Source organism: Poecile atricapillus, chromosome 10, assembly GCF_030490865.1.
Source record: "Poecile atricapillus isolate bPoeAtr1 chromosome 10, bPoeAtr1.hap1, whole genome shotgun sequence".
Classification (NCBI taxonomy): domain Eukaryota; kingdom Metazoa; phylum Chordata; class Aves; order Passeriformes; family Paridae; genus Poecile; species Poecile atricapillus.
This window is the reverse complement of record NC_081258.1, coordinates 12,205,739-12,276,934: the sequence shown is the minus strand read 5'-3', so window position 1 is coordinate 12,276,934 and position 71,196 is coordinate 12,205,739. Positions and strand designations below refer to the sequence as shown.

At 45.3% G+C, this 71,196-nt stretch overlaps 1 protein-coding gene across 1 annotated transcript; it reads right to left on the bottom strand.

Annotated features, from left to right (window-relative positions):
* Nucleotides 1-30,471: 30,471 nt before the first annotated feature.
* Nucleotides 30,472-35,068, bottom strand: IRX6 (iroquois homeobox 6). The gene is made up of 7 exons (XM_058845809.1): nucleotides 34,967-35,068; nucleotides 33,596-33,841; nucleotides 33,249-33,358; nucleotides 32,650-32,957; nucleotides 32,029-32,520; nucleotides 31,715-31,811; nucleotides 30,472-31,507 (listed from the first exon to the last, which is right to left on the bottom strand). The coding sequence occupies exons 1-7, from the start codon at nucleotides 35,009-35,011 to the stop codon at nucleotides 31,255-31,257; spliced, it is 1,551 nt and encodes a 516-aa protein (XP_058701792.1). The 5' UTR covers nucleotides 35,012-35,068; the 3' UTR covers nucleotides 30,472-31,254.
* Between the last annotated feature and the right edge of the window lie 36,128 nt (nucleotides 35,069-71,196).

Genomic DNA, 71,196 nt, shown 5'->3' with positions numbered 1-71,196 from the left:
CTAGAGATGGTTTAGGAATAAATAAAATGTTCCCAGTTTCTTATGAGGTAGTCTGGTCTTCCTTGGAGGGCTCTTGAGCTTGGGCTCTGGTCAAAGCCTCTAATCAATGCTGCATGCTTGCTGTTGTGAAAACTAAGGTAGAAATAGGTTCAGGTACTTAGCTTCTTCCTTTACTTTCACCTTCCTCACACCCTGCTGCCTGTGAGGGAATCCCAAGCACAGGGCAGAGCAGCCCTGTCCTTCACCACTGCATTGCTCCTTTTTTGGAAGGGCTGCTGTAGCAGCAGAGGAGAAATCTTGGTACCAAGGCAGGTGAGATGGCAGAGAAGGGCCCTACTGACAGGTCCGTGTAGGTGAAAGGCATTTACACACGTGTGTGTGCCTGGACATGGAGACACGTGTTCTGGTTAAGGGGGAAATGTAGAAGAGGGTCAATTTGTACTTTTTAATTCTCAGGAGCAGCACCTCCATTTCTGGGTCCTATTACATATTTCATCACATTCCCACTGAACACATTTTTCATCTTCTGCGTTGCTAAGTGGAAAGGAAATTCAATAAGGTTTGATTATTTTTTTCTTAGATTTTATTTTTATCTGAACTTTCAAACCCACAATACTCAAGTGGATTAGAAATTCGGTGAAATGAGTTCACCTGGTGACTGGCTGCATGCATTCTGCACAGATGAAAGCCCTGACCCTGCAAACTCACTCCTGACAGGAGTCCTTGATCTCATGGTAGTCCTTAGGACTGCCTGCATTAGAAAAGAATTGCAGGATTAAGTCTTAGCAATCCATTTGAAATATAAGACATTTGTTGCTTAATCTTGCAAAACAAGGTTCTCAAGTTTTCTTTTTCTCTGAAACAATATAAATATTCATTGAATTATAAAACTCAATGGTCTCTTTCAGGAGATTGCTGTAACCGTGTGCAATGGAGGCAGCCGCAATAAAAACTTGTATTATTTTGTCTCTTCCCAGCAATATAGTAAAGGAATTTATTTTCTAAGTAATGAATATACGATCCAAATATTTTTTTAAATGCTCAGAAGCTACCCCTGGAAAATGAAATAGCAAATTCAACTGTAGGGATCTGTGCTGCCTTTTCAGAGAAGTTTGAGGATGTGGTTTTGGGTGGCATTGCTACATGAACACAATGAGCTGGAAACAGTGAGACCCCTGAGCTCTGCTGGCATTGCTGCAGGGAGCACAGAGAGCCAGAGCTGTGCTGGGAGCTGCTGCTCTTGTGCAGGCAGTTAATAGGGGATCTGACTCTAAACTCGGGAATCTCAGCCAGGCTTGCTGCCTGATCCCAGTGCAGTAATTCAATCCTAAACCACTGATCAGCTGCCCCCTTCCCAGAGCAACAGTGAGGGAAGTGTTTTCTGCTGGCAGGTTCATCAGCCTTGGTGGCAGGACCAGGGAGAGCCGTGTGTGCCTGCTGAGACCATTTGTCACTGCTGCTAATTTCAGTGTTTAAAGAGCCAGCCTTTCCCTGCCATGGTGCTTGTACAGAGTGGGTTTTGGTCTTTTTTTGACTGTAAGCTCACTGTTTGGTTATACTTGTGAAATGCACTGTGTGCTGTTATTTGTTGTTATTGCTGTATTTGCAGGCAGGCAGTGCAGAACTGGAAGGGAGCTGCTGATCTGTCCCTGCAAGCAGCACAGTTTGGGGATTGTCGTGCACAGAATGCAATGAACTAAATTTTTCAAATGGCTAAATTACCAAGATACTGATTTGAGAGCTCTGGGCTTCTCACATATGTAAACATTTAGAAAATGCTGTTTTTTCCCTTTTGTTTTCTGTGTAATATGAGAAATTTGGAGGTAGTCATTGTAAAGGCTTGCCTTAAATTGATAAAAACCAAGTACTTTACAGCCTGACACTTCATCCTTCATTCATGTCACTGCTCTACTTTTGTTTCCCAGATCAGTCAGAGTTAAATTCAGACTGTCAGCTATAACTTTGAACTTCCTGGCTTTTCTTACATGAGTACATGTCTCTTTTTTTCTTGTTTATATTGATCTTACGATCTGACCTGTGAAAGAGTGATTGGGAGGTTACAGAGGCAAATCGTCCCACTGCCATGATGGGATGCAGCAAGCAGAGGGAGCTGCAGAATAAAGCAGCTGCTCTGCTTTAGCTCAAGCCTCCTTCATGGGCTCTGTTACTCCTCTGAGGTCTGCACTCCTCTGCTGCTGGCCCCAAGCTGAGCCCTGCTCTGCTTAATAAATACAACTGGAGAAATCTTCATTATAAACAGCAGGCAAAGATGCTCCTGAGACTGTAGAGGCTGAGCAGGCTTGAGACAAGGCTTGTAGGGCACAGAGCTGGTCAGAGCACTTTATACAAGTCAAAAGACACATGGCAGTAGGAATTAACGATAAAATTGAACTAATGATAAAAGCTACACAGTGCTAATTGATTTGAGAAAAATAATCAGCATATTCCAGGTACCCAGTAAGATGTGTAGGCAGCAATTGCTTCTGGTTATTTACCTTTCCAATACTTCCCTCAATGTGGTATATATACACAAGGCTGGCTTGGCCTTCCCTACCTGAAAACAAACCTGGGGGTTTCAGGAACTGTGTGTGGGGCTTTTTTTAACCATGGCTGCTGCCAGAGTTTGAACTGCTTGTGAAGGCTGAGCTGTTGTGAAGACAGCCTTTTGGGTGAATTTATAAGAAGCTTAATATATGCACTATTAGTCTAAATGTACATAAAATAGTATTCGGGTTAATTCTCTTTAATTTACACTGGTAAATTGTTTTCAAACAGCAGACTGTAAATGTTTTCTCCTGCTAATTGGAGATGGTTTCAATAAGCACATTAGGTTTACGCTGCAGAGTTCTGCTTGATCTTAGCCTGGTCTCACTTTCCACACAGAGAGATTATTTTGAAAATACTCAGAACTACAGGTTCAGAGTTCACTGACATCAATAAGGTTTATCCAGTGCCAGAGAAATCAAAATAACGCTCCATAAGTCTAGCAGTAAAACAAACAAAACAAGAGGCTTCTGCTTATAAAACTCATATTTTTAGTTATGAAAAGTATGTAAAATGTGCCCAGAGAGCAGAGCTGGAGTGTGGCAGGGTATTAGCCAGCACAGCCAGAGGCTGAGCTACTGTAAACATGATGACAGCAGAGGCTGTTTTGCCTGCATGGTTTTAAGTCTGTGTGAGTTTCAGCACCCTTTTATAATAACTTAAACTTACTAACAAGAGAAATTAATTTAAACCACCAGATAATTTTAATTTGTTTACTTGATCACCCATTGTCAACAAAAAATTGATGAGATTAATAAAAATGGTATATGTGTATGTTGGGACAGTTGTTACTGCAGAGCAAAATTTTAGGTTATTTTGGTTAGCAGACTGGTTGTGAACACTTCCCTGTGTATAGTTAATGCCTGCACTTAATCAAAATAGTATCTTCAATATCTGTAGTTCTAACATCATCATATTGTTCTCATCACCTAGATTAGTAGATTTTTTCATAAAATCTTCAAATTTTCATTTCACAAGTTCAGAGTTCATTCTGAATGGGTGTTGTTTAATACCAGCCTAAGATTTCCCTTTTCTGTGAAATGTTCTTCCCAGCACACTGATTTATTGCTGTAGTTGTAGAAAGCACATAAACACCACCAAAGTGAATTAGATATTTTCTGAAGCAAATATTAATGAAAGAAGTCATCCATTTTCAGCAGCTGTGTATATATTGCAGAAAGCTTCCTAAGACTGAGTTGATTTTAGGCATACACTGGATATTAGCTGAATATTTGATTACATCTAATGAAACTCTTGTAGTTGTAGCTTTTTCCTCTGTAATACCAGCTGGAATGTACTAGATAGTTCCATTCTCCAAGAGGAGGCTGGTATTTGAGCACCTCTGCACTGGTAATCAACTGGCCAGACACCCCTAAGAAGGGTCTGAGAAATGCTGCTCACGGAAGCACCATGGGTTGTGGATGCTCTGGAGGGCACCTTAGGCAGGAGATGAGCTCCCTGCTCTCTCAGTGGGCTTTCCTGGCCTGACACCCACACCCATGTCTTTGCCTCAAGCTGACAAAATGCTTTTTCTAGAGGCATGATGACCTTTTTTTTAAGGCTGCTATTGACTGTATTCAAAAGAAGACATTTCAGAGTGAATCAGTGAAATAAATTTCTAAGAGACTGAAGGGCTCTTCTGATCCAGTCTTGTTTCCTAATCTGCAAGCCCGTGGAGAATACAGTGTATTACTGAGATTGTGCTGAAGCCTTGGACAGGTGTAAACAGGAGTAACTTCACTTGACTTTCTCCTGATTTACATTGTGTAACTGAGCTCAGTATCTTTTTCAGAGATTAGCTGTGCATTGAAAGTGCTCTCTCCTCCAAAGCATAGAGTGTAACACGCTGTCTTTTCCCTCTAAGTTTCTGTAGGAGATGGCACCTTTCTGTGCTGTTAACAGCTCCATTGCTTGTGTTTGGATTTTTCTGGAATTGCTTGGCACGAACTGTGACCATCTCCCTTTCCATTCTGTGTGTGTGTAACAAGGCTCGGGAGCACAAAGGCTGTGTTACACGAGCAGAGGAGGGATGAGCTCTGCCACCCGGAGGGATGAGCTCTGCCACCCGGAGGGGTGAGCTCTGCCATCCGGAGGGATGAGCTCTGCCACCCGGAGGGGTGAGCTCTGCCACCCGGAGGGATGAGCTCTGGCACCCGGAGGGATGAGCTCTGCCATCCGGAGGGATGAGCTCTGCCACCCGGAGGGGTGAGCTCTGCCACCCGGAGGGATGAGCTCTGGCACCCGGAGGGATGAGCTCTGCCATCCGGAGGGATGAGCTCTGGCACCCGGAGCAGCCCCTGCTTCAGCCTCTCCCCGGGGTCTGCAGGAGGCTCCATCCTGCGGGGCTGCACCTCCCGATAGCAAACTGCTGCTGAAAGCACCGCTTTCCTCTCTGGAGCCCTCTCTGAGGGAATTTGCTTGGTTTGTTTTTAGACCATGACACCTCTCTTAATGGAATGAGGACTGAGTTTGTAAGGCAGAGGGAGCAGGAGGAATTCTGCCTTTGCTTCCGTTCCTGGTGTATTTTCCCACCTCAGTTCCTGGAAGAAATTTGTGCGCTAGTGACTTGCCCAGAAGCAAAAATTCTTATTTTTTCACTAATGCTTTATTTGAATTTAAGGGATTGGTTATGTTCTGCAGTGGCATAAATGCCACATCAATAGTGTTCATTGAGAGAGATTATTACTGAGTGGATCAGATAAATATGGCCTACAAATGCTCTGATTTACTCCAGCTTGTAAAACAAAACAGTTTACGTATACAATTTAAACATTCTTTCTCCTTTTTTTTTCCCCCTAACCACATCCCTTGTGTGCATAATTGAGATTTCCTTACCACCCAGGAGATAGCAAGGAAACTCCTGGGGGTGTGGGCTGTGCTGTAAGCGGGTGCAGCTGGGAGCGTGGCCGGATGCCGCACACCTCCAGCAACACTAGAGAGCAGGCTGACACTGCTCTACTGCTGCCTCAGCCTGCAATCTGCTGGAAATGTAATAATTGCTCTTTTATTCTTTAATAAACACACGCCACATCATACAGAGAAACAAGGTGAGAGAACGAGAGAGAGGATATTGCATTCTTCCACAAAGGGTGCCTCAGTTTTATTTTATACCCCGTTTTTTTTTCTTAAACCAGCAGAACAGTCCTGCTATTCTAAATTACTCTTCCATCCTTCCTCTTGTTGCTCTCCTTTTAGTTAAATTAATGTATTGATTAGAGCCCATTAGTGTGTAATCGATTGTTAATTTGACTCATCTTACAAATCATGTTTATCTTTATCAATAAAAAAATTATATATATTTCACATCTCATTCCTGCAATAAACTGATAAAAAGCATTCAGAATTCAGGCTGGAACTCCAGCTGCAAATGTAAAAGTACATACTGGGATAAGTTACATTCTATTAAAAAAATATATATAATTTGTAAGAAAATTGGTAGGGGAGCAGTGGTATAAATAGGATGAGTAGACAAGTGTGGGGGGAAACGTGTGACTTGTTCATTTGGGGTTCTTTTACTTGTTTTTTTCTGAGCAGACAGGACTGGACATTGTGACAAATGCTACTGAAATATGGTGACCAGTCAGCTTTGTGTGCTGCTGCTCTGGCAGTGATCACTTGAGACACGAAGCAACTTGTGCACCTCATACTCTGTGCTGGTGTCCTCAGGGCGCTGCCTCCTCCTGCACTGCCCACTCTGCAAACTTCCCAGGTGTCCGGAGCTTTTCTCTCTGATGTAGCAAAAATTGAAATATTTTAAATACTGAAGGCATTTTTTAATTTTGAGGCCAGAAGGCAGATGATGCTTCTCAGGGCTGGAGGAGCAGATACTGCCATTCAGGCAGTAATGATTGCGCTTCATACGGGCAGGATCCATGTAGATACCAACTAATCCCCTCCACTGAGGCAGGTATAGCCAGCATTATTATCCCTGTGTTACGAATAAGAAATTGAGATGAATAGTTACCAGAAGGGCATATATTTATATCAAAGTTAGGATAAAAAGTTTAAACCAGTGAACCTTTGAATATAATGGGTAGTTACTATTAAAAATTAAGTCTTGTTTTTTGCATCTTTTTAAAAATTGTCTTTTGGAGACCAGAGCTAGACTTGGTTGTGGGTTTTGGGGATTTTTTTCCCCAAAAAAAATGTTTATAGCAAACACAATGTAAAATAACTGAAAATGCTGAAGGAAAAGAGAGAAATGCTTTTAGTGAAATGTATTGAACTGTTTCAAGCAAAAAATTTCCTTTTCCCCAAAGTCTGAACTATATGCAAAACAAGAAATTTTGAAATAGCATTTTCACTTCTGAATCTTACAAGCTCAGTGAAAATGTTCTAAAAGGGATTTAAATCCAGAAAGAGTGAATGCGTAGGGTCAGTTTATTCGAACACAAGTTCCAATTTTTTCCCTTTTAATGTTTTTCACTCCAGAGAGGAGAACCCCTCCCAGTACAAAAATTGAATCTTCTCACAGTTCTTCTATAGGTGGCTTTTTTTTTTTTTTCTCCAAGTACATTTTAGCAACATTTTAGTCTGTGATCATCTTGTGCTGGATAGATACAATCCATATGTTTCTTCTTTTAGGAAATAAGACTCTTATAACAGCTAAAAAGTAAAGGCCAGGAAGATTTGCAGAACCATTCAGTTTATTAGTCCATAATCCATTTTGGAACAGACTCTAGTACAGTGCAGATAGGCTGTGCCTGTGTGGACACAGTCAGATTAGTCTCTAGCAAGCCTGCAGGGCTGAAATTTCTCACCAAGAGCGATCACTGGGGAAGTTAGAACATGAAGGGCCAAACACAACTGAAAAAATGGGGTTTTTCAGTTCAGTAAAATTTCTGTAATGCAATCCACAAAGTAGCACACTCTTCAGACCTGTTCCTAAATGGAAATGTTGGATCACATATAGTGCTGTCCAGGGAAATTTTGTGGGAATGGCGGAAGTTTTAAATGAGAATAGTGCACAAATTGATGAAATTTCTATAGTTTGGGCTAAGTTTTGCCCAGCATGTTTTAGTGGAAGGAACTGAGTCTAACTTTGTGATATGAGTTTTGTTGATCAGGAGGAGAGAACTGCTGAGTCTCTCATCCATAAGCATCCTACCTGTTCTCCCTGTTGGAGGAAGCACCCCTTTGGATGCTGCCCTGACCCCCTAACTCCTGCCACAGTGGGCCTGGCATTCTCCATCAGGAGCTGAATCTTTCTCTCAAGTGAAAAGTTCTACAAGTGGGACAATGCAAAAGTCCCCTCTGTGGTTTATAGGAAGTGCTGGGATGTCTGTGTGCTTACATTTAATATGATAGAGCCGGGCTGTAGAGCTGGATCCAGCTCTGAATCGTTCTCTCAGGTTCCTTGTGGCAAGGTCTTTAATTAGCGCTTGCAGAGCATTGAAATACCGTGACACTGTGCTGCTGCTAATGAAAATAAACCTGGACTTGTGTTCCTTGGTCTGTTGACATTTGCAGTCATCAAGCCTGAGCCAGGCTGGGAGCTGCTGTTTTCGTGTAGGTGAAGCTGCAGTGCATCATCCCCGGAGCCCAGCCTGAGCCTCCAGCGGGGCAGCGACTGCGCTGCTGCCCAGCCCTGACGGGCTCTGCCAGAACCTTTCTGGCCCAGGATCTGCATCTGTGCTGGGACACTGCCCTTCCTGCCTTGGAGGCTACCTCAGGACTTGCCCTGCCACCATTACAAAATTGAGGATAATTTAGCTTGAATATTATTTAGACAACTCTGATGGTGAGAAGAAAGCGGCAGCAATTCAGCTGTTATCAGTCTTTGAGTTTAAACTGGTTTGAAGCACCAGGATTTTGGCAGGTTGATTGAAATATTCAGTGTGTCAGTCACAGGTTGGGGAGGGAGCCATCCTCCACGTGCCTCCAGAAGGTATTTCTATCCATCTCCTTATAGATGGGAATTGCAGAAGATGAAAAACAGAATTGCTGATTCTCATTTTCTTGTATTGTAGGTTTATTTTCTAAATATGGTGAGATAAATTTGTAATACCAAAACACTTAACCCGGGTGTAATGTGGGAGAAGGTGAGGAAAAAGGCTTTGCAAGCTAAAAGAAGTGCAAAAATATTTGTGCTGTATTTGAGCCTTTTTTATTTCTTTTTGGCTTGTTTGTCTTGTGGTGTTAGAGGGATAGGCCCTACCAGTTCTGCTGGAGTGTATTTGTAACCCAGGAATGTTTTTTGGCAGATGTAAAATTAGAAACAAATTTCATGTGTTCTGCAGTGCCCTCCAGTGCTATAAAGGACAGGAACAGAATATGTGGCTTTGTCAGGATGACTCCAGGAAACCACAAAGAAACAGAGATTAGAAACAAAATCGGGGAAATAAATAAATAAAAAAGGAAATAACCCCCCCCAGCAGATGTTGCACAGCTTGGGGGGGGAGCACAGGGCAAAGCCTCTGCCATGAATGGGAGCAAACAATGGAGCCCTTGGTGCAAGGGGAAATGAGGATGCGTGATTTGGGGTTGTTTTCAAATAAGTGGTTCCAGGATTTCGAGGTCAGATGATGCTCCAAAATTTACCTGTCTGTTTTCAGATGTGAATAAATAAATGCTGCTCCCCTCCCCCCGGCAGGAAGGGAACACTGAATGCTTGGCCCATCAAATTAAACACAGACAGGTTTTCATTTCCAAGCCTGTGCATTTGGAGATGATGGATGGTGAGATATATGTCTCTATAATGAAGGTTTCATTACAAATTTTTTTAACTGCGCAACATGGCTCTTTATTTCCAAACAAGAAGTGCCATCCCCTTTCTTGTAGCTCTTTGATTGAATGTGTGTGATATTGCCGAAGGAAATGATCAAATAACCACTGAATATGTTGATTTAATAGAAAGTTATATTTGCTTCATTTTTACTGCAAAGCTTCAGAAAACTGGAATGAAATAATGAACTGCATAAATAAAAATAGGTAGGGGTAGCGGTGGGATGATCAGAGATAAATGGGAGGTGGGATCATCTGGTTGTAACTATTTAAGAAAATACAACTGGCCTGTCTCCTTGTTTGTGCCTCATTGTCCACTGCCTGCAGACAGCCAGGTGGTCAGATTGTCCCAGCTTGAGCACTTACAGAAAGTTTGAGTAAAGAATGTTTAGAAGCCACCCATAATTAAGCAAACAAAGAAACCTAAAGATACCTACAAACAAAACACCTCGAGGTCTTCATGCACTGTGTAACAGCGAGTTTCCCAATTGCAATAAAAATACTGTGGAGTGTATCCAGATGATGAGGGTGGATGAGCAGCAGCACTTAGTGTGCCATATATATATACATATATATAAATATATATATGCAATTACCAACTTGATTTTAGGTTAACTGCTTTTCACCTTTCCTTCTCTCAACCCTTTCCCAAGGGATTTTTTTGTACTTCACTTTGTACGTGTGTGTGCAGTATAGAAATGTCCACATCTCCTTAAACCTCTCTCTCTGTCACCTCAAATGTTGCCCTCTGAATGCAAGAATGACTTTGGTGACCCTGTGTTGCATGGCATCAAAATGTGAAAGTTCAAATAGCATTTTGTGATTTTTCTGGTAATACTGTGCACAGTGCCCTTACCCTGGAGCTGGAGGAGTTCTAGGAAAGAGGGAGATTTCTAGGAAAAGCCTGGTGGCACCACTTTCCTCTGCCCCTGCAGCGCTGCCCCCCATTAAAAATGCATTATGCACTAACACTGAGAGGATATATTAAAACCACTCAGACAGCTTTAGGTTCCACATTTGAGTGTCAAATACAGCTGGTGGAGAGCTGGGCTTTTACTGGGGCTGGGCATGCTGGTGAGCACGTGTTGGGGTCCGTGTAATACTGTCCTAGCGCCCACAGCCACTGAACATTTTCCCTTTTGCTCTTTAGTGGAGTCTCAGTTCTGCCTATCTTAAGTAGATCCTGTGTTTTAATGTGGATTTTCTCTCTTTACCTACCAGTGGATGCAGTGATGGATTTTTGTCTCAGCAAGAGTTCTCTGCTGTCTCCAGTAAAGGCCAGTGAAGGAGTCTGGCAGAGCTCCTGTCTGACCTGCACACAAACTGTGCTTAAGCACTAAATTGATAGAATACATTTACATTAATCATCTGATTTTGCCTCCAAATTTTCTGATTTTCTCCGGGAGATTTTCTCCACTGGACACTTTCTTACCCTAGGAGGAAAGGATCCAAGTTTTTGCTGGTAGTCTTAAAGAAATTTGATTTTTTGCTTTCTTTGAAAGTTGATTAAATGCAGCTTGTCATCCCACTCTTCTTTCAAGAAGCAATAAGCTGCACTGCTGTCACTAGGACAACATATCTCAGACCTTCTTCCACTGCCCTGGCATATTCAAACTTGTATTCTACCTATGGCATGCAAGAACTAGAGGGGAAAAGATGTCTACTAAGAATTAGAAACCTATAGAATTATAGTCTTGATAATATGTATATATATAGTATGATAATAATTAATTTATATTATTTAGAAGCTTGCAAGAGAGCTCTGGGTTCATCAGTACTGGATGGGAGGGAATATAGGTAATTGGGGAACATAATTAACAGACAAGACCTTTGGCTGACAATTTGCCCATCCCTTACAGCAGTGTCCTTCACCAGGCCATTCACTCACCCTGAGTATGTGAAGAAGTTTATGTGAAGTTCTTTTACCAAGTTGGCAATAAAGAGCTGTAAATCCATTATGCAGATGGAGCTGGATCATAGAAATATTATTTGAGGGAGGGAGAGCAAGTGGAAATATCACAAAGCTATTTTATACCTTTATTTCTGTGACTGGATGGGAGTTTTAGAAAAGGTTTAAAAAAAAACAAACAAAGGAACCTCACTGAAAGTTTGGAGTCTTGACAAAATAAGTAACACTGTAGCAGACTGTCATAAAGATACCATTATGGTAATTTCAGGGAATGCATATTTTTGAGTTCTCTGAAATGTGTATTCTGTACTTAGGTTCTGATAAAGTTAATTATTGACAGGAAAAGTTATAGTCTTCTTCCAAGGCAGTAGTTCCTTGTACTAGTAAGCATGAAGTAAGTTTTTAATAGGAAAATGTATCTTCTGATGTGAGGTACCAATGGGTGGAGAATTTCACCTGAGACCACAATTCTCAGAAGTTAGTAGGAATTAGAGCTCATTGAAAAATGAAACCTCACTTTCCCTTCCAAATGACTGGGAGATGATGATTATTCCTGTACCTAAATGAGTGTAATAGACCTGTTGCATTTTACTTTTTTCAAAACATTGTCTGCATGTTGAATGCTGTGTCCTGAAAATGCAAAATTAAATTATTGGAACTTCTTGAATTTATTCTCATGGGGCTCTGCTCCCTCCTGGTCACTGTAATGCTGGTGGTGCTGCCACTACCACCTACAGCTGTCCATCGAGCCAAAATGTGCCTTGGAGTCTCTTTTCTCTTCTGAAGAAAGCAGCCAGGTTAGAAATGCTCCAGCAGGGAGTGGTCCAGCAGGGAGGTATTGCATGTTTGTAACATAAAACTTGGATTAAGTCATTTTGAGGGGGCAGCATTCCCATTAAGGATGGTTGGTAGAAGTTGGCTGCGTGTCCAGCGCACGCCTGGAATTTGGCTGTTGCCTGAAACTCCCCGTGTGCCTCTTGGGCTGCGCTGCCAGAGACAGCAATTGAGACCTGCAGAGCAGGCAGCTCCTTACCTGCCACCAGACAGAACTCAGGACATGGCAAATGCTTTTCTCCTTGGTGTTCAGTCAGACTGTGCTTGTCTGCCAGTCTGTCCTGACAGAACTGACTGAAGAGCTGTGGTGTTTTCACCCAAAAGAGTTTTGGTGGTTTATGGACTGTCTTCTGGGAATGGCTTTACACAGCAACATTTTTATTAACTTTATTATTGCTGTGGTTGTTATTATTATTATTATTACTTTCATAAGAACTTCCCCTAGATGATCTTTTTCATCCCAGAAGAATTTAAGAAATGGATTTGGTTACAACTGTAGTCCTCTGCCTCAAATAGAAACTGCAGCACTTGGTGCTATTAGTGAGAGCTTTGTAACTCTGTGTTTACAGAGGCTGTTGGCACTGCTTTCTATTCAGGCACTGCCATTTCATGCCCAAAATTCAGTTGTTGCTAATATAGATGAACAATAGTTGTTTACTTGTAATTAGAGGGCTGTGGGCAGCACTTTTCTGCCTTGCTGGCGACTGCAATCTTTTCCTGTTCAAAATATGTCTGTGCAAGAAATCCAGGAGTACTCATAACACAGGATGGCTGCTGGGGATGAAGGGTGCATATTCCTGCTGCAATGCAAATGTTGCAATGTGGGGAAAAGGATGAAAGGTTATTAGCTCTGAAGGCCTGGAGCCATGGGCCACCGGCAGGGTGGATTAGAGCCAGCATGAACATACCCAGCTGGGCTACAGCCTGATATCAGTGTCCTGTGGGGCCACCTTCCAGCACAGTAAGCTCTCTGGGACAAGGTTTGCTTCATCTTAACTAACACAGGTGCTGGGCTGGAGGTGCAGATGGTGTTCTTGTGGAAAAAAGGCACTTTTAGCCAACTATCAGAGTCCCAGATGAGGTCATGTCTCTATCTGGAGTTTTAACAGACAAGTGTCACTGTTGGCCATAGACTTGTGCGTGTTTTGAGGGGCTTTAAAAATGTGCATATTCATCTTGTACATGTTCTTTCAGCTCTGCTCCTTAGTGTGATGCAATATCCCTGTGGTGGAGCCCAGAGAAAAGTGCCCTCTGTGCTGTGGGGGAGTTTGTGTGATGCTGCAGGGAGCTGGAGAGAGCGGCTGCCACGAGCTGCTCCTCCCCAGGGGACAGAGCTGGCAGCACCTGCTGAGCCTTGCCAAAAATGCAGTTTTCTTCAGCAGCTTTCCTCTGTGTGTCGTAGGTGAGAGCTCTTTGGGAGCAGGGAAGAATTGCAGTTGGTCTCATCCAGACCCAGCTTTGGTCACACCCAGCTTCTCTGGACAGAATTATCTTCTGCCAGAAGACAGAATTATATTCTGCTCAGCTGCTACTTCTAAATAAAGTTTGTATGATTGTTACTGAAACTACCGCAAACTGTTTTTCCTTGCAAGGAGATTTTTGTCTTGGAATTCTTTAAAATCTTTCAAAAACCTTTGTTGGTGACTGAACTAAACTATTGCTTTCATTTGATTAATTTTACTACATAGCAGAATTACTATTTTTCTGTGTTTGCTCTCATAAATAATGATTTCAATCATCCCATATTTTCTTTGGGAGTGGTTTTTTTTTTTTGTTTCAAATCTTAAATGTATGTATTAGTTGACTGAGGAGGAACTACAAATTCTATTGGCTTGCTCCCAAGAGTATAGCAGGATATTGTCTTGTCACAGGAATTCCTTGGTGCAGAATTTTTAGCAAGACAGGAAAAGAAGGGAGAGTAGGGAAGGAAGGAGACACCTGACTATCCCCTACCTCTGATAGGTGGAGAAAGAGCTCTGGAATGACAGTCCCTGTGGTAGCTTTTTGAGAAGAGCTTTAGCAAAGCTAAAGAGACAGAGGCAGCAAATTTGTTACTTTGTTTTTTTTGCAGCTCCCTGAGTTTTCTTATTTCCTTCCAGTATCTCCTTGCTTTCCTCTTTCATCTTGCTCCTCCTGGAGCATGCTGGAGGTGGCAGAGCAGGGTGGAGATGTGCTGGGAGTGTTTCTGGACGTGGCCGTGTTGGCTCACACGCAGCGTGTGCTGGGCCAGGCTCGCCCTGGTTCGTGCACTCCCTGGACAGCACAGGGGGGCTCCAGCTCTGCTGATCACTGCACTGAGCCCTGGTGAGCTGGCAAACACCCCTGCTCAGGGTGTAAAACACTGACCCAGAGCTGCTCCGGGTTAATGCCCATGGGCACAGCATCTGCCGTCATCTCCAGCGAGTGCAGAACCCTCGGGCTTTGCTCACTGCCTTGCTCCCTAATATTGTGCTTTCATTTCCTGCTCTTGCACGGCTTACAAGATCAATTAAAATTGGCTGACATCTGGAGCCTTTAAAAGAAAAAAAATAAATAAAAAAATTAGTGGTATTCCTGAACTCCTTATTCAGAAAAACCTTGCAAGGATTTCAAAGGCATGTTCCACAAGGGCTGCTGGATTGGTCCCTATACGACATTGGCTGGTGCCTGAGAAATAAAGAAAAGCCCTTGACTATTAGCGGGTTCTGCTGTAATTCAGAAAAATACCAGATGTTTCATTATGTATCAGCCAGCAATAAAACTGCTTCTTTGAGCTATTGAACAAAGACAGTCGACAAAAGAAAAATTAATGTTGTGTCTTTGATCTCATGTTTTAAATTTGTCTTTTATAAATAGTGATGGGTTCTGGTTAAAAACACTCTAACAATTTGTTAAGTATGCAAATGTCTGAAGTTTCTTAGCAACAGAACAAATAAGTGTTTTTCTTCTAATATAATATGTATGCTAGTTTAGTAAGCACACAATAAGTTAATTAGGCTGCGGTTAGGTATTATTTGTAAATGTCATATTAGCATGCTGTTTTGTTTCTTTGTTGCAACCAAAAGCCTCAAACTCACTGATGTCACTTATTGCATGTTGTTTTTTCCTCTAGTTTTGAAATGAGTTTATTTTTTTAACATACTTGTGGGCAGAATAATGATTTATTGAGTTGTGTGTTTATTATTGTTTTGCTTGGTTGTAATGTCTCATTGTCTTTACATTGTTAGCAATGTTAGAGATTTTACAGGGAAATGCTAGGAAAGTACACATTACATGTGTAATAAAGCTGCTGCAGTTTACTATGATTAATGTCATTACAATGAATACCAAATGAATTAATAATGATGGGGCCATTTAATTTTAAAATGTTGGCATTTGTCTAAGTGCTGCTCTGAGAGAGGGTGGAGGAGCTTGGCACAGTAGGAATTGGATAAAGCAGGATTTTTGCTGCCAGCATCCAAGCAGCTTGTTTCTCTCCAAGCAGTTACGGTCAACTGTTAACATATTCACTGCCAAGGAAATTTATCTAAATCCAGAGAACATTTTCCTATGACTGTCAAATTTTTTATAGTCTGGTGTTTTCCCCCTCTTCTAGTAAGGCTTTCTTCCAATAGCTCTGCTACTTCCATGGTCTTGCTGTAGCAGGTGGGGGGACATTCCAGGCCAGAACACCTCTGGGCCACCAGCAAAGGTCAAGGATAAGCAAACATATTCCTACAAACAACCAAGCAAGAAGTAGGTGTCTTGTGAAAATTTTTAAAGTTTGAAGCATTGAGATGAAAGCACATTGCTAATTCAGGAATGCTGATAATCTTGAAGCACATTTTGCAATGTCTTAATCCGCCCTGCAGTGGTCCTGTAGTGCTTTGTCAGTAGGGAGTTTCAGATGAGGCTTTTTTCCCTTGATAAAATACCTGGAAGAGCAGAATCATGAATGGCTCAGGTAAAGCACTTGGAGGACCATGGCTGATCATAGAGGGCAGCTCCTGCAAGCTGCTGTGTCAAGCCAGATGAGGCCAGGCCCTGGAACAGGAGCAGAGACGCCTGAAGAGAAACAGCCTTGACTCTGGGGCTGTGGTAACATTTCCATCCATGTCTTGAGAGTTATTTTTGCCATGTCTGAGCATTTGCAGATGGATTTTTATGCTCTGTGCGTGGACACTCATGCATGCTCATAACTTCAGTTTTCAAGTGGTCAGCAGAAGCTATCCAGTAGATCCTTGCTGTGTGCCAGAGGATGAAGGGATGAAGGCAATCTCAGTTTTCTATTGCCTTCTTTCTCACTGGATCATCTCATTTTGCACTAGTTTATATTGTCTTTTAGTCACCTGAGCACTGGAAAATCATTAGCAAGACAGGCACTTCCTCTTATGTGCTTAGACCAAGTGCTATAAAGTTGAGCAGACAGTTCCATGAAGGAAGGTGAAAGGAGAAATCCAGCAGAAGTGGAGTATGAATGTCATATTGATGGGAATGGAAAAAGTGGCTGGAAATCAGTTGCCTTCCTAAGGTGTTGAGGCTGCAGGAGTATTTGACAGGGGTTTTCCTAATAGTCTTCATTGTGTACATGAGAAAATGCTGCCAGAAAATGCCTGTAATGGTACAATTCTTGTAAAAGAGGCGGGGAGAGGGGTATGGATGCACCACCACAGTTTAGCAGTGCTGAATAGGTGTGATGGAGTTCTTGGGTACAGCTCTAGCAGCAGTATGAGATTTGTAACAACAGTATTACATTTGGACCCCTGTCAGCTTGTTGCAATCTTCTTACTGCAACATTCCTGGAAGGTGAAGGTCATTGGATTTCTGTTTCTTACAAAAATTTCATCACATTAGCAAACTTTATTATCCTGGGAGAAAATGTTATGAGCATCTAGATTAGCCCCCTGTGTAATGCGGGGCATAGATTTTGGGTTTATGTGTTCACTGTGGTACACACAAGCTCTCAGTTGAATTAAAGCATGCTGGGTGGTTTATTTCCTAGGAATCACAGAGTGCATTGAATGATGGACCTCCTTCCCAGTCATCTGTTCACTTTATTAATTATCTTAACCAGTAATTTTATCAAAAGCTTTTACTTTTGGATGAATCTGAAGCCTGTGTTGCAGGTTGGCTGGTTTTTCCCTCCCCAGGGATCATGGAAGGGCCCCCCACAGCAGTCGGTGTGTGTTTGTGAGGGTAACTTATGCAGATCAGGTACCTGCCCTGTGAGGATGGAGGCACAGACAGCTGTGGAACATGCCAGCTTTGAATTTGTGTTTATGGGCAGGAGTGCAGAGGGAGCTCTGGAAAGAGGAATTATCATGGGGCTTGTAAGTAAAAGTAAATGTCCTGAAGAAGTGAGCAATGACCCCCCCCCTGTTGTGTGGCTGTTTCCAGCTGCATCCAGTCCTTGTAAGAAAAGGGAGAAGGGTGGGATGTGCCCCCTGCTTGTGAACAAGCCCTGTGGCTCTGCATACAGATGAGCAGCACAGAATTGTACATGCACATTTAGTTAATATCCTAAAATCCAGCTTAATGAAAAAATCAAAGTTCCATAATAAACCACCCTCGTTCTGATTTAATCAGAGGTAACCTGGGTGTCCCCTTCTGCTTGAATCCCTTTGTAGTGGTTTGGGTGGTTCTGTCATTTTGGCCAGTATGATTTTATTCCTTCCTTATTAGGGCTGATAAGGAAGTCCTAATAAGGACTGTCCCTCTGTCACTCTCCCTTTTTCATACTTGGGCTGGAGAGCCCTTGGCTGTAAGATTGTCTCTGCCCTGTGCTGAAGTGACACAGAACGGGACACAACTGAGTCCTGGCAAGGGCTCCTAGTGCCGACAAAGGGAAGATCAAATAGGTGGAGTTTTCCGAAGTTCATGGGAACGGTTTGCACAGGGAATCTTTACATTGAAAAGACTTTGCTTTCCTGAAGCCTGTAGAAAGCAAATCTAACTTTCTACTGAAGCATGTGGGATTTTTATTTACTTTGTTGGTCACGGAGGAAAGGAAGTTTTACAGCATGTGCTCATTGAATTCCGATAAACACCCAGCAAGTGCTATATATGCTAATTAAGAGATAATGTTAATGGGCTGGAATGTTGTCACAGGATTAGGCGCTCCTGCTGCCACCAAAAATGTTGGGGCACTTATCAAAACACCAGCCAGGGATGTGGAACGCTGGTTCGCTCCCAAAGCAGGTAGCAGGGAGTGCGGGGAGCGGGAAGGAGGAGCCTTTGGCTGCGCCGCAGAGGATGGAGAGGGAGCGGTGCCCGATGCTCGGACAGACAGACAGACGGACGGACGGACAGACAGACAGACGGACAGACAGACAGTCGCTGCTGGGACAGACGCCGCGCTATTGTTGTGCTGCCCTGTTCCCAGAGGCTGCGGAGGGAGCCTTTGTCTGCCGCAGCCGGGCGGGAGGGGGCTCGCCACAAAAGAACAGTTTGGTTAAAGCGTTCCGGTGTTTTATGAATAAATTGGATTCTACTTACGGCATTATTAACCTGCTGTATTCTGACGGGCTTAGGGGGAGATTATCGTGCGCTTGAACAAATCAGTATCTACAGATCCACACAAATACTGGGTTTTAACAAAAATATACTGTGATTAAGGCACACAGCGGATCAAATTCAGCCCCGACTTACACCAGGTGCAATCTCATTGATATCCGTGGGTTAAAAAGCAATTTTTACAACTTAAAGCAATCAGAAATCAGCTTAGTGTACAGACTTACTAGACCAAAATAAGGCCCAAGAGACAGTACGCTAAGCTGATTTCTGATTGCTTTAATTTTTTTAAACTTTTATCAAAGATTAATGGTCAATTATCTGGCAATCTGATTTTCTGGTGCAGATTCCATTTGCATAATTTCATAGACACTTAAAATATGACCAGACTCTAATCAGTATGAAATGGGTTGAGGCATGGCTTGGTATGGCTGATCAAAATCAACCACAATCCCTGTAAATATGTACTATTGCTGTAGTAACAAGGACGATTTTAATAGGCTGACGTCTCAGCAGTAAACAATTGGTTTAGATTTTTTTTTTTTTTTTTTTTTTTTTTTCTTTTCTCTGCATGGCTAAATATAACTTCAGGGCAAATAGGCAAAACTATGCAGTTGGAACTCGCTTTCCTTCAGGTTTTTCATTTTGTGCTTGAGCACCGCTGTTTCCACAGATATTCCTGCCATTTAATTGCTTGTGCTACAATACTTGCAAAACTATCCATCAAACTGCATTCACAGGTTACAGTGGAAAATGCTCTGCAATAATTGCCCCTGGAGTAGTCTTCACTGAACTCAACTGAGTGTAGGGTGCTGCTTTTTTGTAATATATGTGCAGGTCCCTGACTGAGACATGAACCCCACCAAAATCAAAGAAATTAAAAAAAAAAAGTTAAAAAAAACTTACACTGGAATGAAGAAAAGTTGATTTCCTAAAGAGTGTGGTTTATGGACATTTCAAAGCAAGGAAAGACAGTCAGATTTTCTGCTTTTTCTCCCTGTATACATTGTGGGCTAGATGATGCTCTGGTAGCTGGATGGAACTGCTGGAATATGTCCTCTAGAAAGACACACAGTTTTGTTATGGAGGAGTTGAGAAATGGAGAATTTACTATCTCTTGATCATCTGATCTAGGGCTTAATCACTCTTCTGTTCCAGTATTATTTGTCCTTCTATTTTCCTTACCTCCTCTGGTACCTGGCTGGGCTGCACTGTGCTTCCTCTGTCTCCTTTGGCTTTAGCTGAACTGACCAAGCCCTTCAAGGAGCCGTGAGTGTGGCACTGAGTGGAGAGCAGTGCATCTGTGCTGGCTTTAATCCAGTTCACATAGCAACAAAGGCAATGGAGGCAGCAAAAGGACAGCTACAGGATGGAGCCGTGCACGTGGTGGGCAGGCTTATGACATCTCTCTTGGTGTTACCAAGCCAAACTGGAGAGGATCCTGCCTCCCTGCGGCAGTGCAGACTGAAGTGAGCCACAGCCTTCTGCTCTTTTTTGCTCAGGTTCTTCAGAGAGGGTGATGCTCTTCCATCTTTCAAAATTTATCCCAAAAAAGGAGCCAGGGATTCTGCTGGTTTCCTAGCCATGGCACTCTGCTGTTGGGTGGCTGCTCTTTCTCAGCTGAAGATTAATTAGGAGGGATTTTAGGCCAGAGAGACTGAGAGCTGATGGGTTGCCTGTAGTTTAGGCATCAGGACAATCTGCTGCCATGGAGGAAAGACTATCTGACTGGCAGGTTCTGAGATACCTGAGCCCAGAGGGCTCTGGTGCCCAGGAAAATGCAGTTAGAGAGAGTTCAGCTGTGTGTGAGGGGGAAATATATTCCATGTCAGCCAGTGGTTTCTGGGGATTTGGATTTTTTAAAAGAAGAAAAAAAATGTGGGGGCGAGCAAGAGTCCATTGGTTCTGTTCTGCTTGGTAGATCAGTGCCTGATGGGGTTTGGTGTCTCCAAAAAGATCAAGAAAATTGGTGGAGAATATTAAAATAATCTGGTCATCTTGCTATCCTGTCACCATGCGTGAGACAGCTTCTGCTTGTACGGTGAACTGGCTGAGGGAGGATGCTCATGTCTTCTAAACCTTTTTAACCTCATTGCAAACTTTTCAAGGATGGGAGTTGGAAACAGACAAAACTTCCATATTGGCCCAGTCCTTTCCATTCTGGTTGATCCATAAATACTAATATTTCATAAATCTGAAAGTTAATGCAGGGGTTTTTTTTCTTCCTGTCTTCTGCTATTTTTATAGGTCACAATGCTCATTACTCATCTGTTCTATAAGTACATGATGCACATACACAGAAAAATGGGTCAGGAAAAAAGTTAATTTCCTTGGAAGACATGAACAAACTTTGGGGTTCATTTTCTTTGGTGATTTTTTTTTTTTTTTTTTTTTTCAAATCCTGGGTCTGATTTTAAAACCAGGAGACCATTGGAAGACAAGAAGTGCAGGACTGTGTCCCTGAATCCTACTCCAGCAGCTGGCAAAGAGAAACAATAAGCTTGCTTCAATTGCTGGCATGAAACAAAGAGGATTCCTAGATGAGAGGACTCGAAAGAAACAGTAAAAGAGAGGATTTTTGGTTATTAAAAAATATAAGAGTTTTCCTGTGTAAAACCTCATTTACTTCTTTCCACCAGGGACCTCCTTGCAGAATTTTCTCCTCCTGGTTGTGTTTATTTCTTTTGTTGTTTTGCAGGATCTCTTTTGGGGTAGGTTTTTCTGTGCAGCACCATTTCTTTGTACTACTGATGTTTCCTTCCAAAACATAAACAAAAGGAAAAGTAATGTCTTATGGGAAAAAAAAATCTTATGAATTATAAAGACACTTGTAGTTTCTTTTAAGACTTTGGAGCTGTCTGATAAAATTAACCAGAAATATATATATTTAACACTACTTTGCAGTGCAAAGAATAGGAAAATATCACTCTCAATGATGAAAAGAACTAATTTATTATCTTTATCTTCCATTTAATTCCGTAGGAGTTTTTGCGGAGATGTGAGTGAGATCTGAACCTGAAGAGGTTTAAATTCTGGAGTATTAAAGGTCATTTACCAGAATTTTATGGTGGTGACTGGGTTTCTGAGACAGACTGAAGTTTTTGTTTTGACCCTGTCAAAGACCCCTCCTGGTGTAAGTCTCACTTACATGAAGGTGATGTTAATATATTCACTGGTGTTTTTCCTTGTGGAATTAAGCAACAAAAATTGGTCCTTAGTTTTGGTTTTAACTATTATTTTATTTTAGGATATGGTAAAGTGAAATGCAGCTGTAGAATATTGTTTTAATCTTTGCAAGAGTGAGACAAAACCCCAAGCTGCAACCCTGTGATATTTGAGTGCTTTCAGTCTTTCTTTCAGAAAAACCTTTTCTGTCATAATAAAGCATCACATTTTAATTTATAAAAATGCCCATTTATAAGCATAGATATATATTTAGGTTTGCAGTTATATATTTGTAGGTTTCTTTTTTTAATGGTTAATTACAAAAATGATAATTTAATGTTCTCTCACTTGTTCCTGCCCACACACTTCACGTGTTAAAGTGTCAAACCTGTGGCTGAGCAAACACTGCTGGCCTGTCAGCTCTGCCTCGGCTGAGCATGGGGCAAGGGGTCACTGAGAGGGGGCTGTGGGAGTGCGAGGACAAAAGTTGTTACTGGTTTGATACCTGGGGAGATGTGTGTCTGCAACATCCATCAGCCTTCCTCAGGGAATCCCGTGTGATTCTGTTAAAGAATAACGCTCCCTTTCTGTTTCTCATTTATGCAAATAAAAGGCGAACCAGAAAAGACATCAATAAGAGTTAAGTGGCAATATCAAGTCAGTTTTACTGCCAGGTCACTCAGTCCCCAACAAATCAAGTAGGAAAAATGTGTCATTTATCAATATAATAAACAGGTATATCACTCCTAGACCCAAGCAGCTCTCTTGAGACCATACTTCAGAGCCAACAACCCATATCGTTTGCAATGCCCTAAGTAGGACCTCTCTGTAGTGCTTCTTTCTTCAGCTGCCAGGCTGCAATTAACCTGCTGTGAGCCATGGTGGGAGCTGGCAGGTTGGGCTAACTTCTCTTGACATCTTATGGAGGTAAATATCTACGTTTTCTCTCAGCTTTTTATGGGTAAAATTGTGACCCTGGCTTTGGACTAATTGCCTTCACTAGCAGAGCTTTATGGACATGGCATACCTGGCTGGAAGGCTGAAAGAACACAAGTGAGCTCTAGCAGAGATTTCATTCTGGTTTTGGAGGACTCCATTTCTTTTTTTCTCCTCTGTCTTACCCCTACTTTCAAATAATTCTTGTTGAAAAATCATTTTAGTCCTTTGAAATACACTTTTATCCTGGTATTAACCCACCACAAGTTTGCAAAAAAATGTCTTTTGGGTTGTGTTTTCAATTGTGCACATCACTGCTGATTTGTGTGATCACTCATAGCAATTGTTTCTAGGGGGAAAAAGAAACAAACATTCATTTCTAACCAGCTTGGGTGACCACAGAGGACAAGTACAACCTCAAGGCTGGAATTAATCCCTCTGGGCCTCAGGCACTTGAGCATATGGCCTGACTTGGGAGCACAGGTGCTCTGGGTCTCTCTAGAGAGGAAGACAGTTCTGAAACTCTTCTGGTTGGTGATGGAAGAAACATTTTTCCCCATTTATTTGAGATGGAGGCCAGAGTGCACACATCCTCATGCCAGGGATTGCTGGGATATGCTGGTTAATTTAAGACATTATGCAATGGCAGGCAGATGTTTGTCTTCTCCCACAGTGATTATAGGAGTTTTGTTTCCATAGGAAATCAGGCCAAAAGTTTTATTCTGAAGAACAAAACCCAGTGCATTCAGAAAACAAATAGCGTGCACAGAGTTTTCTCTGGGGAGAGGCTGAGGGAGCTAACCATGCGACAGATGATGTTCAAGATCCCTTCACAGACTGCTGCACTCATGACCAGGCTGTTTGGGCTGCCATAAGAAAAAACACAGACCTGAAATTTAGGTCTCTGCAGTGTAACTGCCGTGACATCCCTGTAGCACTCAAGGAAAAGCCCAGCAGACAAGACCAGGGTTCTCTCAGCAGGGAAAAGCACGGCATCAGTGAAGATTAGAAAACTATAGCACGTGAAACATTCAGTGCATTGAATTTCATAACTAATAATTAGGGTGTGCTGATTTGTAATCACTCCTACAGGAGGTAAGAGGTTTGACCTGAGGACCAGTAGTGAAAGGGGCAGTGGAGACAAGCACCTCATCATGCTCCTGAGAGCCCTTGGATTCAGATCTGGGCATCTTTGTACAGAGAACAAAGTTCTGTTGTACAGTTCTGCAGAGAAGTGGGGATCACCAGGTAATTGATGCCTCCTGGTTCTCCTCAGCCCTTAAAATGTCACTTTTGAGCCTTTGCAAGTTAAACTGATCTCAATGGCATGCTGAGTGGAGCTAGAGGTGGTGCAGCCCCACAATGAGCCTCAGGATTTGGGGTGAAAAGTGACTTAGAGAACATCTTTGTTATTAACTTTTGGAACTGTACAATTGTCCCTGAGACTACACTCCCACACTGTAATTACATCTGCTCCATTTACGAAATACCTTGAATTGTATTTGTAGCCTGACTTTTAAATTTGTATGAAGAGCAAATGAGGTTATATTATTGCTGTAATTGAGAGCAACTAGGACAAGTTTTATTAATTTCCTGCCACAAAATACTGAGTAAGCTGATATTTTATGGGAAAGTTCAGGAAGAAGAGTAATATGTCTTACATTTCTGAATTCTGGATGATACTTGAAGAGTTTTACTGGCAATTGATTTTTCTACAGGTAAATTGTAATTCTTGATAGGCAGATGTGCCCCTGAATATAGTGAGATGCACTCGCTAAGGGTATGATGAAATAGAAGCAGAAGGTGTATCAGCTCTGCTCTGACACGTGGTGAGAAGCTGGAAATCGGAATTCCTGCCTGTAGAAGCTCCCTTTCCCTCAGCTATTGTTGCATTATCTCCATTATCTAGATTTCTCTGAATGTTGAAGGTTCACAGAAGTATTTAGCATACATTTTTCTGTTCAAGAAGTCAGTAATTTAATGTGTGTTTGAAAAACTTAGTTTTACATGCTGCTGAGGATGTGTGTGCTGCAGGGTGCCCCTGTACATGTAGCCATGGAGGTCATGGTGTGTTGGGGTTGGGTGAAAAAACATCTGCTTAAGAGGAACCTGCTGGTGTGCCTGACACAACCTGCTCACTGTATCCCTTTTCTGCTTTTATGCTGTAACATCACAGAAACACTGGCTTATACTGAAGTTCCTGAAGTCAAAGTAATAATGGCAAGATAAGAGAGCTAAGAATATGTGAGTTGGTGGAACCACCTTCCCCTGTGACAGCAAGGCTGATGTACAGTGCTTTTGGCCTTCTTTGTGAGGGAACAGGCAAATAAATGCCCAGAGCATGACCAGACAGCAAAAACACTGCTGCCTGAGGAGAGTTTTCACACTTCAATTTTACCATTGTGGGATGTCCAGGTTTTGGGGTTTCACAGAGACTCCTTCATTCATCTCCTCCCTCCCCAGATGGCTGTGGGCCATTTTAGAGTTATCTCTCTGTACATGCAAAGGAAATATCTCGTTAATATAAAACAGTGCCCTGGAACAGCAGTGCCTCGGGTGTTGGTTAGGTAATGGGTCAGGCTTGGTACCCAGCCAGAACTGGTACCACATGTCTCACAGGAGCAGTTGTTTCTGCTTCTGTTCCTCTTGGTTACTTGTTATTCAAAGCAAAATCAGCTGTCCTGCCTTATCACTGCTGGGTTTGGATTGTGGGCTAGAAACTGGTTTGTTGCTGATAAAATGCTGCAGCAAATGGTCCACTCTTAATATGACCTCAGCTCTCATGCCAGTAACACTTCTGAGAAGAGCTTTGTTTCTCCTGTGGTCCCATGGGTCTAACAAATGACCCACTTCTCACTGGGGAGCTGCTCTGCAGCTGCTCTGTCAGGAACACTCATGCTCCACATGCAGTACTGAGCTCCAGGAAAGCTACTCTGACCACTGCAAGAGAGCATTGGCAGCAGGTCTGAGTGCTGCCAGCAGTGAGTTACCCACCTGCAGAACATGCAGCACTGTTCTTGTACCAGCTGGGCCTGGTGACCAGGCTGTCAGAGCTCCCCAGAGTAAACTGCAGATGGTGGTTGCGGAGCCGCAAAGCACGTGGTCAGATAAAAAAGATTTAACTGTGGAGCATGAATCTGTAGCAGGCTGCTGACTCAGAGCTCCTTGTTGTTCATTTCCTTGTGCACCTAATCCATTACCTTCCCTGTGCCTCATGTGGCTTGTGTAGAGAAAACCTGAGCATGGCAGTATGGATGCTTGATTTTTCTGTTAATGACCAACAGTGGGATTGGTTATGAACTCCCATCACTGTTTGCTTCTTAGCTTTTCAATAAAGTTAAGATGTTCCACTAAACAGAAGGTTGTGGAGGCCATCTTTTAGATGCTGAATATTGATGATGTTGTTTATTTGAAATTAAAAACTGAATTCACTTGAATGAATCATCCTGGTCAAGTGCAGGTGACATTTTTGTTTAAAAACTGCAGTTAGCTTTTGTATGTGCCATGTTTACCCTGGAGGCCAGTTCATGCAGGCCAGGTTTTCTGGAGGGCCTGTGTGGCTCAGAGTAGCCTCAGTGGGGGTCATTGACAGGTAATCATTCCAAGTCCCTTCTCTTCCACCCCAGGCAGTCTGGGGGTGGGCTGGCAGGTTCACCAACCTGGCTGTCTTGTCTGGTAACAAATTCTTCCAAACATTCCATGAATGAGCTGGTGCCATAGCACAAACTCAGGACTTGACTAGTAGAAAACTCAGATTTTGAGCTGTGCTGAATTAAAAAAAATAAATTAAGAAAAAAATCTGGAACAAACAACAAGAAATGGATGGTTTTACTAGTGCACATACTGAGTCTGATGGGCTAAAGCAAGTTTAAGACCTTAATGTAATCCATTAAACTAAAGTGGATGGGCATGTGAGGTGGAAATATCCTGGCAGGGGTACCTACAACCCCTTCAATATCCTGTAACCTTCCCCATATCTGAAAGGATTTTGTCAGCTCCTGTTCCCCTCTACACATCTCTGTTACCATCCAGTGGCAGTGGAGTACCAAACTGCATACAGGGAGTTAACCCTGGATGAATTTCATTCATTTAATGAATTTCATGAATTTCAGCATTTTATAGGTCCTGAGAGTATCTGCCCCATAAAACATCTTCTTCCAGCTCAAACCAAACACCACAAATTCATATCTGAGCAAGTGGGCAATGGTTTTGCCCTTCTTGGCAAAATCACATCTTCTCAAGAAGGAAGGTTTCACCTAGGATGTGCTTGCCGAGGAACAGGATCCAAGCTTTGTGTGAATGTGTCTGAAGGAATTGCTCCTGGCCTCATTTGGTGCCAGTGGATCCACAGGTGTTTACAGCAGAAGATTCCTGTGTGTCCATTCCAGCTCCACTCCCAATCAGTGCTACACAAAGCTGTCCTAACAAGAGGGAAAGTCAGAGAGCCATCATCTTAGTGCTTAAACCTGCACATTTTAAGATTTAAGGGGTAGTGATTTGAACACTACAATCAGTTCTTTTATTACCCAAACACTTCCCAGGAAGGGAAATAATAGCTAAAACACTAGGAAGGTGGCACAGAACAAAATAAAAAATTAAATCTGCTCGGTTTTCCTGAGGTTTCCCCTCAGGCCCTTTAGCACAGCAGACATTACCACTGGTTTAGTACCAGTGGTGGGGAGTACACCTTGACAGCAGCAGAGCAGTGTTTCAGGGTATTTTATCTTCTTTAGATGAAAAGACAGGCTTTTGGATTCAGGCTAAAAAACGTATTCGTCCTGCTAAGTAGATTGAAAGAGAATCCAGATTAAATAAATCATTAAATTATTCCAGAATGTTATCCACCTGTTCTGGCCTGTAATTTATTTTCAGATGAACAGTAGGTAAAAAAAAAACCAAAACAACACAAAAAAAGCAATACAATGAAAAAAACCAATTGTCCTCTAGCAGATGCTTTGATCCTGAAATGACACCTGGCCTGGGGAGCTGCTTGTGCAGTTTTTGAGATCATTTTGAACTAATTGCTCCAACCCACTGCTCCATAACCTCAGTAGCCACATCAAGCTAAAACTTCTGTGGTAGCCACCTTTGAAAAGGGATCTTCAAGGGGTTTGTTGCTGCAAAGCCAGTAAAATTCATCCCTTTATTGTGGGATGGCAAACCTGTAGGGGAACAGGACAACAGGAAAATACCAGCCAGCTGGGGGTGAGGGGTCTGGACCATTGCAGTGCCAGGGCCGTTTTCCTCATGTGCTTGTGCAGCAGTAAAAGAAGGTTTGTTCTCTCTTATGTTCTTAAAAGGAAGACTGTGCTTCAAAGATGGGGAAGCAATAATCTGCTTGTACTGTCCAGACTTTCTCATGACTCAGAAATGTTTCCCTGTTCTCTCTAGGAGAATGCCAGTGTGTTTTGTGCTGCCCGTGCTGGCTGGGGATGGCAGGAAGGTGAGGTGACCAAGGATCTGAGATGGAAGACAGCAGCCAGTGCTGGGAGTTTGGGGAAGGTGGTGAAAGAAGGTAATTGTCCCACTCTTCCACACCTCCTCTGGCTCAGATACAGCTGAAGGCAGCTGCAGTCCACGACCCAAATTTCACATCTCTCCAGTGTATATTTAAACAGATTTAGCCAGCTCGTTTAGTTTTTGGACGAATTCTCCCAATTGCTGAATGCAATATCGCTGAAGCAGGAATCCGCCGCAGCAGCCCCTCTGTATGGGGGGAGAGGGAGCAGAAGCCCCGAGCCAGGGGTGTGTGGAAGAAGCAGGGGCTGCCCGCTGCCCCAGCCCTCACTTTTGGGGTCTTGCTTCGCTCGTCGGCAGATCGGGTTGATAAACTGCAGCTCTGGGAGAGGCAGTGCCGGCACCGAGCCGTCTCCGCGCTTACCTGGGGGCCGGGCACCAGGGCCGCTGCCCCCGCGGGGAGCGGGCCCGGGCGCGGGGGTCACCGCGGGGGCGCAGGAAGGGCCGGGGGTGGCCGGGGAGCCGCGCCGTCTCGGCCGCACAAAGCCGCCTTTTCATCGCGGCCTCCTGCCCCCGCCGAGCCCGTAATTGTCTTTGACAAAACTTCATTAGCGAGCGCGGCGGAGGCGGCGGCGGCCCCGCGGTCGCGCTGGCTTTGAGCGGGCGCAGTGGAGTGTGCGCGGCCCCGCCGCTCCCGGCCGGGACCATTAGCCCGGCGACTTTGTTTTAGAAACTTCCCACCCCAGCGGGGGACGCGTCACCGAGCCGCCCCCGGCCGCCCCGCGCCGCTAATTGGGGGGCGATGCGGGGCTGCGGGGCTGCGGCAGCCGTGCCAGCGCGTCCCCGCGGGCTGCGGAAAGGGGGAGACCCGGCCCTTCAGAGCCAAGTGGGGTGCCGGGAGGGGGTTCCGGGGGCGTGTGTGAGCGCTGCGCCCCGGCGGGGCCCGGCTCCGCGGGGCCTTCACCTTGCGCGCCCGGCTTGCGTCTCGCCCGGGCGGGCCGGGCCCAGGGCACCCCGCAGCGGCCCCATCGCCCCGAGCAGCGGGCTCCGAGTGCCCGCCCGGCACAGCCCGAGTGCACTTCCCAGAGAAGCGGCATTAAAAAGCCCATCTCGTAGCAAAGCTCAGACAGAGGCGCTTTAAGTACGTTTGTTATGGCATTGGAATCTGTTCGTGCGAGCCCGTTATTTTAGCTTTGTGCCTGGGCGCACGCAGGCTCCGCTCCCGGTATTAGTTCTCCATCAATCCCCGCTCTGGTTTTTAATCAAAACAGTATTCGGAATATGATTCCCGGAGATTATATTTCGAGAGATTTGCGATACATATCTTGCCGGCGTGACAGATTGCAGGGGAGTCCTGGGCGGGCGGGATAATCTGCATCTCGCTCACTTGACCTTTAATAAAAGGGGAGTAAAAGTAATAAATAAAAAATAAAAGTCTTAAGACTCCTGCAGGTTACCTTCGTGCCTGCCCTAGAGAGAGCCCGAGGCCTGCACCCGCCTAATGAACTCCCCCCGCGGGCTCCGCGGCTCTTTGGCGGCCGGGGCATTGCAGGACCGGGGGCAGAGCCGGCAGCTCTGCTCAGGGGAGCTCCGGGCCGGCCCCGGGCCCCGGGGGCTGTGCAGGCTTCGTGTCCCGTGAGCACCTCAGGAGCTGCCTCCCGGGGAGCTGTGCCGAAGCCGCCGGGAAACGGAACGGGGGGCAGCCGGGTCGCTCCCCTGCAGGATGGGCGAAGGCGGCCGGCACACAGCCGGGAGGGAGGCCCGGCCTGGCTCTGCCGTGCGGACACGCGTGGGAAACCTGCACATGTGTTCCCAAGGCAGATTATACCTGTCCTCTCCGGTGGGAGCGGAGGGCGGAAAAGTCGCCTTGCAAGAACCCTTCGAAAGGGCCTAATACTCTTTATTACAAGCCCTAATCCTTCAAATCCGACTTGAAATAATGTTTATCTTTTCGCAGCTTAATTTCCCCTTCTCTAAGCTTCGGGTCACTACAACAGACTGCTGCTGCTGCGTCCCTTGTCCAGGGCTGCTCCGGAGAACGGGACAGCCCCGTGGCCGGGCATCAACGGGCTCCCGACGGGCCCAGCCCCGCTCCCAGCCCCACTCCCGGCCATGCCGTCACCTGCTGCCCTCGTGTGCACTTACCTCCCCCTCCCTTTCTCCCCCCGGATCCTCCAAAGCCCGACCAAGTTTGCCTTCTTTCAGTGCCACTTCTTTCTTGCCGCGACTGCTCTGCTCCCGGCCAGGGCCGCGGCTGTTACCGGGGCCGAGGCCGGGGACAGCCCTGTCACATCTCCCTCCGTTGACCTGCAGCTCCTCCTTTCCCCTACGAATTGCTTCTCCGGTCGCAAACCCAGAGGGCTCCCAGTTATGTAGCCCCACTCCTCTTGAGTAGCCTTTAGTAAACATATAGAAGTCTATTCGATATTCCAGATTGATTTCCCTGATTTATTAAGGCAGAATTCATTGGACTCTATTGACCACAAATGACTTAATGTAAATGCTGACCCCGGTGAACTTGGAAATAGCAGGTATCGGGTTGATCTATAGATGACCTCTTAATTACCACAGTTATTAATTTAAATTATTGCCACTGCTCCTAGAGACGGGAACAAAGAAACATTCTTTCCTCATCCCTGCTTGGTTTATTAGTCTGAACACAAAGTGTTTGATGACACTTTTAATTAAACAGAAATAATGCAGAGATACGGTTTCTCTTTCTCGTCTGTCCTGTAAAGTGCAGCACTGCTCTTTTGACTGACTGACTGATGGCGGTGACCCACTAACAACGTCCTACTTTGCCGCCCGGTCGCCACCCGCTGCCCGGGGGTGCCCCGGCCGTGCCCCAGGGCGGGTGGCGGGTGTCCGGGGCCGCTCCTCCCGGGCTGTGCCGGCTCCTGGCTGGAGAGCTCCGAGGTCACTGACGGCTTCGTAGAGTTCAGATCATCCGTGTTAATTAGAGACTCTGAAAAATACTTTCAGCGGAATCTATGTACAGAGACGGGGAAAAAAACAGTCCGGCGTAACCTGCGCCGCTTCCCCTCCTTCTCCTCCCCTGGATGGCGCGGAGCAACTGCACACTGGTGCCCCTTGGCAGAGCAGGGCGCTGAGCAGAGAGCGCAGGTTTGGGAGGAAAAGGAGAAACAAACCACGACGTGGGGTTGGGGGGGAAAGAGAAAATATTAGGGTGCGGGTTTTTCTTCCTTTTTGCAAAGACGTCAATGGGCAATATTGAACACATGGCAGGCGAGCGGCGGGGAGGCGCCGGTCCTGCGGCCGCTCCGCCCGCCGTGCCCCTCGGCCCCATGTGCGCAGCACGCTGTGCCGCGGCGGCCCTTCCCCGGCGAGGGCAGGGCAGGCGGAGCCGCGAGGCCGCCGCCGGCCCGGGGAGAGGTTTCCTTCGGTGCGCAAGCCGAGTGCTTCCTTACAGCCGGAGCCCCGTCGCCAGCGCCCAGGATGGGGCGGGCGGCCCTGCGGGACGGAGAAGCGGTGATAAGCCGGAGCTAAATGGCCGCGGGTTGCTGCCCCGCCCGGACGGGAGCTCCGGGAGCGGAGCAAAGCGGCGGCCTTGGCGCAGCGCTCTCAGGCCGGGGCCGCTCCGGTGTCCCAGGGCCAGGCGGGCTGGCGTGCGCTTCGTGCGAGGTGCGGCCCCGGCAGCCGGCCCGTCACCTACCTCACCTCCGCAGCACGGGCCGGAACGCCGTCCGCAGCCTGTCCAGGCAGCTCCCACCCAGCTCGGTGCCTCCCGGGCCGCCCTTGGCGCCCCGTCCGAAGCCTGCACAGACACAAGCGGCTCGCGGTGGGCACGGCGCGGTCCCGCCGCCCTCCCCTGCCCGCTCGCCTCGAGCGGGGAAGCCTCGGCGCCTGCACCTGACACCTGGGGCACGGCCGAACACCGGGGGCGTCACTGCGCGGGCGGGCTCACGCCGCGCCCTGTGTCCCGGCCCGGCCCGCGGTCCCGCCCGTCCCCGCGGCCCCGCCGCCGCGGGTACCTTCGCCCGCCGCCGCGAACTGGCACGGCTCCCCCAGGCCGCGGTGGGACGCGCAGCTGCGCGGGAGCGGCTGCAGGTTGAAAGCGGAGCTCCGGAAGGCCTTGGCGGGCTGGGGCTGCTCCCCCGCCGCGCCGCCGCCTCCCTCCGCGCCGCGGCCCTCGGGGCTGCCCCTGCGCGCCGCGCTGGCCCCGGCGGTGCGCGCCAGCGACCAGATGCGCGGCTTCTCCGCGGGCGCGTAGGGCGGCGGCGGGGCGGCCAAGGAGGCGGGGGCGAAGTCCGCGGCGGGGGCCTTGGCACAAGGAAAGGCGTGGAAGGGGCCGGGCAGGCTGCAGTCGCTCCGCGGAGCCTCGGGCAGCGCCGCGCCCAGGCTGGGGGCTTCCTGCAGGGAGCTGGTCCGGCCCTTCTCCGGCTTCCCCGCCTCCTCCTCCTCCTCTTCCTCCTCCTCCAGGTCGCTGAACCGCAGGTCCTTGTCCTCCTTGTAGCTCTTCTGCTCTGCTTGGACACACACGGGGAAGAAAGGGGCGGCGGGGCGTTAGTGCGGGTGCGGGGAAGTTGGGGGGCCTCGAAATCGGCCGTCACTTCGAGCCTACTTGGAGGCGCCCGCCTGCCTCTCCCGCCTACCTCTGCCTTCACCCTCCGCACTGTATTCATCCTCTTCCCTCGGGGTTTCTTCTTTCCTCTCTTCCCCCGCTTTGTTCTTGGGAGACCAGGTCATTTTGTTTTCTTTTTTAAGCCTCCGTCTGGCGTTAGCGAACCAAGTGGACACTTGCGTCAGGGTCATTTTAGTGATGATAGCCAGCATGATTTTCTCTCCTTTGGTGGGGTAGGGGTTTTTGCGGTGCTCGTACAGCCAGGTCTTGAGCGTACTCGTCGTCTCTCGCGTCGCATTTTTGCGTCTGGCTGAACCACCGAAATCCACCGTCCCGTACCTGCTGGGAGATGTTTAGGGAGGGGGGGCCGGCGGGAGTCCGGCAAGAACCCCCCAGCCCGGCCCAACCGCGCCGCAGGCCGGTGTGGCCCCTGCCCATCTGCCTTCCTGCCCCTGCCCTCCTGACATCGCCGCCCAACTTTGGTTTCCGCTGTCTGCTGTTCCCGGGCGCCTCGTTTCTTTTGTACAACGTTTGTCAGGTCGGAGCCCCCCCCGTCCCCCTCGTTTGATGTCGGCCGGCGCCTCGCAGGGGGATGCTAATGCTGCCGGGCGCTGATCAAAGGGGTTTTACCTGTCGTACTGGTACTGCCCCAAGGAATGATCGTAGGAGTAGTAGGTAGCGGGCTGCGCGATTCCCGAGTGCAACGTGCCGGCGCCGTCTTTGATTTCATACTGGGGGTTCTGCAAGGGAAGCGGCAGCGTTTGGCGTCGAGCAGGACGGGAGCCCCGCCGCGGCCCCGGTTCCCCGCGGCACCCGAGTCCCTTCGCGCCCCCCACCCCGACGGGCCGGCGCCGCTCCCGGTCCCGCGTCTCTCGGCTCTCCCCCTACCCCGACACCGACTGCGAAAGGAAGTTTCTCCCGCCTGTTGCACCCCCCTCCCCTCCGGAGCGCTGCCGGGCGGGCGGGCGGGCACTCACCAGCGCGGTGTAGAGCGCGGCGGGCTCGGCGCCGTAGGGCAGGTAGTTGCCGTAGCCCTGGCCGGCGGCGTACGGGGCGCTGTACATGCCCAGCGCCGCATTGAGCTCGGCGCGGCCGGGCGCCAGCAGCCGGCTCTCGTACGGGGCGCAGCAGAGGGAGGCGGCGGCCGGCGCCGAGGAGGCATCCGGCCCGGAGCGGGGGGCGGCCTCGCAGCAGGTCGTGCTGGGGCTGGCGGGCACGAAGAACTGCGGAGAGGAGAGAGCGGGACGGCGCCGAGTGACTGTCGAGGCAGCCCCATCGGGGGGAATTTAGGAGCGTGTGCGCGCCCGTGTGTGTGCGGAGGGGGGGCGGCGGTGAGGAGGGGGATAGGAAACGCGGGCTGAAGCAACTAATTATAGAAACCGGGAAATAAACCGGATGGGAAGCAGGAGCTCTTGGGAACGGGGCACGATTAATCAAGCAGGCAAAACTTTAAGGAAATAATTGCTCTCGAAAAAGGTATAAGATCCGTAAGGCTCCATCCTTCCCGCCCCCGCTCGGTCCATCTGCATTGATTTAAAGGCAAAAAGTTGCGATTACAGTTAATTTGACAATAGACACAGCAGTAAATATGTCAGCCAACGCAATCGAAGGCATTTGATTTCAATAACTTCAAGGGGACAGCTAACTTCCCAAGCGAGGGAGGCACATCTTGCAGTGATTACCGTGTATAAATAATTCTACCCAAATAAATCGTGACTCGAAGTACGATATAGCTACGATTTAGTTAATACAGGGTGCCTTGGTGTGAGTGGGGGATGTCCTTTGGAAATCGCATGGGGAAAAAAAAAAACCAAAACACCTCTCGACAGATCCTAATAAAACACAGGAAAAGGACCGACCCGTGGAGGAAGGAGGGAGGAAACGGCACAGCCCGGTTCCGCAGATACGCGAGTGGAACCCCGAGCCCGCCGAGCGCCGGTTCGCACTGCCCGCACACCCTCCGCGGTGCCCGGGAGGCAGCGGTGCTGCGGGGGCTGCGCCCGGCGCTGCGCGGCCGCTCCGCGAGCTCGGAAAGCGGTCGTAGCTGGGATTTATGTTTTTATTTGTTTGTTGCACTTAAAACTGAACGGTGAAGGGTGGGGAGGAGGGGGAATTACCGGTTTCCTACACGCCTTTGCTGTGCACGCTGCGAGTTATTTGTTTAAGCCTAACACAACACAAACGAGACATAAACACACACGCACATTTTTTAAAAAAAGGCTCCAGATGTGCCCTTTTAAAAAAATATTCTAAGTAAGGGAAAGGGAAGAAAAAAAGGAGGGGGGACAAGACATCTGGACAGCAGCAGCAGAAGCTAAACAAAAGTGAGTGCTGCTCACTCGCCTTACCTGTGAAGTGGTGCTGTAGGGGTATCCGAACTGAGAGAAGGACATAGTTGCTCCTTATTTTTGGACCATAGGCAATATTTTCCCCCCAAGATCGATTGTAACTAAACCCTGCTTCAAGATGCACCTTCTCACACACACATTTCCACGTATGGCTTTTTTTTTTTTTTTTTTTTTCTCAATTATAGATGATTGCACTTAAGCAGCCAGACATCTGAGGCGGGGGGGGTGGGGGAGGTTGGTGCCTGGATTAAAAAAATAGGCTACCCCCCACTTCCCATCGCTCTTAATAAATATGTTTGTATAGAGGGAGTTTAAAAAGCCACCCCACATGTATAGAGAGTTTAAGTGCAAAGGGGCTTTTTCAAAGAGGGGGGGAAAATCACGTAGGGCTTGCAAGATACGGAGCTTGCTTGTATTATTTTCCGCTCTATAGGTCTTTAGCGTTCATCGGTGGGCGAGGAGCGGGGTGACGTCACGGCCCTGCCGGCAGCAGCAGGCAGCGGCGGGCAGGAGCAGGCAGCGCCCCGCGCCCGCTCTCTGCACTTGTTTCGTCTTGGTTTAATGTTGTGCTGTGATGCACGTCAAAGGCGGGACTGGGGGTGCCTTGCGGTTGGTCTCTTTTCCCTTTATTTTTCAACAAGATCAAAATTTGTCTTAGGGGAATAAATTTCAAGCGGAGACATCGCGGCACCCGCCAGCCCCAGCGTGCCCCCTGCCCCGGGCCCGCCGCGGGCAGGACGAGAGCCGGGCAGGGGTCGCGGTGCCGGGCGGTGCCGGGCGCACCCAGGGAAGCTGCTCTCGAGGTGGGCCCGCGGATGCAGCCCCCCCGGCCCTTCTCTCTGACCTCGTGCCCATCCCCAGGGCCGGGCGCTGCCGTGCAACTCGGCCCCTGTTCTGCACCGGAGCCGCTGAGCCGTGCTCCCCGCCTCGGCGTCGCTGCCCGTCGCGGCGGCCGGGAGCCGCGGGAGCGGGGTCAGACCTCGCCCCGCACAGCGTGCGCTGCCTGCCCGGGCAGGGCCGAGCCCGGACAGAACACGGGCCGCAGAGCAGCACGAAGCCCATTCTCTGAGGAGTGCTGAGCGGGGCGTCCCTTGTTCCCCCTTAGCCCCGTGATGGTCCCTCCGGGAGCGGGGGGGCCGGAGCGGTGGCAGGTCAGAGGGGCGGTGATGTATGGATGGCTGCCTGCAGCCCGGCCGGCCCGCTACCGCCACGGCGTAATTGCATCAATTAACAAATGGAAATGTCCTTGTTTAACCAGCGACTTACATATTGCGAATTTGCCTTTGAGGCGAAATCACCGGGAGGTAAAACCGGGATTTTCCGCCCCTCGAACCTGGAGCTGCCGCGGCGCTCCCGGGCCGGACAGGGCGCGATGTCCTGCCAGTGGCAATTCATAAAGAAAAAGAAAACCAAGTGAAAACGCGGCCCGGGGCGGCCCGGCCGCAGTTGTCCCGAACACGCCGAGGCCGTGTCCCACGGAGGCTGTGGGCAGCCCTGGCAGCCGTGCCCGTGCCCGTGCCCGCCCCGCCGGAGCCGCTCCGCCGCCGCTCCGCTCCCCGACGGGTGGCGCTGCCGATCCGCGAGCGATGCGCACCGGCCCGGCCCGGCCCGGCCCGGGGGCCGCTCCCCTGCGCACCCCAAGCCGGGCGGCCCCTGCCCTGCCCTGCCCTGCCCTGCCCTGCCCTGCCCTGCCCTGCCCTGCCCGTGCGGGCGGCGCTCCGCCGGCAGGCAGCGAGCACCGTCGGGACGGGTCCCGCCGCAGCCAGCGCGGTGCGCGGCCCGGGCAGCCCTTGCCGGAGCTGCGCGCTCGCGGTGCGCTCCGCGGTCCCGCACGGGCTCTCCGCGGTCCCGCACGGGCGCTCCGCGGGCTGGCCGCGCCGTCGGGGCCGCAGCTTGCACGGCCGCTGCCCCCGGGCCGGACGGACGCGAGGGGAGCGGGCCGCCCAAACCGCGTCCGCCCCGCCAGGGTGAGCCGAGGGCCCCGGAGCTCAGAGCCGGCGGTCACAGCCCTCTATGTCGCCCGCAGCCTGGCGAGACGGAGCGCTGTAAACCCGAGGCCTGTCAATTGTCGTTAACAGGGGCAATAACTTAAAATTCATTAAAGAACACCTTTGGGTAACGTTACTGCTAATTATTTAATTGCAAGAATCCCTATGGGGAAAATTATGCTAATTATGAAGTAATAAAACCACTTGTTCCAAAGCACTTAATTCAGCAAAATTTAGTCTTTTCACCAGACAACTTGGTATGTTATTTGATGAAAGAAACAACAAGAGTAGCTGTGTGCTTATCCTGCCCGCGGCTCAGAGCCCAAAGGAGCTGTCGCTGGCAGTGTGTTTGTGCTGGCAGGTTGCATGCAGGGCTCTTGTCCTCCTTGCTGAAGTGACAAGCATAGCGACCACCAAAACTGGGGCAGAATTCACTGCGCAAAAAAGCATTTTTATAACGGAAATAAAGCAGATCAATGCAAACACTGAGCTTCCCAATCGTTATCATGCACAATCAATGTGAAAGCAATTTTGCTACCTGTCAGGTACGTTCTAGCTGAGCTAAGCTTTGGAGGGTGGCCTTTCCCAATCCAGCTCTCTCCATTTACAGCACCCTGCCCTACAAAGATGTTTCAGCAACATACTTTTTTCTAGACATGTTCGAGAGCCATCCAGACGACCCCTTTAATTGCCCTTACAACCTGGGAGAATGAATGGCACTCCTGTTAACAAACACAAGTTCTGCTGTGCTCCCCAGCTCTTTTGGAGGACACAAACTCTGTCTCTTTGTGTTCTGAGCACTGCCACCATTCACTCTGCCTGTCCGTCACTGAGCAACTATACTCTGCATGTCAAAGCTGCCAAAACATCTTTCTGTGATTTGTAAATATTGGCATAAACCCTCTGTTAACAAGTTCTTGAACCCGGCTTGGCAGAGTGTAGCTTTGGGTTGGAGTGTGCAATTTGCTGTTTTTCTCATTTCAGGAAATCAGCTTCAACAGCCCAATTGCCATTCTGCGCATACGCCGTGTCTTGGAGAAGCGCAACTGATGCTGTACATGGTCACTGCAGATCTTTCTTTCTCTAAATCTGTGTCATCTCTCTCCTTGCATGCAAGCATGTCATCCCACCCACCCCCACGACGTGCATTCCCCTCACCCAGTCATCCTGGCGAGGAGTGTGACTACAAACACGAGCAAAACCAGAAAATGATCTCTCTTGATTCGCAAACTTTTGTTCTTGAAAGAGAGGACTGTGAGGCTTAACTGTAAACATTTCTGCAAGCAGTTCTTCTTGAAGCGAGGCAGGAGTTCAAATGCAGCCAACAATGCGATTTTTGATGCTTTTAGAATCAACATCATTTGGTTTAGCTCTGATATTGCTTTGCTCGGGAGGTAATTGCAAGGGGTGAGAGTAACAGTCTGTGCTTCCTACTGATGCAAATGCAGCTGCCGATAACTGCAAACGAAATAATAGGTTAATTGAAAAAAGCAGGGGAAGAAGAAAGCAGCTTCAAAAACATGTAGCAGAAAAGTGGTTGAGAAGAAAGTGTCTTTATATTTTAGAATACAGGGGGATTTTTTGGCTGTTGCTTTTTTTGTACTGAGAAAATGAAAATTCTTCAAGTCCATGCATGAATAAACAAGTACAGCTGGGCAGCCTAATACATAATTTATACTGATCAGTCACTGCAGATTTAACTGAATAAAGCCAAAATGAACACTAATTGTTTTGACAAACTAAAATAGTGTATATGATGGTTTATTGTGAAGCTTGCTGGTTACTGTCCTTATCTCAGTGGCTATTTTCAAGACTCATTTCTGCATGAGAGGCAATATAAAGATTAAATAAATGAGGACAATATAAAGATTAATATCTTGTTGAAGATAAAGCATTTTGGTTGTATAACATACAAGCAGAAAATAGGAAGAACTGTCTTCAGGAGAGAGGGGAGAACTGGCACAGTGAAGTGTGGGACAAGAGCTGATTTAGGGGGTGAGGTATTGCCAAGGTTATGGGTGGTACCCTGTCAACTGAAGGCTAAACCTGAAAGTAGAATTTTGTTTTTGTTGCATTTGAAATACACTGGGAATAAATTTGCCTTTGGATACTTGTCTTCTGAAAGGGGACATCCAAAAAGTTGTCAGTGAATTTCTGGACACTTATGTATGTGGGCTCATTAATCTTAGAAGCTACACAATTTTGCTCTGGTTTTAGTATGTGCAACGTGAAAGAAATACATGGCTGGGCCTTTGCTTTGCTTCTCCAAACCCTCTTATTGAGATGGATGGATGGATAAATGAGAGCAATTTAAGACGTCATTTGGAAATTAAGTAAGAGACAGACAAATGTAATAATGTTCATGGGGATCCCTAAGCACCATGTCTGCGTGGGCTCCTTTGTGTGACAGTGAGCTGCTGCTTCCTAACAGTCCTCTACAGTGGCCTCCCCCTGCCACCTCTCCCTCCTGCCTCTTCCCCAAGGACTGGCAGCTCCACTTGGCTCCCAGCATCATTTCCATGATGATCGATGGGTTTGCTGAATCTCAGATCATCACTGTGTTTGTTGTGATGAAGTTTTAGGATATGGCTGTCAAATTGACAGTTGGGCTTGAGTGTTACTGGGGCTGGAGGATGGTTGGACCCAGGGCTTTATTCTGAGCCATCCCATGCCCAGCAGCAGCCAAGTGAGTGGAAGCTGGACATGAATCTTTCTCAGGCTCTGAGGTGGCATTTTCCTTAAATCTGGGTCATCACTAACTCGTGATCACCCCAACTTGTGAAAACATGCTTTGCTGATGAGAAAACTCTTCTTTTGTAAGAGTGCTCTGTGTCAGGGTAGTTGAGCTCTTCTGTACTGGCTTTCTTTAGGTTATCTGTTGATTATTCTATAAAGTATGGATTCAATTAGTGAAGATACTTCTACACAAAACTGTGAGACCTTCACCTCTGAGAACTTGTTTTCCTGAGATGTGGGTTAATTTATGCCGGGGGACTTAGGGCAGCTGTCATTCAGTCTGATCCCTCTGTGAAGTCAGTTTCCAGTAAAATCAATAAAAATAATTTTTATTATTTTTTTTATAATGAAGTGATTGTTGGTCTGACACATCATGAGCAGGGTTCACATGCTTTTGTGCATCAGCTCATGTGCAGCTGGTGTGAAGGAGTCACGTGGCTGCTAAACTGGAGGGTTTTAATTTAACGTCACCTTTGGTATAGTTTGTCAGTTTTGTTCTGTGGCAGTGAATGGCAGTTTTATTCCATTGCCTACTCTGCCTTGCTGTAATTTCCAGGGTTTATTTTAAAATTAGTATGCTGGCTACATGCAACTGTGCCTTCTCTTCTAAGAAGCTGGTGTTCTTCACCAACTTCTGTGCACAATTAAATGTGAATATCAGAACTCAAAAGTGAATATCAGAAGCTGCCTTATTTACTTTCATTTGTAATTTAAAAAACCCCAGTTGTGTTTGTTGTACATTAGAAACATAGAGAGCTTATAACTCATTCCAAACCCAGAAAAATACTTGACCCAACTCAGTCCCATCAAATCTGTTGGTCTTGAGCCTCTTCATTAGTTAACATCCGAGTAAAGAAGGGCTCAGCGGGACTCTCCCTCCAAACCCTGTCTGAATTAGCTCCATTTTGTATTTGTAGAAATGAGTGCAGGACAGCACCTTCTGGGTAGTTTACTGAGGACTCTTCTGCCAGTCTCCTTCAGGTAAAATGCAGGTTTTTCTCTGGTCTTTCAGCAGTATTTCAGGCTGTGCTGGGGGCTGTGGGTGCTGGGGAGGAGTGGCTCCAGCAATGGCCCATCTGCAGCCCTCTACTCTGGGGAAGCTGGGACCACTTGCAATTTCACACACAAGCAGCACTAATCTATAATAAATCTTATGAAATCAATAAAAATATGGAAAGTATATCATTTTTAAAGAAAAAACACATGAGATGGCCATTAAGGGCACAGCCATTCTAATACCTGTGTCTGGTTGAAACTGCAATTAAAAACATTCCAATAATAAATCTACTTCCAGTCTCGTTTAATGCTTTTAACTTGCTTGAAAGTTCAAACTGGTATCCCAAAAATGTGCCAGGACTTTCACAATGTATTTTACAGACTCATAAATAAATATGGCAATTAATCTAAGCTATATTTCTTTCATATTTGATGACAATTTATTATGACACTCACTAATTCAGTGCACAAAAACTCTAATGCACTTAAAATCGGATTTCAAACCAAACGTTTTATGGGAAAATATAGTATTGATCATCCATTTAAAGATATCATGTGATGATTCATAACCTGCTATAAAAAATGGATCTTATGAGGACATGCAGAATGAATTTTGTGGACCATTCTCACCACAAAATCCAACGTACAAGATCTGTAGTTCTCAGTGATGTTTTATATTTGTGTTTGTAGTCTTCGTCTGTGTTTTGGTGGTTTATGATAGCAGCTTTAAGATAAAACATTTTTCATATTTAAATTAAATAAAATAAATAGTATCTAATTTGTTAGACATGTACTATTGCATGCACTTTTATACTCTCCATTTACACAAATCCATGCACAAAATTTGTTCTTTTCAAGGATAATTCCCACAATTTTTGTTATGTTAATAGGGCTGTTTTGGCAATGCACATTATGCTGCTTTGTCCTGTAATAAAAACGTGACCAAGGAGTTACATGGCATCAGATGCTGCTCACTGCTGGTGGTGTGGTGCACCCTGTGCACCTCTGAAAGCTGCAATGGCTTGGGCTCTGATGTGCCAGCAGCAGTGATCTGCAGTCAGCTGTCCTGGCCCTGTGGGGCATTACTGGAACTTTTCCAAAACTGAAAAACTCCAGAAGATACATCCTGAAAATGCAGGCTCCTGGGGTAATTTACGTGAATTTGGGATCTGGTGAGGAAGGAAGGGAGGAAGGGAGGAAGGGAGGAAGGGAGGAAGGAAGTGGCGGAAGGAAGTGGCGGAAGGAAGTGGCGGAAGTGGCGGAAGTGGCGGAAGTGGCGGAAGTGGCGGAAGTGGCGGAAGTGGCGGAAGTGGCGGAAGGAAGGAAGGAAGGAAGGAAGGAAGGAAGGAAGGAAGGAAGGAAGGAAGGAAGGAAGGAAGGAAGGAAGGAAGGAAGGAAGGAAGGAAGGAAGGAAGGAAGGAAGGAAGGAAGGAAGGAAGGAAGGAAGGAAGGAAGGAAGGAAGGAAGGAAGGAAGGAAGGAAGGAAGGAAGGAAGGAAGGAAGGAAGGAAGGAAGGAAGGAAATCCAGCGAATTCCGGAGCTTTTCCCCTCCCCTTGGCAAAAGCCTTTTCTCCCTGCTTTTATTTTGTTTATTTTTTTTGGCTCAGTTGTTCCTGATCTCTTTTCTGAGGGGTTGGGATGAGGAGGTTGGGCCGGGATTTAGGGAGAGAGGGACGCGCTCCCTGCCAGGTTCTTTCTGGGAAAAAAAACCTGGAATCCAGAGGTAAAATCTGGTATTTTGATAATGAAAGCGCAGCCCTTTTCCAGAGAATTCCTCCGGCCTAATTGGATCTGCTTTCCCTGCTGCCGTGCGCTCCTTGTTTGGTTATTTATGGAAAACATCTGTCCGAGGCCTGGTGGCTCCCTGAGCTGGGAATTCAGGGAAAATCTTGGGAAGTTTCTTGGGGAAAAACATCCAAATCCTGGGCACCCTCTGGGGGGGACAGGAGCCCCCAGCAGGGCAGGGAAAAACCCCAATTCCATGGGAAAAATATGGAATTTTCTGGGCTGGAAAAGAAATTTTCCTCCCCGCCAAGCGGTGCTGGGATAAAGGCAGGGATGGATTTTCCAGGTGAAAAACGGGATCGGTCCCAGCGCTGCCTCAGCTGTGATTAATCCGGGTAATGAATCCAATTAATTAATTAGTTAATCCCGGGGGTGGGACACAGGGGAGGCTGAGCCCTTCCAGGCCGGTGGTGTCATCGCTTTGGAGGTTTCCATCCTCTCCCGCGGATTTCATGGATTTGGGGAAGTTTTTCCTCCCTTTTCCCACTCCCGGGCTGGAGCTGAGGGAATTGGAGTCGAATTCCAGAGGGAATCTCCCGATTCCTGGGATCTGGCCCCAGCTGCGGGCACAGCCCAGCTGCAAATCCCGGGATTTACGGGGTGGGAAAGGGCCGGGATCCCTGGAATTCCCAGGATTTGGGATTCCAGCGGTGGCAGCTGGAAATCAGCTGGATCCTACCTGGAGCAATCCCGGGAATTCCTCCTCCCTGCGCCCGGCACAGCCCCAGATCCCAAACCCTGCTGGGCTTTTCGGGGAATTTTTGGAAGTCCAAAGAAGCGATGTCCAAATGCTGGGAGGAATTTCTCTGGATTTCCCCTGTTTCACTGGGAATTTCACTGATTTCCGCCATTTCAGTGGGAATTTCACTGGATTTCCCCCATTTCAGTGGGAATTTCAATGGATTTCCCCCGTTTCGGTGGGAATTTCTCTGGATTTCCCCCATTTCAGTGGGAATTTCACTGGATTTTCCACATTTCACTGGGAATTTCGCTGGATTTCGTTTCACTGGGAATTTCACTGATTTCCCCCATTTCAGAGGGAATTTCAATGGATTTCCCCCCGGTTACAGCAGGAATCTCTTCCCATCCCCTCTCCCGTTCCCTCATCCCTTTCCCTCTGTCCCAGGGTCCCTGATTCCCTTTTCCTTTCTCCTCTCCCCATTTTCCCGGGATCCTGATGGCATTCCTGGGGCTGTATCCATGCCTTTGTGCTCAGGCTGAGCTTCCCGAGCTTGCGCCGCTGGGAACGGCAGCTCCAAGGGCTTTGGGGGCATCCAATTTGGGATGAGAACCCCAAAATCTGGGATGGGAGCCCCAAAAATTTGGGATGAGAAGGGTTAGGGTAGGAACCCCAAAAACTTGAGCCTGGAACCCTAAAAGCTTATGCCTGGAACCCAAAAAATTTGGGATGAGAAGGCTTAGGGTAGGAAGCCAAAACTTTGGGCCTGGAACCCAAAAAATTTGAACCTGGAACCTTGAAAATTTGGGATGAAAAGGGTTAGGGTAGGAACCCCAAAAATTTGGGCCTGGAACCCCAAAAATTTGGGATGAGAACACCAAAAAATTGGGCCTGGGACCCCAAAAAATTTGGGATGAGAAGGGTTAGGGTAGGAACCCCAAAAATTTGGGCCTGGAACCCCAAAAATTTGTGATGAGAAGCCCAAAATTTGGGCCTGGAACCCCAAACACTGAAAATAAAAACCCCCAAAATTTGGGCCTGGAATGCCAAAATATTTGGGATGAGAAGGGTTAGGGTAGGATGCCCAAAAATTTGGGATGAGAACCCCAAATATTTGGGCCTGGAACCCCAGAAAATATCGGATGAGAAGATTTAGGGTAGGAAGTGCAAAAACTTGTGTCTGGAACCCAAAAAATTTGGGATGAGAAGGGTTAGGGTAGGAACCCAAAAATTTGGGCCTGGAACCCCAAAAATTTGGGCCGAGAACACCAAAAATTTGAGATGAGAACCCCCAAAATTTGGGATGATGAGGGTCAGGGTAGGACCCCAAAAATTTGGGATGAGAACACCAAAAAATAGGGCCTGGAACCCCAAAAATTTGGGATGAATAGCGTTAGGGTAGGAACCCCAAAAATTTGGGATGAAAAAACCAAAAATTTGGGCCTGGAACCCCAGAAAAAAATTTGGGAAGAGAAGGGTTGGGGTAGGGACCCCAAAAATTTGGGCCTGGAACCCCAAAAATTTGGGCCTGGAACCGCAAAAATTTGGGATGCCTGGAACCCCAAAAATTTAAGATAAAACCCCAGAAATTTGGGCCTGGAACCCCCAAAAAATTTGGCCCTGAACCGGCCCCAAATTATATAGAGTCTAGAACCCCCAAACCCGTTCTAGAACCCTAGAACCCGATCTAGAACCCGATCTAGAACGTGATATAGAACCCTAGAACCCGATCTAGAACCCGATCTAGAACCCCAGAACCCGACCTAGAACGTGATCTAGAACCAATCTAGAACGTGCTCTAGAACCCTAGAACCCGACCTAGAACGTGATCTAGAACCGATCTAGAACCAGATCTAGAACGTGATCTAGAACCCTAGAACCCGATCTAGAACCCGATCTAGAACCCGATCTAGAACCTTAGAACCCGATCTAGAACCCGGTCTAGAACCCGATCTAGAACGTGATCCAGAACCTTAGAACCCGGTCTAGAACCCGATCTAGAACCCTAGAACGTGATCTAGAACCCGATCTAGAACTCTAGAACCCCAAAATTCGAGTCTAGAGCCTCAAAACTTGAGTCTAGAACCCCGAAATTCTGTGTATGGAACCCCAGAACTCCGAGTCTAGGACAAAAAAACGGAGTATGTAACCTCGAAAATTCTGCGTCTAAAAGCCCAAAAATTTGGGATGAGAAGGGTTAGGGTAGGAAGCCAAAACTTTGGCCTGGAACCCCAAAAAATTTGGGCCTGGAACCCCAAAAATTTTGGCCTGGAACCCCAAAAAATTGGGCATGGAACCACAAAAATTTGGGATGAGAACACCAAAAATTTGGGCCTGGAACACCAAAAAATTTGGGATGAGAAGGGTTAGGGTAGGAACCCCAAAAATTTGGCTCTGGAACCCCAAAAATTTGGGATGAGAAGCCCAAAAATTTGGACCTGGATCCTCAAAAATTTAAGATAAAAACCCCAAAAATCTGGGATAAAATCCCCAAAATTTCTGGCCAGGAAGACCAAAAATTTGGGATGAGAAGGGTTAGGGTAGGATGCCCAAAAATTTGGGATGAGAAGCCCAAAAATTTGGACCTGGATCCTCAAAAATTGAAGATAAAAACCCCAAAAATTTGGGCCTGGAACGCCAAAAAATTTGGGATGAGAAGGGTTAGGGTAGGGACCCAAAAAATTTGGGCCTGGAACCTCAAAACAGAGTCTAGAACCCCAAAAACGAGGGAGGGAGGGGAGGGAGGGGAGGGAGGGGAGGGAGGGAAGGGAGGAAGGGAGGGAGGAAGGGAGGAAGGGAGGAAGGGAGGAAGGGAGGAAGGGAGGAAGGGAGGAAGGGAGGAAGGAAGGAAGGAAGGAAGGAAGGAAGGAAGGAAGGAAGGAAGGAAGGAAGGAAGGAAGGAAGGAAGGAAGGAAGGAAGGAAGGAAGGAAGGAAGGAAGGAAGGAAGGAAGGAAGGAAGGAAGGAAGGAAGGAAGGAAGGAAGGAAGGAAGGAAGGAAGGAAGGAAGGAAGGAAGGAAGGAAGGAAGGAAGGAAGGAAGGAAGGAAGGAAGGAAAGGCTTGCAGCATGCTGTATGTTGTGTGTGGGTTCACACCCAGGCTGCACAGGACAGGCTTCTCCAGTCCTTCAGCATTGTCCTGCAGACACATTTCCATGGAAATGCTGGTTTGGTTTGCCCTGTGTGCGGATCAGCCCTCGGAGCCTGTCCGGGGCCGGAGCGCAGCCACACGGGCGATGGGCAGCGTTTCTGTGCAGAGGGAGAGGGGGATCAGAAATGGCAAATGCCTTCTTTCTGTCTTTGTAAATCACTGGTGTCTGCATTTGTGCACTGAGCGGTCCCTCCTTGCTCCTGAGTGCCTGCCCAGTGCCCGTGGGGCGGCTCTGGGCTGCAGGGGGGTGAGCAGGCAGCCCCTCCTGCATCCCAGCCTCACCTGGAACAGATGTTCTGCAAGTACCCAATCTCACCTCTCATTCTGACATTCCTAACAGAATGATGTCTTCCAGTTTGAGCCACCCATAGTTGTTGCCAGCCTAAATATTTTCTGGGTATCTTTCCTTAATGCTGTAAGTTTTGAGTGGTGACACCAATGCTTGGAGAGATAGCAGAAGGAAATAAATAGTGAAGGCTAAAGCACGTGGTTAAAGAAGAGTCTCATTTATAAATCAATTTTAATAACATATTTAAAAGCTCTCACATTTGCTTTTAATGTGTTTCCATTTCCCCTTTGGTCATTAATATTTAAAATATTTTTCTTTACTGATCTTTTTTTTTTCTATTGTATCCTTTCTAACTTCCCTTTCTCTCTTTAATCTGTAATGAGTGAGTTTTTGAAAAATGCATAATCCATGAGAAATCCAGATAATTTGATACAGGAAAGGCCTTCAATCCCTTGAAAAAAATTTCAGAGGAGTTGAGTAATTGTTTAAAAGTCATTCTGAAAAGTTTAACTCATAAAAGGGTATATGTTTTCACTGATAGACTTTCACAATGGGAAGGTGCCATTATTTCTACTAGGAAGTAATAATCAGTAATGAAATTTTAAAAATAAAGATAACAAAGTTCTTTTTTTTTAAAAAAAAAAAAAAAAGGTTAAAACCAAGCTGTGGATAACATTTTTCAGGAAGTCAGTTGTGGGCATGACTTCATTCCATGAGTGATTTAAGGGCATGAGATTTGCTGGAAGTCCATTCATCTTCTATGCCAGAGGCCTACTTTACTTTGGAAAACAGAATTTGTGTTCCATGGTTGTAGCCATCTTTCAGGTAGGGGTTGTCACTTCAAATGTCCTGTTAATGGAAGAAAAGGAAAGGACTGAAGGAGGAGAGTCAGTGACCAGTCCCTTAGTTGGGTAAAAGCCTCAGATATATGCTTTGAAGGAATCATCACGTATTATAAATAATGTGGATTTCATAAATGACGTCAAGGTGCTGCTGTGATGTGGGTGATTGCAGCCTCAGGTGGGGCTGAGAGCTTCCCCACACTTTAACTGGAGATTGCTTGGGGTGAGACTGTTTGCAGCTCCCCTTTCTGACAGGGAAAAACCACTCGTGTGAGTCTTTGTTGAGTAGATTTGTCACATGTGGAGCAGGAGGCAGGAGCTGGGCTGTGGTTTGGGATGAAGAGTGGTTGGCAGGAGGAGCATGAGGCTACAGGAGTGGGACTGCCCAAGGCTGCTGAGAAGTGTGGTGGTGTCCCCACAGTGCTCGTGTCTTCAGCTGCTGGCTCTGGAGACACCCCAGGACAGGCAGCGCTTCCCCAGAGCCTTCCTGAGTGTGGGGAGAGAGGGGTGGGCAAAGGGGCTGCAAGGAGGGGAGGGAGGGGGTTTCCTGAGAGCTACCTCTGTCCTTGGGCCAGGCACACAGCAGCCTGCAGCTGGAGTCACATATCAGCTCAAAGGAGACACAGGAGCTAAATTTAATGTGTTGTAAATTCTCTAGAGACAATGGGGAAACCTCCAGAAAATAATTCATTTATATATTGTGGGGAAGAACTATAGACAATGAAATGACATGCTTTATTGTGGAACAGAATAATGACTGCCCATCAGAGCTACTGGAAAGGATTTTCTACACTTAGCAACACTGGTTTGATTTTTTAATTTTAATTTTATTGCTTTAGTCTTTAATTTACTGTGCCTAGGAAGAGCTTATCCTCTTCTTGGCTTTTTGCTGGGTTTTATGTTTATATATATATATATATATATATATATATATATATATATATATATACATGGATATTATTCTCAATCCATTATTCATCTATGAATTCTTCATGATTTGTAAATGGGCAATGAAGCAAAGAATACTAAAATGTAACAAAGATGGAATAGGGATCTGCAGTGTTTATTATTTTCAAGGAAGAGTTTATTATGATGTTGTGTGATGTTTGAATGTCTACCCACGCAGTGCTACAGTTTCCATTGCTAGCTTCCACAGCTATTTTGTGTTTTGTTTTGTCTTCTCATCTTTATAAAATTTGAGGTGGTCTTTAAGTGGCTGGGTTTAGCGCCAGAGATCTGTACTGGTGGTAGTGGTGGAGGAGATATTTGTATTTCTTTCTTTCTCTGGCTGCTGTTGGGAGTGAAAGGTGAACTAGTTGTACCAAATACTGATGCAGTGAGTGGTGGGTCTGCCTGGGCACTTGGCTGGGGACCGTGGGGTGACGTGAGAGGTGCTGCTTCTCCAAAGTTTCAATTGCAGGTCACAGCACAGACTCCCAAAGGCTGAACCCTAAAAGATGGACAAAGACTTGTTCCTCTGCTTGGTTTGTTCCTCATGCATCAGCTCACAGTGCCTCTTTGATTATGCAGAGCTAGCAAAAGCCTGAGCAAATGTGCAGTGGGCAGTCAGCAGTGTTGGAATTGCCTTATTATGAGGTCCTTGCCTGGCTTGCTTGTCCTCATTGCTTTCTGTGTCTTTTATCAGTCAGTAAAATTATTGGCCTGTAGATTATTTTACCTGTACTCTTCTGTTGAGCCTAAATATTAATCCATCCCCCTTCAGGTGGTAGCCTGTTATGGGGTCTGGCTGTGGAAGTCACTGATTGCCTCCCTCGTGTGCTGTGCTGGGCAGGGGTGGAGCAGGCAGGGCTGCAGAGTGGTCTGCAAAGGGCCCTGGGCATTGCAGCTGTGGCCACATGTGGCAAACAGCCTCATCCCATCTGCCACCACCTCTCTGGCCAGGTGACTCCTGTTTGCTGACAACTGGTGTGCAGGGTTGTGTGTGTTGCTCTGCCAGGTTCCAGTTTGGGGCTGGGGAACACCATGGCTGCAGTGGCTGCCTTTTGTCATCTCCATGCCTTTGATTTGGTCATGTGTTCCAAATAAACTCTGGACAGTAGCAAGTGAAGTTCAACATTTGAAAAAAAAATCACAGAAAGAAAATAATATGAATAATGTTATGTTTAGTGTCAGATTAATTCCTTTATGAATGGCTACGTGTACATCAGTACACAATCAGTCTCTAGTATTAATAGATACATATGTAGAAGCAGTGTTCAAAGCTAGTAAAAACCCATATTGTTTGTAGACATAGTGAGTGAACTCCACAGGGAATGGTTCAAACTGGTGTGGGAGGAATGTTCTTGCTCTGCCCAAGGATGATGTTTTTTTTTTAAGATAGCATCAGTGTAGTCTGCACTTGTACTCCTTTTTGCCATTGATTTTCCCCATATTTGTCCTTTGAGCCTACCTTGTGTGGCAAAGTGATGAAATGCAGCTGTTTTATTGGAGCTTAGAGAATGAGGGGAGCAGTGAGAGACATCTGGCAGATCTTTGACATCAAGGAAATACAGGAAACTTAAACCCCAGTATCCTTCATAAGCCAGACTTGGTCGCTAATGCCCAGTGCTACAGTGTTCCTGGAGCCCCAGAAGTGCAGGCTCTGCTGGTTTTTGATGATGTTGAAGAGTTTTGTTAGTGTTTGATACAAGTTGTGACTGCCCCCAGATCTGTTTTTTTTTTCTCATCTTCTGAGTGCTTCCCTGCAAATGTTACCTGCCCTCACTAAACTCCAGTCAGCCTTGTTTGTTTTCAGAGTCTTCAAGAAAGATGCTGGTACATTTAATTATTAAACTAGAAAACAAGGAGTGTTTTGAGACAGGTGGAGGGAACCAGAGCAGGTGACTTGGATTCATTGGTTTAGCATTAGCCTAAAACTGCTCCTGTTAATGGAAAGCCTTACCATTAACTTGGGGGTAGAGTGTGTGGCTGTTAAACAGAGCTGGTAAAATCTCTGGGCTTCTCAGGCAATGCAGTGAAAGAACCCTCTTGGAGAAAGACCAGCAAAAGAATGACCCAAACTTCAGTCCTTGCACGATGAGAATAGTTACTCATATATGTAACAAAAATAAAAATACTTGACAGTGTTGTCTTCTGCCTCCCCAGGGCTGGCTGCTCTCTGCTGTGTGGTCTGAGTGATGTGCTCTTCATAGTGAATTGTTTTCCTGTGGTTTGGGCCTTTGCTCTTCCTCTCAGCTTGCTTAGAAGAATTCAACCTATTTCTGCTGACACTGATAGTGTTGTAAGAAGGGTCAAGCTTTAGGTCTCATAGGTTAGTTTGGCACAATAGAATGTGTCCAGTGCCCTCACTGAGTTCAAGTGTTGTGATTTTAATCTTGTAACCCTCTCTATGTGTACTCAACATCAGCTTGACTTGGGTGTGCTCGCTATTGGACTTTAACAAGAGCTAATCAGTTTAAGTACATCTGCAGTTGTTTTTTTGCATCAGTTCAATGAGGTCAATTTAAAAATTGAATTCCTAAAGCTATTGCAGGGATTCACATATTGACAGGTCAAAGAATTATGGAACACCAACTTAGTAACGATCCTTGGTACCTGTTTACATCACAATGTCTTCATGGCTACCTCAGTGCCTGCAGACTTCAGGAGCCCCCATTTGAGTTTGTGAATCATAAGGGAGAAATGAATAAAAGTGGAGAGTGATGTGAGTAACAATCCCTTTCATGAATCCAGGCCATTGTTGAAAGCACATCAAGCTGTTGGTAGATAAATATTTTTCTGGAGTCAAGAACAGAGAAGCATGTGACATTTCAATTACCACTGTTCATATTTAAATGTAAATAAGTGGCTTCTTTACTCTATAATTCAACAAACCTTATAATTATGATCTTATGATATTTTCATAGCACTTGCAGAAACATATGGCACTTCAATAAGCAAACAAGGCAAGAAATGGAATTAAGGATTTCTATGATGTTTGTTTGTGTCTTTGTGGCTGTGTTTTAACCTCTTTGTTTTAAATACCTCATTTCTTAATTTGGCAGTTTATATAATAGGAATGAATTTACATGAAACAAAACTGAGCTTTGTGGTTGGGTTACTGCTTATATCCTTAATCTGATGTAGGAGCTTTCTGCTGAAAAAACCCCACAACTCCCAAGCAGCTCAATAGTGGTTAGATGTATTGCCAAAGCTAAATGATCATTAAGGACTGCATGGGTCAGTGCCTTATTAGTGTAAATTATTTTAGCTCCTGCAAATCCTTCTGTTCAGAACACCATGCTGATAGAGTTTCAGACTCATGGTCTGTGCAAAGGCTATAAAATATTGATTTGACTTGTAATGTTTCATGATATCTATGACTCAATTCACAAGACCTGTGCAATATCAAGGCTTGAACTGGGGGGGGATCACTCAGCCCTGACCTGATTCAGTAAAATGCCTCTTAACTGAATTTTAATAATAATATACAGGAAGGCACTTAGCAGCTTGTGAGCTTACTGATCAATATGGAAAGTGTAGTAATATTATACCAAAAGTCTTTGTTTATAGTCTCCTTCCTCAGCCTGTCACCTCTGTTCTGCTTCATGTTCAAGTTATTGTTTTCCTTATACCAAAATACAGAGGAGGGAAGTGGAGCTGTGATCTCCTTAGGCACAAGCTGTGTTGCAGTGTGCCTGTAGAGCAGCGTGGTATTTTCTGCTGGCATCCCAGGAAGGCAGCACTGGGTCTGCTGGAGGTGGCCATTGCTCAGAATTACCATGGGGTGTGTGTGCTGCTGCTTGCCCGTGTGGCTGTGTGCAGCCCTGGCTTTAGTGGGGGATTGCCAGAGCCAGCTGCAATGCTGTGGAAAGTGAAGTGGCGCTGAAAATCCACACTCCAGTTTGCAGAGGTGGCTGCTGCTTTTCTGCCAGGTGAAAGCATCAGAAGTGTCTTGCTCTGTGCCAGTGTCCATAGTGGATCTCAGAAAAATAGGTGTTGGCTTTTGCAGCAGCAAAGCTGTAGGAGCCCCATTGCGTTGCAGCACCCACATTTCAAAAAATGATGTGTTTTCCTTAAATGCTGCTGGGTGATACTTCAAAACAGCAGGGCTGGGGAAGGGTGTGCTCCCTCAGTCACTGGAGTGTGATTTCAGGCTTCTGAGATACCTGAGGAGGTTTGTTTTTCTGACCACAGCAATACTTCCCAAGTTTTCAGGGTTTTTTCACTCTGCCCAATTTGGTTGCTGATGAGCAAAGGAATGGTAATTCAACTCAGTTGTGATTTAAATAAATAAAAAGACAGGGAGGAAATCAAACCGTACCTTAAAAGGAAATGCAAACTACAATGAGATGTATATCACACAGTCTAAATGATTGGGATGGTATAATAAAATATTCACAGAGCCTCTTGAAGTACATGTTCTATAATATACATTTTAAAATAATGTTGGGTGTTATTGGCTGAAAGCAATTTATCATTCACAGTGAATTTTAGATGTAGGTAGGTTCTTACACTGAGCTAATGCTCAGCTTATTCTTTTTATACTCTGTGTTTAGTAATATTCTCCAGAATTAAATTAACATTGCTGTTTGAGACTTTGAAGCCAATTCATATCTACGTGGCTCTTGGTTGGTTGGTTTTGTTTTTTGGGGTTATTTTGTTTGTTTGTTTGTTTGTTTATTTTTGTTGGGGGAAGGATGAGAGTTGAGGCTCTGAATGGGTCATTCCCTGCAAAGCACAGCACTCTGTTATCCTGGAGCACTGGCTCAAGGAAACTGGCTTTGCAGTTGCTGCTGCTCATGTCAAGGCAAGTGTTGTACACAATATATGAAGTGTAGCGTAAATAATTTAACTAGCTTTTGAACATGAAAATAGCGACATGATAAAGTAGCAAAACATAACAGGTTTCCAGCCAAACACATCACTGATTAGTTAGCCTAGCTAAAACAAACAGATTTTTTTTTTTCTCAAGTGAAACTGATTTAAATGCAAGGGAAAGGCTGCAGAAAGCCCTGTTTGCAGATTAACAGCACCCTGGTTATTTGCAGCTGCAATAACTTCTCCAAGGACAGCGGAGCTGGGACTGAGCACTTGGGTTGAGTTGTGTGTGTGAGGAGGGAGGGCTGCTGGCATCTCTGGCAACATCCATTTGACCAAGGTGTGATATTTCAGCACGGTGATTGCACAAGGCAGAGGTCTTGCAAGCTCCTGGGCAGACTTTCAGCTGGAATTGTCACACTGACCTCGAGGCACTTTAGATGTGCTCATTCACCTGCAAAATTTAAGGATAACATTTTTTTCCCAAATTATGTGGAAGTAACTTGATATCCCTGCCAATTCGCCTTGCTCCAGATTGAGTAAGCTGTTTGTGCTATAGGCCCTCCATTATCAATATCTCTATTTCCAATAGCATGCAGACAGTCAAATTTTAAAAGTCATGGTCCTGTCAGACCAATTATTTTCTTCAATTAAAATCTAGTTTCTGATGAAACCCGCAGGACTGACACGTGTGTGAGTTTGTGCCTGCCTGGGTGGGGAGGCTGATGGCAGCACGTGTGCAGAAATGCTGAGTTCCTTTTCTGAGCCAGAAAGGCAAGGGGCAGCCCTTGCAGAGTGGGGCTCTGCTGAAGAGCTCTTGCTTGAATTATTGTGTATCATCCTAAAAAAGCCTTAGGCACAAAATTCTCCTCTTGCACATCTCATTTTAGGCATCAGCAGCAGTATGTATGGAAGGCAAATTTACCATTGGAACTATCAATAAAACATAGTTTGTCTGTTAAATTAGTAATTGTGAAAAAAGCTCCTAAGGTTTTTATCCTCCCTTTTTTTTTTTCTTTTAATTATTACAAAGCCAGTTTTAAATCTTGCTGCAGGTGGAAATGTGCCCTTGTAAGTCTTGTTGTTGCTTAAAAATCTGCAGGGTACCTGGAGGCCTTATTGTTGGCCGATGGTGTCAGGGGAGGTCTGAACTAAAACCTAATAATGATTAAGTTAAATGGCTTCAAATACTATTTTGGGCTTGTTCAGTGGCAGATGCCCTTTGGGGCAGAGGAAGCCAGCTGAGGATCAGTGAGTGTCGGAGGGTCGGGAAGTACAAAAGTGGGAAGTGAGGATGTTTTCATCTCGTTTTTGCTCACTGTTGTGATGATAGAAGTGGAAGGAGATTTATGCTGTGCTGGCTTATGCAATTCTGTGATTTAAGGCTGAAACTCCTTTATTACAAAGCTCATTTTCAATGTGATTTCTTTTTTCTTTGGGGAAAAAAAAATCATAGCTTTCTTTTCTTTTTGAAACAGCAGGTTCTGGGACATTGGTTAAGAATTAGGAAGTTTTAAAAATGATGAGACTTTAAAAATGTTTTCTGAATTTTTTTCTTTTTTTGTTCTTTTTAAAGTTTATTTTAATACTCTGGGGCTTATTTTTAACTCCTGGAAAGCTTGGCTTAGTGACTTTATTTGTTTTTTTTGGCTCAACTTACTGAGAATAAGGATGTCTGGGTGTACTTTGGAATAAAATATGAGAATTAAAGACCTGTTTTGGTGTGTAAAAATTATTGTTTATAATTTAAATGGTTAGAAATGGAAATAGGGGTTGTTTCTGGCTCAGTTTGCTGGAGAAAAATGAGCTGAAGGAAAAGGGAGTGTGCAGGAGAGGCACCTGGGAAGGAAAATAAGGCATGGAAGGGCTGTAGGTGGTGATTCAGGAGTGGCATCATTGAAATGTGGACCTTGGGAAGCTGTAAGGATTCCCTCCCCTTCACGTGAGCACCGTTTGATTAAATTCCCTTCATTGAAACTTGTGGATACGAAGCACAGCAGAAAGGAACAGCCCAGCAGCGCATGGGCCTGCTCACCTCCCACCATCACACCTCAGGTCTGGCTCAGTGGGGCGGATTTTGGAATCCTGCTGCAGGCAGTGCCCTCCTGGGGCTGTGGAAAGCCTTGGGGGCAGGTTTGCACCGTGCCCTCCAACTCGGCACTTGCCAGAAGGGGTTTGTGGAGGGGTGAGATGTCAGTGCCTCGCCCTGCTGAGATCCAGCATGAGCCTCTGCTCTGCGTGCTTGTTTTGGAATGCGCTGGATGTCTCAGAGGTTGCTGCAGTTAGACTACCATAAGTCTTTTGAGCAAATGATTGCTTCTCATTAGCAGGAGTTTTTGGATGACTGGAGGAGTAAAAGTACCCTGTTCCATGACAATTCTGAGTCTAATCAGATGCACATCTTCAGTAGCAGATGTATTTGTTGCAGGTGCATCCTCCTCATGTTATCCTCTCTGTTGTCTGATGCATTAGAAGCACTGAGAAGAGAATGGCTCTTGGATAAGGGATTAGTGATTTCTTACACTCTTCACACTGCCTCAAGTACTGTGAACAGTGGTTTTAGTGGAGTTTAAAGTTAGTGAGACAAGTGACTGTTGAAAACACTGAGGGGACACAGTGACCCCAAGAAAATGGAGTTGCTTCCTCATGTGGCAGCTCCCCCATGTGTCACCTGCCCCAAGTCAGGTTCAGACAGACCTGGCCTTGTTGGCTGCAGTTTGCAGCAGCTTCCAGTGGCAATGAGAAGGAGCAGCTCACCAGGTACTCAGCTCATCTACCTCTGCCTCACCAGCATGAGCTTGTTATAACTAGTCCCACAGGACTTAGCCAATATAGGTTTTACTTTCTGCTACAGAGGAAATTTCAGGCATCATATTGATTTGGCCCAATATATTATATGTGTATTTATTTGCCAGCAAAGACATACAGAAATACTAGTGCTATGTTTTAATACAAACTCAGCTGTTTGCTGATCAGCAATGACTATTTAAATTGACCAATCTACCTCACCCTGGCTGGAGATCAAGGGATCAGCACTTAATTTCATTCCTTGAATAAAGATTTTTATATATATATTTATATATATATCTCCACATGGAAATATCAGAACATGAAAGGTTAAATCAATATGGAGTTTTACATTGCTTAAAGGGCATTTGCATCAAAGCAGCCATGAATGCAATTCACTTGTTTAATGAATTTTTTATGCTTATTTAATGAATTTCACAAAGGTGTTTTTCATAAAATGGATAAGGACTTCCAGTTTTATGAAATAATAAAAATGGAACTGAAGTTATGAAATGAGCAATCTCATTAGTTAGGCATGATATATTCATATGAAAGTGTACATGTTTCTGAATTATTGCAAGCAGCTCTATTGCTTGAACTGTAACTCGTTATAATAGTATTGCAAATATGCCTTTAGTTAAGATATCAGAAAGTGACAGAAAGAAATTAGATTTTGATTGTTAATAATGATTTAATTAATACTTATTGTATTTAGCATACTATGGGTGTGCCTTTCTTTTGAAAATATACACTTGTATTCTTCATTGATAGATAGTGAGATGCAGCCCTGTTACTATCCCCTTTTTTTTGCTAGAATTCTGGCTTAATTTTGTGTTTGAGAAGCTTTACTCTGTTTTATTTTCCTGATGAAGGGAGGAAAATATTATGATGGCCTGCCAATAGTAAGAACATGCCTTATTTTGCGCCATGGCAATCTGTGATCTAATGTACTTTTGGAATTGCATCATCTTGCTGATAAACTCTCCCAGCTCTATGGCACTTCAGGAGTGAGAGGGGATTGTGAGCATTGTTTAAATAACTTGTCTGATTGACTGTACACTGCAGTGTTTCTGCTGCTGGGGGTTCATGATCCTTTGCAGCAGGAAGTGCAGCAAGGCTGCTGCTCGCCCTCCAGTTTAGACAAGATGGGTGGATATAGTAATTCTCTCTTATTATGTTTGAAATCTGTCCTGATTTTGAGCATGTGGTGTTATCTTTAAATTCAGTGCTATTGTTCATGGGCAGCTACAAACTTGGGCCAAAGAGTTGCTTTGTGCTGAGTGCTTGCTGTCAGCCTCTCTGTGTTTCCAGGCTTGCTGGCCACCTGGGTACCACCACACCAGTTAGGAAATGTGCCCCAGCTCCATTCACCAGCCTGGGTATTTGCATTGTGCTATGGGCACAAAAGATTTCTAAGAATATTTCCTTTATCCCTTCCCTCTGCTGCTTTGGCTATTGCAGCCAAAATTTCCCTTTCTTTTCTGCCATTTTGGAATGACTTACAAGTGCTTTATCCAGAAGAGCCATGGTATAAACAGAGTGTTGTAATTGCATGCAGTGAAGCAGCTCTGAGTGGAGTAAAGGAGTCCCACTTCCCAGCCCTGCTGTTTGCAGCCCTCATGCTCTGCCAAGGCAGCAGGCAAAAATATTGCACTAATAAGAGATAAAGTAGGACTTTCAAAATTAATGTTATTGCCTTATTAGGCATCCCTTGTGCTACACTCTTAAGTAATCTTGTTAAATACGTGCATTAAGACACAACAAGGCAGAGTAAGATGGTAAGATAATGGTTTGTCATCAGTGGTTATTAGAGGAAAAAGAGAAATGAAAGGTCTTTTCACCCATGAAGTGTCATTATCCCCACTCTTTGGCATGCTTTGAAACCTTCTCATGACTGTGCAGTGAGCCAAATAAGACAGTTAGAGGGAAAAAAGGTAGCATTGCCATCTGCTCCTGCCCTATCACCTCCCTCAGTGTGCTGGTGCTGTGCCTGTGCTCCAGAGCAGCTCCAGAGCAGCTCCAGCCTGCCTGGCCCTGCTGGGGGAACTCTGCTGGAGCCCCTGGGAGCAGTGTTTGCTCCAGTGTCACAGTGAGGGTGGCTGTGACAAACCTTTTGGGTCCCCTGATTTCAGGGCAGAGTGTGGCGAGAAAATAAATAAGAGAAATGAATAAATAAGAGTGGGAATGATGGTTGGCACCATGAGAATAACACTTTGGTAAGGAATAAAAGAAAATAGGGACGATGCCCAAAAGCCTCTCTCCTCTCTGGGAGAGAACTCCTTTGGGGGTGACCAACCAAAGAGGAGAACAAAGGAAGGCACAATGATATATAACCTTAGGGAATGAACATTCTAGTAGCCTAACCATATAGGCAGCAACATTACCCAGTCTGTGACTGACATGTAACTTCATTAACATAACAACAGAGGGGTATCTTGGGAAAGACTTTAAACTCAAATGAAAGATTCCCGTGGCTTCAGATAGATAGGTAGCTCTTCAGAGGCAACAGTCAGCTGGCTTGGGTCCCCAGCCAGGCTGAACTCTGCACTCCAGAGAGCCTTTGCTGCTGTAGCTGCACTGTTGGTGTCTCACTTGTCCAGGCTGGATTCAGGATGGTTTTGCACAGTGCAGGATCTGTCTCTGTTGTGCCTCAGGTGTGTAAGTGTTGGTATTTTTGTAGAAGTTAAATTTAATGTGCTATGTCTTTTGCACCTTTAAGGCTTCAAAGAGCACAGGACAGTGTGCTGACACTCAGATCATGTCCCCTGTTGAGGGGCACACGAAATCCAGTCCCTGAGCTGGGCACGCTGCTGGGCTACCCAGAGGCTCCTGTCCCTTCCCTTTCCCATGCTGGCCCCTCTTTTCTTTTTCACAGGCTCTGTCCTTGCAAACCAGACACAAACCAGTGTTTTGGCCCTGGAGGCAAGAGCGTTTTGCAAAAGCAGCAGCAATGTGGCGTGGTTAGGGAATTGCTCCCTGTGCCACAGAGCAAACCTGTCTTTGTGCTGAGCTCAGCCAAGGACTCTTGAGGCCATGGCAGCAGCTTGGCTGAGGCTCTGGCTTTGGAGCTGAGGCTCAGGAACCGTCCTGGAGCTCAGCCTCATTACAGTGCACCTACTGTGGGCAACTGTGCCCAAGAGTTTCATGGCATTGCACCAGCTTTAATAACTAGCTGGTATTTAATTTGTGGTGTGAAATAACATCTGTTATTATATCTAACATAAATATTTACTTGAGAGATTTGACTAAAAAAACATTTGCTTGCCTTCAAAGCCTATCAATTTCTCATCTGTTGCTGACAAAGAAACCTTTGAGTGCTTAAATTCATTTCTAGAAATTAAATTAAAATTTTCAACACTAAAGCTTCTGTGATTCCAGACACTTTCCTTTCCTTTTATTGTGTTTGACAGCAACTAGACTCTCAAGGTAAGTGGTGGAGTGTAGTCCTATGTAAATGTGAAGCATAAAATGAAAACTGGGGGGAAGAAAAACATTTAAGGTAGGAAATTAGAACAGTTATTGAGTTCCACACTATGGTTAATGAGTGTGCAGAAAGAAAACATCTTCTTGGCCTAGTGAGCTGGAGCATTACAACTGTTGCAACACTTCTTCTGTTTTTAGAAGGAAATAAGTAATAACCCCGACACATGGGAAGTCTTCAGTTTGCATTTTTTAATGCCTCAGGGGAGTGCAGTGTTTCTGGTTTAGAATCTGTTAAAATTTTATTTAAAAGGCAGGTTTTGTTCTGAAAGCAAAACAAAAATTAACATATTAAGCATATCTGTAGGTCAGGAGTATATGGGAGAAGGCTTGGCTGCTTCACCAGGACATGGCTCTTTCAGAATCATTCAGCTGAGGTTGGAGGCTGTGGAGGGGAGACTGAAAATTACTGTCCCTCACTGAAATAGGTTCAGTGTATTCAGGATTTATGCTGTGCTGCCCTGGGTATAATTAAAAGCAGCCTGCAATGGCACGGGAGCAGAGGGGGCCTAGGCATAGGTTCTCAGTTTTGGGATACTTTGGGATCCTGTCAGGAAGGGGAAGCTGGGATGCTGCTGCCCAGGTGAGCCCTCTCCTGCTTGCTGACTTCAGCCAGAGGTTGTGAATGTAACCCCTCTGTCTGGGGCTGGAGGGGAGGAGGTGTCCAAAACTTGCTGGGGATGTGCTGTAGCATCCCACTCAGCCTTTTTCTGCAGTGCTGGTGAGCTCGTGCTGTCCCCACTGTTACACTTTAGCTGGGGTTTTCTTGTGTGTTGTTGGTAGTATATGGGCCAAACTCTCTGAGGCTGGACTGAGGTAAATTTACTCAAGATTTACTTGAGGTAAATCAAGTTCAGTTTTAAATGTATATGGCACAATGCTGAGAAGTTGAAATAACATCTGAAACCTCTGGGAATGCATCCCAGTGGTTACAGCTAAGGAGCAGGGCTGTTTGGCCTGAGCTAATGATTGCTGCTTCCCCCCTGGGCTGATGAGGTGTGTGAGGTGTCTGCAAGCACAGCTTTGTGACTTCTGCTATCTCACTGATGCCTGAGGAGATGCATGGTTTTGCAAGCTGCTGCATTGTACAGTTTAGGAAAGCTCTTGCACTCTTCCTGTGCTATTTAAAAATCCTTTTGTGCGAAGGTCGAAGTATTTTCATCCGATGCTGTTACTGAGCAAGCTGTTGAAAGGTGTAAGCAAGTAGCAAGTCAATCAATATTTTATCCTTTCTAGGCTAATAAGTTCATTATTATTGACACAGTGTGGCTGACTGCCTTCTGTCTGACAAATAACATCCCAAACCAAAGTAATTGGTGTTCTTTTAATGATGCTTTTATTGGGAAATGTCTTGGGGCCAGGCTGGAGCTTGTGGCTGAATCTGGAGAGTCAAGTTTTATATTTAACTAGGTATAAATAATATGGGACAGGGCAAGGACCCTCATTCTGATTCCTCTCTTGGGCACAAAGGAACCAGGTTGTGAGTTTGCACACCTTGGGAGTGATTCCTAAGTCTGCCTCAGCTCCTTCACCCTTCTCTCCTTTGGGCAGAAATTTCCCTTGGGTTCTGAAGCTGAAGGCTTGGCTGACACCAAAGCACTCTGCAGCACAGCCAGCCTGTGCCCAGCTGCCATCTGACCCATCCTCTCCCTCCACTACCTCCTCTGGCAAAGCTTTCCGCTCAGAGCAGGAGCAGCAAGGCTTTGTTTCTTGCTGCCCTGGATGGCTGGGAGCAATTGTGTTTGTGGTCTGAGCCTTGCTGCCTCTCAAATTGAAAAGCTGCTCTGAAGTTTGTATTACCTTTTTTGTTTCTTGGAGATATGTGGAGCTTAAAATGAAACGGTTCAAATCTGGATCAAGATTAAATAATTTGGGTCAGGGCATGCTCTCAGATGCCCTCCAGGAAACACAGTGAGTGGTTAACCTAATCAGCTCCTGTAATTCCACCAAATTCAGCTGAAGCAGCATTTCTACAGTAGAAGGAAACTTGAAGCTTAATAGCAAGCATCCCAATTTTTAAACTTTACTTGAAAATAGTTTGGCTCTGGTGTTCTTAGCAAAACCCAGAAGCAGTGTCAGGGCATGGGTTAGTCAGCAGCTGGGTCCTGGTGCTTTGCATGTGTTGTGATGCCTCTTGCTTAGTATGATGGAGTAATTAAGTGTGATTCTTGGGGTTATAGTAGTTCACAAATTATATTGCTGACTTCAAAGTACAAGTCAGTACAAACAGGCAAGTTTGCAAAGTGAAACAGAGATTAAACTGAACCAAGAGTTTCACTGGTTGTCAATGAAGTTTTATACTTTTCTGTGTATAAATAGGACATACGTATGCTTTTCAATGATTCCAGAACTTGCAGCCTTCCCTAGTGAGGACTCTGATCCATAAAGGTTTGTGCTTCATAAAGCACAGTGGCCCTTCTGACCTCCAGCCTGTGGAGTTGCTGGGAAAACCTGTGTGAAATGACAGCTTTTTGCCTGATGGTGCCATTTTATTTCATCGACTTCAAAATCCTGAAGACACACCTGGGGGAGGTCACCAGAGGGTCTGAGTATCTACTTCCACTTGTGCCTTTGAAATTCTGTTTTGCCTTGTGATTTGCTGGGTGCTTTTTGTATCATTCCATGTGCATCTTATGGAAAAAGAGGGCAAAGGCATAAAGCAGCTGTTTTGGGAGGTGGGGTGGCCCAGGTCGATGTGTGACTGTGCTGTCACACATCGACCTGGGCAGTGTCTCCCTGCCCCCTCCGGTGCCATGGTCCCACTGCAGCCCTCCTGACCCCTCACTGAGAGACATTTGTAAAGAAGATTTTTCCACTTGCAGTAAGAGAGCTCCTGGTTGCATCCAGTGCCTGCTAAAGTAAAAGGAGACCCTGGTGAGGCCCCAGATTTCAAGCTCTTGGGGCTGCTACATTTTTCTCTGCTTGGGGGAGAGGCCAAGTGTTTGCAACTTTAGATGTAAAACGTAAAAGCACTTGGTTGTCACATGCCATTAGCTGTTTAAAGCGTGACATCTCAGGAAATGCTTCATCGTAATCCTCAAAATGAAGAAATCTGAAGTGAACTTCAAACTGTTTGCTCAGTTTGGGTATCATGTTGCAGGGTCAGATGGTGAACTCAGAGTTTCACCTAGTCTCAAATTGGTTTAAACTGCAGTCAGACAGTTCAAGTCCCGAAAAATCAGCTTGTACATTTTCTTTACTTTTTTCTTTATGAGTAGAACTTAGGAATGTCTGTATAGGAAAGCTTGTCCAGATACTCTTCTCCAGCTGTTTTCCCTGAAACACCTTTTGCTCAACAGCACTGTTAGTTTATCATCTGCTTGAGCTTGCTTTCTTCTTCCTGCTGCCAGATGAGTAATGGGAAAAGCTGCTCTAATATATGTTGATATATGTTGTCTGCCTGGGCTTTTGCCTTAGCAAGTAGCTGTATTTCACCCCACAAAAAAAAGTTGGATCTGTGATGTTACACAAGGAGGCAAGTGGTGCTGATGTTTTTGGGTTTGCTCCTCAGGAGTGTTCTAGCTGTTTGCCTGTGCAGTGGTCCAGCAGAAGACGTGTCTGGTATGTAGGAATTTGCCATCACAGATGGCCAAGGGGGCCAGTGGAAACAGCTTTGTAGTCATCCTGTTATGAAATTGCTTCACTAACAGGAGTATGAAACATGAAATTATAGTGTTGTGTGGAACAAAGTTTATTTAACTGTCATGCTCAAAGGTCCTATTAAGCTGTCAGCTTGGTCTGCTTTGTCCTTGCTTTTGCTCCACTGAAATTTAACATGGTTTCACTTCTCAAAGCCAAACCTTTCCATACTGACCTCTGTCTCCACCCTGGTTAATGCCCTTGAGAAAGATTTTTTTTTTTTGTTACTTCAAGATGTCATGATTGTCTCTGGTCAGAAGTCCTTCATTCCTTGTTTATTTTTCTTTTTAACATCATGGTCCATTTTCATCCCTGTATAGCTCTAGGGTACTAATTTGCCTCCAGGAGGGTACATTTGGCTGGTGGACGGATAGCTGTGCAAGCATGTTGGCTGTCCATAATGTTATTATTTATTAAATTAAATCAAATCCAGGTCTGGACAAGAGTATTTGCAGATTAATTCATTATTATTATTATTCATTAATTCATATGAATCCTTGGGAAGAAAGCATGGATAGACCTGACAGTGATTTTAATGATGGTGGTAGTAATAGGAAATTATGGTTGTTGTGATCAGGGATAGACTTTCTTCTTTTCTAATAGGTATGTGTGGGTATTGTATTTATTTCCTGAAAGAACTTTTTCTAACTTGCGTTGATACAAGGAAAACATATTCCTATTAACAAATGTCTTTGGGGTGATTTTTGCTTCATTTCCATTTTATTCCTTGCTGATTTACTTCAGAGTAACTATTACTTGTATTTGTTTGTTAGGTTACTTCCCACAATGTACTTGTGGCTCTCTTGTTTCTTTAGAGGTATTCTGATGCTGGTATGGGCAGAAAGAAAACTTCTGAGCATCTGTGCAGCCCCTCCTTGTGCTGATGGTACTGCTCATCCTGCTGCTTCTCTGCCATAGCACCCTGCTCAGGCTGGGCCTCTTGGCACTCATCTTCACCAGATGAAGGTCTCCTTGGGAAAGAGGGACACTGTCTTACCATACAGGACAAGTAAGAGCACTGAGTGATCTGTAATTGAGGTGACTGTGTGAATCATCTGCTTTGTTTGTTTTAATATTGGAGACCAAAGGGTGGGCAAAAGGAGAGAGAACTATGAATAGCTGAGAGGGTTTGCCTTAAATTTGTCAGTCCCTTGTACAACATCTGCATGTTGTTTTGCTTTCTTCCCTGCCACTTTACAGAGCCCTGAATCAGTGAGGAACAGATAGTTCAGTTCTTAAAGCAGTGCTTCTGTAACTACACACAGTTGGGGAATGTGCTTCTGGTGGATTTGTTCCATGAAATGCAAGGGAAGGATTCATGAGTACATAAAATAACAGCCTAATCAAAGAAATAAACAAGAACAAGTCTGTAATCTTCACAAAATTGGGGGAAAAAAGTGCTTCTGATGGACTTGCTCCTACTGTTTTCTTTGTAGCTGTTTCCAGAGCTCAGACCATCTGTTCCTTGTTGTAGGTTGTTAAGTGAAATGTGCTGCCAATACAAATAGCTCTGCTTGATGTTTGTTTGCATAAATTGTTTTGAAAGCTTCATGACGAATTTTAAGGATTACTTACAGGGGTAGGACTCTGTGGAGGAGGAAATATAAATTTGATGATGCATGTTGGAATCCATTAATTTTTTTGGAATTTATAATAAAAGTGAACATTCTATGTGTTTGTTGGAGGGGAGGGAAACAATTTCCTCTTGAGCCCAGAAGGTTATGGTGACAATATGCTAATTTGGCCACATCATAGTAAATGTGATCAATCTGCCTTCACACCTAAGTATAGTTGCCTTCACTTGCTCAGATAAACTATTCAGTATATCTGACTCACAAAATTTCAAAGAAGTGAAGCCTGCTTGGATTTTGTGTACTTTGAGAATCTCACACTCTGTTTGGTTTCCCTCTTTGATTTTGGACATTTGTGTGGGGACAGTGGCTTTGAAATGAATGTCAAAGGTAAGCAAGAGAGGTGGAGGGGAGTTCACCTGGCTGCTGTTGGTTAAATGGAGAATTGTGGGATCTGTGCTGGTGGTGTCATGTGTGTTATGGCAAGTGGGGAGATAATTCCTGCTTCCCTAAACTGGTGATCTGAAGGCTGAAAAGATGGAAGAAGTGTGCCTAAGGAGGGGGAGAGGATTTGAGTAAAGCCCTTTAAGTCAGTGACAGAGCTTGTGTAGTCAGACTTCCTCAACAGGAGAGTGCTGCTTGATAAGGAAATGTTTACAAATAGTGGGCTTGGAGCAGCTGATACAGAAGCAACTCTTTTTTCCTTGCAGTTGTTTTCCTCTTCTTAATAGTTATCTAATATCTGGTGGCTTATCTTTAGCTTTACAGTCTGGGAGCTTCAAGAGGTTGAAAATCAAGTGGCTGCCTCCCTTCTCACCAAACCGTTGGGTTTGAATTTGGAATCTCTGCCCAGTCAGACTTTCCTCTTGTCTCTGTGAGACTGTACATTAAAAACACAACCACACATAAACACACACACACACACATGCTCCTTAGCTGCTCATCACAGCTTTGCAGCGGTTATTCTCTGGTTTTAAGTGAATTGACCTGGCTGCTTTCATCTTCAGGTAATGCAGCCCCAGTTTATAATTCAGACCAGGAGCTTATGGAGATTTAGAAAGAGGCCCAGAGCTTTGCTTTACTGTGCCAGTTAAAGCATTTATACTGATGACAGTTAAATTGTTGAGGGCTCTGTTATTCATTTACATCACAGACACTAAGGTCCTCTGACGACCTACTGCAAATGTAAGCCAGATGTACCTAAACATATCTATTGTACATTTTACTTCATTTCAAACACTTCTCCTGACTTTCAACTCAAACCTTCTGTCTGTCATGTCATGCTACAGTATTTAATGATATTTTATTGCATTAGTTCACAAAACCCTTGAGTTTTTCAGTTGTCCTAAGCTAATGGACTGGATCTGTACCCATTTGCTAATACAAGATCTTTTTTAGTAGGTAGCAGAGCTATTAAACATAAATCAAGGTTTCCGATAAAATATTAGGTTTCTGCTGCATCTTACAAAAGGAGAGTCTGCAGTTTTACCTGATGATTATATCTTACAAGCTATAGTTAAATCTTGTTTGGGGATTTACTGCATTCCATACCCAGTAATTTCATACAAATCCATAATGATTATTTTGTATGTTCCTTTCATTTAGCTCATAAAAGAAACCACATAGTTTTCTAGCTGAAGAAATGAGAGACATCCACAATTATTTCCTTTAGAAGGATGCACTGAGAAACTGATTTGTAATAAAAAGGTATTTTTTTGCTATTTAACCTGTGTATCAAAAATCAAACAGTAAATCCTGCCTTGATAAGGCAGAAATAGCTAGGCTTGCTAAAGGAAGAAAAATATGTCACAGCACTTAAAAGCTTTATATATTCTTTTGAAAAATAGGTTAAAATAGTACAAAACTTTGGTAGAGATTTATGATTTTATTGTCATACCTTTGTGAGTAAACTGGTGTCTCCTATTCACCTCTGGAGCAGTGACTCTTCCTTTTGGAAGACAAAGGCTGGTTGTTTGGCATGTTCCCTGATCCCAGCTGTGGAAAGTGCTTGAACAGAGGTTTGGCTTAACATAGGTTTTGGTACATCCTTCTAAAGTGTCTCCACTCCCTGCTGCTATTTTTAAGTACGCACACAAATCCTTCTGAAGAAAATGTGATAGTGGTTAGGCTGTCCTGAAGTATTGTTCTTGATAGGAAAGCACTGAAGGATACCATTAGGAGCATATGCTCTCTCAGTGTGGGTTGCAGAGGATATAACTGCACTGTTATTTGTACCATAGCAAGCCAAGAAACACGTGACACAACTTGATCTCATTTTTACCCATGTAAATCTGGGGGATTTTTAAAACAAGTTTTGGAGTTGGTTTAAAATTACATATTGTGAGGCAGAGCAGTATGACTCGTTTCTTGGTCAGAATGTACGTACAGTCAATTGGAGCTGGTTGGGAACCCCTGATAAGAGATTTCTTTGGAAATATTGATAGAATGAAGGAAAGCTTTTGTGACAATGGATCTGTCTTAGAATGTCTTTGGTCTGAAATTAAAGGAGGGAGCAAAATGGGGCTGTTCACCCAAAATAGCTGCAAAGAAATGCCAGGGATATGGGAACCCCAGATTCAAGTTCCCTCACAGCTCAAGCTTGTGGTTAGCCTTGCAGTTACAATGGGGTGAGTGTGTCCCATTTTGGGGTAGGAGGATGCAATGTGTTGAAGCTTTGTGCTGGAATGCAGTGCAGAAAGAAAACTAGCTTAGAAACATCAACCATTGCCTTGTGAAACAAGGTTGAAACTTGGTTGTAACTTGCAGTGCAGCTGTTATTTCTTCAAACTTGAGTCTACCCTGGTTTGGAGGCAATGGTACCAACACCATTTTTGTTGTCCTCTGCTGTAGCACTGTCTATCGTGCTCCTCAGCAATGCAGTGCATCAAAAGGAGAAGGCCAATAAATGGATCTGTGCTGCTGTTGCTAAACAACAAGACAATTCCACTTTTATATGGGTTTTGTGGACCTGTTTCACAGACTAAATTTGGTCTGATGTTTTTATTTGGTCAGGTTTCTGTCAAGTAAACTTGCAAATGCATCTACATTGGGGCCGGGCTAAAGGTATCAGATGCCTTTATTCTAGGTGATAACACCAGAGTGACCCTATAGGGACTCTGTTTCTCCAAAGAAAAACAATGTTAACTGTTGACTATACATTATCATTTGAAATCCAGTGCTGTTTAAACACATGGGACTTATCCTGTATCACTGAAAAAACAGAAGCAAGCATGGTGGAGTTGCTGGTCAGTGGATAAAAGCAGTTTTTCTTCCAACATTTCCTCAAATGAAAAAAAAAAATCCCACTCCAAACCCCACATTTAAGCTTTATGTATAAACCACTAGAACTAACAGTGCCAGGAATGTGATCACCTGGATGAGACTTTAGGAGATAAAATAACACTTGCAGCTGAAGGAGGCTCAGGCTGTTGCTGTCTGCAGCTGGGGCTCAGAGTTTGCAGTTCAAGGCATCTCCTACAGACCTGCAGAGTTCTGGGGGGAGCTGCTGACTTGGGGGCCACTGCGTGGGCTCTGGGGATGACCCCAGCTCTCCACTGGATGTCAGTGTTCCCCAGGAATGCAGCTGCCAGAGCACTTATCTGGCAGTAAAAAAAAAAAAAAGTGGGGGGGGGGTTAGAAAGACTAAAGAAAATTAAAGAACAAAGCAACCTTGACTCTTTAGAAAAGTCATTTAAGAGCAAGTTTAGTGACTGTTCAGTCTGAATTATAAGGCAAACCTCGACAAAAAGATCGTGTTTACACTAAAACACTTCTTACACAACTTCCGGGCTCACATGCCAAAAAGAGTTGGATTTAGTTTCAGAAAAAACAAATGAACATTCTTCACTCATCTCCCTACAGTTTTGATATTTTGATATGCTGCAAAGTGAGTGATTCTGTTTTTGTCTCTGACAGTTTTTCTTTTTTCAATAGCCACAAAAAAATATTTTTTCAAATCAGTGAAAGCATGAGCATGTCACTAAATGATTGATTGCTTGCTGGGTTTCAGCCTTTGATAATTAAGCTTAACACAATGTCTCCTCTTCACTAGAGAATGGTATTGTGCCAAATTCAAAAGACACATGAAAAATTGAAATCAGAAAATAAAAACCCTTTAAAAACCAACTGCTCCCATCTGTTGTGCAGTTCAGAAGGGAACATAACAGTGGAAGAGACACAGAGCACGTAAAACAGGAGGAGGAAGAATGGTGAGCTTTGAGGCTCCACCTTCCACACTCACAGAAGTGCCTTCCTGTGGAGATCTTGTTTCTTGAAGATCTCTGGTTGTTTGTTTGTGTCTTTGTGGTTTTTTGTTTGGTTTCTTTTAATTCACTGGAATGGATTCACAAAGGGAATTTGAGCAAGGATTTTGCTGAACAACTGAGTGATGTTTTGTAGCATGTGTCCAGCTGTATCTTTACAGACTCACTGATGGTGTGTTGAGTGTGTCGTTCTGCATCTTGGAACAAGTTATTTCTGACAAAAGGGCAGATTTCTGAATGGAAATCCAGGAGGGAGTTCTAGATTTCCATGATGTGGGGTACATTTGAGGGCCCTCTTACGAATTCAGAAAAAACCAGCCCAAATCCTGAAGTGCTCTTTCATAATGAGTTTTCTCTTGTATTTGTTAGCAAATCTGACTTTACCCAATCTGTCACAAGGTTAGCACCTTCAGTCAGGCACAAGGTATAGGCTGGAGTAATTAAACTACAAGACAAAGAAGATGCAAATGTGTGAGAACCCTGTCTGACCTAAGAATTATAGGGAAGCATCATGGTGAAAGTTCTGGTGCTTTGAGTTGAGATCTCTTGGCCTTTAATTCTCAGTAGAACACCAGTACTCCAGGGTAAGGCTTTGGCTTTACAAAAACTTGAAGACAGAAGTTCCCCCATGCAGCTCATGGCAAGCTTTATTTTGAGAAATAGTTTTGGCCTGACATTTAGCCCAGTTAATTCTGTCAACCCAAGCTAAGAATGTGCACTTTTGCATTACAGAGCCACTTGTGAAGGGATGAGCCTGTCCCCTGGGGACAGGAGTGAGCAGCAGTGACAGACCAAGCCATGAACTGACCTTGCTGCATGTCTCCCTCGAGAGAGGTGATGGTTGTGCAGAGAGAGGCACTGAGCAGCTCTGAAAGGTGAGTAAATCTTGGGACTGACTGGCCCACATGCCTATGACGTTCCAGAGGTGTTTGTCTACACCTGGAGTAGTTTCTTACTGTGATAGTTATGCACAGCACAGTGCTGAAGTCAAGCTCTGCTGGAGAAATGTGGTGGATAGGCATTGCATACTTTCCCCTGGAAGTGGCCTGTGCTTCATGGAAAGCAGTGACCCCAGGTCATTAATTCTTTTTATATTTTGTGACAGAATGTATGTGTCGGATGTACAACTGTTTAGGGACATGAGAGAGCAAACCACCTTTATCCAAAAGGCACCTTCATGTCTTTCTGAGACTGGCAGCCAGATCTGATCCAAGAAAGGGATTCTGGACAAAATTGGAAAATCCCGGGTAAAAATTTCTTTTGGACAAAATAGGAATTCACCAATAGGAAGTGAATAAACCAGACTGAGAAGCATTTTCCACTTGCAGCTTTTTGAAGGACTGACTTTTTTAGAAGCTCTGCAACCTCCTGAGCTCCTGTAAAGCTATGACAGATGACTTGACTGAAACACTTCAAAAATTGGGTTACTTTATACTGTTCCTCAAGGTTGTTAGTGTTGTCCAGGTTAAGCTCCTTGTCTTGCTCCTTGTTAAGCTTCTTGTCTTCTGTAAACTCTTACAAACTGTCATATAAAAATGGAAATGTCTGCTTTGCATTTTTATCCTTCCCTTTATTCATTGTCTTGTTTTCCAGCCTAAACTGTCATAATATAGTGGGCCAGGAGTTACAGTATTTAATGTCCCACAAACGCAGGCAAGGAAAACTGCAAGTAAATGAGTTATTGTGTTAAGTTGATTTTTGACTAGTGAATAAAAGCAACTTGTGCATGTGTGACTGATGGTGAATTTCAGCTGAGGCCATGGTGCTAAAAGTAGGGTCAGGCAAGACACAGTGGAGTTGGAGTCCACGCAGTCAGACCTGGTTTTGAGTTGCAGCAGGAAAGACTGAACCTTGTGTCATTTAGATATGATGCAAAATTATTTGATTTGCTGTTTTTTTATCTTCTAGGTTAACTTTTCATACGCAAGTAGAAGAAAGTGGCAAACAATGTAAATATAAGAAGTGAGATGCTTGCCTGTAGCTTTAGGAATTTATTGTCTGACTGATGCTAAAGGTGTCTTCTGCTGATTACTGAAATATTTTCTGAATTAAATACAGCTGGGAAACCGTCTGATGGGAAGCTGAAAACCAGTCTGTCCTGTAGTCAAACATGCTGAGAATCTCTCTCCTCTTCCCCTGACTTTTTTGAGGTGTCAAATACCTGTAAAGCTCTAAGAGCACCAGACCTGACGGGATATAAACCTGATGAGCTCTGCTGTATTCTCTGAATTCCAAGAATAAGTTAAAGGGGCAGATAGAGCTGGCCT

Excerpts from the sequence above, each read along its gene's own strand:
- IRX6 (XM_058845809.1), bottom strand. The coding sequence starts at position 35,011 with ATGTCCTTCTCTCAGTTCGGATACCCCTACAGCACCACTTCACAG. Across the intron at positions 33,359-33,595 it reads CCGCGCTCTACACCGCGCTG|AACCCCCAGTATGAAATCAA; the intron begins GTGAGTGCCCGC and ends CTTCCCTTGCAG. Across the intron at positions 31,812-32,028 it reads GTTCGCGGCGGCGGGCGAAG|GCTTCGGACGGGGCGCCAAG; the intron begins GTACCCGCGGCG and ends GTGTCTGTGCAG.